The following is a 72,089-nucleotide window of genomic DNA, read 5'->3' as shown; positions in this document are numbered from 1 at the left end:
GATTTTTACTGTGAATGGGGTTATATTTAATTTGCCCACGGTCCCTGGATTATACCACACTTGGGGGTTTATTTTCTCTTCATCTTCTAAACGGAGGGAACAGAGTCTGATCTTTAACTCCTTCTCTACCACCTCAATTTGAACTCCTAATTCAACAATCAAGTCTCTCCCTAACAAATTGCAGTCTGCTTCAGGAACTAATAGGAAGTCACCCATCCCCATTTTAGTTCCCGATTCTACTACCACCCCTTTAATAATTTGTACTTCAAAAGGTTCCCCCTTAGCCCCTATTACCGTGGCTGTCTGTTTTGATAAATTACAGCCCTGAGGCAGAAATTGAATAGTAGATCTTTCTGCCCCCGTATCGACCAAGAAATCTATTTCCTGGCCCTGGGGACCCACCTTCAATTTTATCAAGGGCTCTTTTTGATGTTTCCTGGTCCCCATAAAGTAGAGCCCCTGACTCCCCTATTCGATTTTGAACTCCTCCTCGTCCCTTAGCCTCCTTCTGCACTCCCTCTTGAAATGTCCCTTCTTACCGCAATAATAACACACCCTTTCTCCTACCTTTCCCTTGTCACCCTCCCCATTCCGAGTGACTCTCTTCTGTCCTTCCTCCGCCCGCCTGCTTTCCCTCACTGCAGCAACCATCATTTTCACCTGTCTCTTCTGACTTTCATCCTCTCTTCGGACATAAACCTTCTGCGCCTCTCGCAATAATTCTGCTAAATCCCTGTCCTGCCAATCATCCATTTTCTGTATCTTCCTCCTAATATCATCCCAGGATTTAGAGACAAACTGGACTTTAAGAATTGCCTGTCCCATTGGGTTATTCGGGTCTAACCCCGAGTACAGCTGAAAACTTTTCCTTAACCTCTCTAACCATTCAGTGGGGGTTTCATCCTTCTTTTGTCTGTCATTAAATGCTTTATTTATATTCTGGCCCCTAGGAACGGACTCTCTTATGCCATCAATTAATATGGTCCGAAAGTCCCACATGTTAGCTCTATGGGCCGCATCCTGGTTATTCCAATTAGGATTCTGGAGAGGCCATTTAGTATCGGCCGGTTGCTGGGCATGTGCGGGTTGGGCATCCCAGGCCCGCATTCCAGCAGTTCTTATCATGTTCTTTTCCTCGGCCGTGAATAAAATGTTAATATAGATTGTAATTCCTCCCAAGTGTATATATTAGGACCTAAAAATTGATCCACCCGCTCTGCCACGCCCAGGGGGTCTTCTAGCAAATTTCCCATCTCCTTCTTAAAGTCTCTAACATCCCCCGAACTCAAGGGCACCAAAATAAACCCAATCCCCGGCTGTGGTCCCCCCATCGGCATTTCCCTTAAAGGAAATAGTTTGCCTTGCGTCTTACTTCGGGTAAGAGGACCACGCGAGCCTGAGGGTTGATCAGAGTCTGAGTCTGATTCTTCCTCATCCGATTGTGGAGGAGGAGGGGGTGCATTTGGCGCAGGGGGAATGTAGGGCGGGGGTGCAATAATTACTTCTTCCGCTCGCCCCTTCTTTTTCTTTCCTCCTGAAACCCCCAAGAGTTTAAACACGAGCACCTCCGGCTTTTCTGTCCAGACTCGGGCATAGGCACTCTCCTCAGGGTTAGAAGGTTGTTTAGCGTGTATCCAACCATTCAACAGTTGCTTTACCCAGTCCTCTGAGGACCCAAAGATGGGCCAAAACACACCTTTAGAAATCTCTTGTCCTCCCCATACTTCTATGCAATAGTGTATCATCTTTGCCTTATCCTTCCCAGGTGCCCCTGGAAAGTGCTCCCAATTTGTCAGCATAAACCCTAAGGGACTATCCTTAGGAATTGGGGGAAGTTTTACCCCCACGGGGGAGGGGGATTTACCCTTGCTCTTCCCCTGCCCCATGTCCTCCGGAGTACCTTCAATCACTCACGGCAGCACAATCGCTTCCCCTGGTTCGTGGCCCAGGCCCTCGCGGGCTCTGGAAAACGCACTACTGAGGGTCCACACTCGCTTGGAGAATCCGGCTGCCGGTTCTCCTCTCATACACACACACACTCGCCGTACTCCGGGATCCCGAACCCCGCCCAGACGGATCCCCTTTATACTTACCCGTCCTGCGTCTTCGTCCGGACTTTTGTGCACAAAAATTACGGGGTACCCTGGGCCCGCTTCCCTTTCTTTGCTTTCGCTCTCTAGGCTTTTAGGTTCGTCGGTCGGGATGAGGGTAAAAACCCCGATCTGAGTCCGCTCAAAGGAGCGGAATCGTGGCGCCCCTCTCAGAGAGAGGTTCCCCAGATCCCGATCCGAGTCACGGCACCAAATTGTTATAAACGAGCACAATAGGCTGTCAAATCCAATAAAAAGGATTTATTAATAGCAGAAAGCGAAAGCAAACCAGCGCGCGCTGGGCGGCAGTCGTTTCAACTACCGCGCTTAGTTCCCCGTTTCCCCCCCACTTATTGGGTCGTCTCTTCCGGATGTGTGACGTTCTGGTGACATTCTGGTGTCTTTTCTGCGCAGGCGCACCCTGTTGTTAGGTGGTCGTTTTCTGCCTCTTGGTGGCGCCAGTGGTCTTCCTCAAGGTTGTCTCTGCGACCTGGAAATTTTCTCAAAACAAGAAATGTTATCTCTAGGCACGTTTACATGTTTTGCTAAGTCTGTAACGGAACTGTCCTTGAAAGATATCTATTCGCTTAGGTGTTTGGGTGCCTAGCAGCAACTTTCTCAAAACAGTTTCAACTCCCTAAAAAGTTTGTGACGGAATTGTCCTTGAGAGATAGTTACTGGAATGCCTGGCAAAATGAGAACATGTTCAGACAAGTGAAAACTCTAAGTAAAAACTCTATTCTGTGAATGTGAGAGACTCTATATTATGAACAAAAAGGCCTTATTTTCCTAACATTACAATCCAAATAAAATTAGTATGTGTATAATGGGGGGAAAGACATACTGGGTGGGAAATAATCTGAAATATGAAAATAAGATACCTCTAGAAACTGAGCCAATCATTCTGGACCTCTTAGGGGACCAGGATGACAGAATCTGTCTGCAGTATGACAAAACGTTTTGTTTCACCAAGGATAAAGAAGGGGTAGACCCAGAAAATAAAATAAAACAGGTAATGCAAGAGGTAAAAAGACAAGAAGCTGAAATGAGGAAAAAGAGAGTAGAACAAGAAAGGCTAAAATCCCTAAGCGAACAATATGATCAATTAGAAAAACAATATGCAAAATGGGGATTGCCTACCTCGGATCAGAATCTCTTTGTAGATCTAATGCAGGAAATTTCCACAGAGCCGAGGTTGTCTAATTGCTGGATCTGTGGGGGGCTAAAATCCGCAGAGAAATGGCCTTGGAGGGGTGAGGGTTTGACTCCTGAGCAACTACTAAAATGGGAAAATGGCGAGACCCCCAAAATAATTCAGAGGCCGGAGGGGTGGATACTAGACCAACAAGTAATTGGAACATTCTGCCTTAGCAGAGAGGGAGGATTATATTCAGAAATCATAGGATACACTCCATGTGTTTCCACCCTATCTATAAATTCCACCAGCCACATCAAAGTCTGGCAGCCTGAAAGCCCTACTGCATACTGGAGCCAGGAGAAAAAAAGGTAACTGTGAATGGAGTGACAAAATTGGGCTCTGCTGGTACAAAAACCCCGGAGCTAATCCCTATCGGTCAATCAGCGAACTAAAAAAGTATTGGGAAGAGCCCGAGAGCATAACAATCAGATGGAAAGCACCTAATGGATTACACTGGATCTGTGGAAAGAAAGCCTACAGTGAATTACCTCCACGCTGGAAGGGATCCTGCACGGTAGGACTTATCAGACCTGTTTTCTTCACCCTACCCAGGTCAGAGAGTAGTTCACTAGGAGCCCCCCCAGTATGAATCCCTGAACCGAGAAAAAAGGGGCTTAAAGGAAAAATTCCCTCTCATCGGAGGGAAACAAATGTGGGGAGAGGATGAATGGCCTGCTGAAAGGATCATTGAATATTATGGTCCTGCCACATGTGCTCAGGATGGGTCGTGGGGATACCGAACCCCCATCTATTTACTTAATCGCTTAATAAGGTTGCAGGCTGTAGTGGAGATTATCTCCAATCACACCTCAGATGCTCTTGAATTATTATCCAAACAACACTCTCAAATGAGGGCTTTTGTATATCAAAATAGGATAGCCCTTGATTACTTACTAGCTGGAGAAGGAGGTGTGTGTGGAAAATTTAACGAATCTCGGTGCTGTGTAGAAATAGATGATTATGGAGAAACCATTAGAAATCTGGCCACAGAAATTAAATGGGTAGCCCATGTTCCAGTACAAAAGTGGAACTCACTTCTCCAAGCATCTTGGTGGGATCATTTGTTAGATGGGGCTTGGTGGAAGAAAATAATTTTCTTCATTTTATGTTCAATAGCAGGAGTCATATTCCTACCCTGTCTCATCCCCTGTTTTATAAGACTCATCCATTCAGTAGTACAGGGGATGCAAATAGCAGCTTTACCCACAGACCCAGAAGCTGCCCTTGGAAAAACAAATCAAATACCAAAAATAATGACACTAGGAGAAGAAATCCCTCACAGCAGGGCGGCTGAGGGTCTAGCAAAATTTCAAAGGCGAATAAAGGGAAAAGAACAAAACTACAAAAATTACCAAGATATCCCAAATGTAGACTAAAAGCCAGTCTCAAGAATAAATAGAGGTAGAAATTAGGGCGCAAATTAATTAATCAATATAAAAGGTGGGGGATTGTTATGTATAGTAAATATAATTCACGCCATTCTTTGTATGAAATATGTAATATTGGATGCTTGCTAAATCATGCCCGTTGTATTAGTTCCTCCCCTCCCCCAAACCCCCCCTTTTTGCAGGCGAGACTGAGTGTATACTGGAAACTGTTTTACAATTAAACGGATGTGGCTCGGCGGGGAGATGGGCCATTGTCTGTACTGATCGTCTGTGCTGATCGTCCAAGATGGATATCATGGAAATACTCAGACAGATCCATGTGAATGAAGCCTTCCCGTAAACGCTCAACTGTGGGAACTCAAAATGTTTCTCAAACATTTTTAGAGGTTCCAGGCCGTGGTCAGACGCAGTCTGGACCCCAGCAGGCAGCTGGCTTTAGCTGTGATTTCGAGTTTGAACCATGGAATGAATTACCAACTTTGAAGGTGGAACAAGCAGTCACAAAGTGCTAGATAGTATAGTAAATGTCATCACAAAGTAGAGGGAAATATTTTTTGGTAGTGTACAGGGGGGTTTTAGTGCATGTACAGGGGGGTTTTTACTTTGTACATGGGGGTCAGAAGTTCTAAGATGGAGGAAAGTGGGCTGAACCCATCCTTCTTCTTTCTTCTTCCTTACCTCCATGTTCTTGGTGATGTTGCCACTCACAGATTGGTTTAGAATAGAAAAACACTTGGTAACGTAGGTAATAGGTATTGGGGAATAATTGTAAACATGTTATACGTAATATATCTTATAAAAGATAGCAGCAGCCCTGGGTGGGGGGGGAGGAGAAGAAGACACCGGACAGTCAGGGTGTCAGGAGTGTGTGCCTCTCTGCCTGGGCCGCTGACCAAAGGGCCGCAGCCCGAGAACTTAATCTGTTAGATAACTAGCAATAAAACATCTTGAGACCGAACAAGAAGAGACTGTGGAGTTTTCCTTTGGGAACACGGGTTGGAGGAGAAGCTCTACCACCACATGAAAACCCCAGCCAAACCCGGGGTTCTCACAACTGGCGTCCCTGGGGGTGGGCACCAGCAAGAAGACCAAAAAGAAACATCAAACAACCTCCAACCTGCATCAGCGGAGAAGAGAAAAAAAAAAAAAGAGAGAAGAGCAGAGCACACACTCACCGCAAATTCCAAGACAAGAGGGAGCGGACAGCTCGAGATAAGAACCTGACCTTCACCGAAACAACTCATCTCGGGGACTTTCCAGGGAGGAGACGACCCAGAAGCACGCCTGGGATCTCTCACCTGTGACCTGCTGGACGGTGATCAGTGCCATCTCCGGACTGACCTCGAGCTGACACAGCTTTTGGTGAGAACGGTCAAAATTAAGAACATGGGGGGGGGGAATTCTCCCAAGAGGAAAAAGAAATAGTATCTGCTTTCCAGGGCATCATCTCTGCCCATCCGGTAGAGATTGCTCAAAAGGAGTTGAAAGATTTATTATTATGGGTGCGGTGTAACTTCCCACACTCAGATCCAGATTTATTGTATGAGCCAAATTTTTGGCAGGAAATTAACAAGCAATTATATTATCAGGCTATAAAAAATAATAAGCTTGCCGCAAAACTTTTATCTTCAGCAAGAACAGTTTTAGAGTCACTCTCACAACGCGGCAGCTCAAGCCAGGCAGCTACAGCTCCTTGTGACAAACGGGGGGGGGGGACAGTCCGGCCAGCAGCTTGGGACAGCCCCTCTCACCACAGACACAGGACAGGCAGGATTGCTTTCTGTGGAACATCAGGGAGATGATACCCCATCGCGTCCCGTGTCCCCGGGTTCTCACTGTTCCTCAGTTTCCCAAGAGTCCCTAAGCTCCTCCGACGCAGAAATCCCCCAGACGGAGGCAAGCGAGCCAGGCACAGCCGCGACCCTCAGTGGGGGGAAGGCATTGCCCAAGTCCAAACCCACGGTGGGGGGGGCAGCGGCGGCGGCAGCAGCTCCAGTGGGGGAGGGTGCGAACGTGAGTGCAGAGCAGGGGGAGGACGGAGAGGAAAGCGCCTCCACATCTGCGCAGGCTGGGAGTTCAAAACAGCCCGCACAGAAGGCGAGGCCGGGGAGAGCGGCGGGGGCGGGACGGATCGGGGCGAAAGCGGGGGGTGCGAGTACGGCGGTGGTACGCTCGGAGCGCCCGGTGACGAGTTCAATGTCGAGAATCCGTGAGGCCGCAGAAGCGGCCGCCCAAAGGGCGTGGGAACTTAGCTCCCTGACCGCGGCAGCCAGGGCTGCTGAGGAAGCGGCAGAGGGACAGCGGGAGGCGTTCCTCGCTGCAGCTCAGGCGGCGGGCATGCGCGCGAAGGTCGAGCAAAACCCAACAGCCACGGGTGGAGGGGATTTCTCACATTTCGAACGCGCGGGACGGGCACACAGGGGGCGGAGCCGGCGCGCGCGGGCTGTGGGTGCTGGCATGGAGCCAGGAGACGGGCAAAGTGAGACGGAAACATCAGGGTTGGAATGGGAACAGGAAGGTGATTGCGTCAGCCTTGGGGGGGACGGCAGTGGCTCTGATTCGGAGGCGGTGCGGGGCGGAGCAAGGCCAAAGCATAGCCAGGGTCGGAGCAGGAGCGTTCACTCCCCTGAGATGACGCAGGCAGGGATGAGGCGTGGCCAGGAGGTAAACATTCCTCAGGGCACCGTTCCGTCACAGTTCCCATGGCAACAGACGGCCCAAGCCCACGGCCAATCCCTGTCTGCTTCTGACATGACCAAATTAGAACAGTTGTTACAACAAGAGTCAGTTTCATCAACTGCAGGGATTGCAAACGTGAATCAGTTATTAGGAGAAATGCTCAAAGGTTTATCGGGAATTAGTGCGGGATTTGCAAATGTAAATCAGTTGACAGAAGAGGTGTTAAAATGTCTGTCAGAAGTGCAGATTGAAGAGCAGAGTGCGGTTCCGACCTCAGCTGGTCAGGCGGCAGCGCCATCTAGCGGCGGAACCACAACATTGCAACAGGCTTCGCAGAACTTGTCGAGTCGAGGCACTGCGCCACCCAGTGGTGGGACTGTAACATTGCAGGACTTTTTTCCAGTTTCTTATAAGAAAAAATCCAGGGTGAAAAAAGTCACATCTGCACGGCAGCAGGAACCTCCACTGACACCGGAACAGTGCGGGACTCAGGACACTTCTGCTGAGGCGCAGCAACGGGAGGAAACGATACGCATCACCGCTTTCGGAGGGTGTCCCAGCTTGGACAATTCCAAAATCAAGGTCTGCCAAACTTTCAGAGCAGGGAGAGTCAATTTTAATATCAAAGGGGGTTGTTGAATTTCTTTTACGATATTTAAGCACAGCCTTGGAGTCACAGCCAGAACTGTTGGTTCATCTTCCAAAAATTGTCCAAATAATGCAAGGCAGTCGTGTGTTCTCCTCCACAGCAGATGCTTCACTTTTCTCCAGAGGCTTCCAGCCTTCATCTTCACAGATGCTGCAGACGCCATTGGTATCGGTGAGTGCTGCTGCACCAGAACTGCAGCCACAGCAGATGACTCCACTCTACAGGCAAGTACCCACTGAATTTACAGCTTTGCAGAGTGCAAAAGTGGACTGGCAGGACATTTGAGCAGAGTTGGAGAAAGAGAAAGGTTTATTGCAGGGCTCGGGAAATATAATGATGCCAGTGAACTATGACGCTCAGGGCCAAAACCCAAGATGGGAACGCCTGGACCATGGAGCAATCAAAGATTTAGCTAAGGCCATTCGGGACAATGGGTTGTCATCACCATATTTCAAGCAAATGTTAGAAAGTATTTTTGGAATGTATGACTTAACACCGTATGATCTTAAATATCTTGTGACATCAGTTCTTACAGACACCCAAGCTCTCGTGTGGCAGAAGGCATGGAGGAGATCCCTGGAGGAGCTGAGAGCCAGATACCAGGGCGGACCGAATGCGAACCTCACCATGGCGCAACTTGCTGGTGATCCTCCTGAGGATGATCCAACTCAACAGGCGGTGAGGCTCCCGCGTCACGTGCTCAGCGACATCAAAGAGGCAGCACGGAGGGCAATTCTTCAAATTGCTCCAGCGGGGGTCCAGGACACAATCTACACCGAGATCAAACAGGGTCCTGCAGAGCCATTTTCTTCATTCGTGGATCGTCTTTCTCAGGCGGTGGAGCGGCAGGTGAGCGAGGAGGGAGCAAAACCACACCTGATCAAAAGCCTCGCATTCTCCAATGCCAATCTGGAGTGCAGACGGATCATCAGCATGATGCCGCACCAGGCCACCTTGGCAGACATGATCGAGGCGTGGAGCAAGGTGGGGACACCACAACATGTTGCTTCCATCATGGAGGAACACTTGGGGGATCAAATTGAAAAACGTGTTAGGGAAGCTCTTGCAAATTATACAAAGAGCAACCCTAATGCAGAGAGACGATGCTTTGGGTGTGGGGCACAAGGACATATTAAAAGGAACTGCCCACAACTTTCAAAGCCCAACAAGCCACCAGACCTTTGCCCTCGATGCAGGAGAGGGAAACATCTCGCAAGTGAGTGTCACTCACAGACAGATGTGGATGGGAAACTTCTTCCTATTCCGGGAAACGGGAAAAAGAGCGCGAATCAACGCCAGCGCGCTCAGACACAAATCCTGGCAGTGACACAGAACCAGCAGGGACAATCCTCGGGGAGCAACAAACAGAACCCCTCAGCAGAGCAATCTCCAAAATCCCCAGCGACCCAGACTTGGTACCACCCGGATTCCAATGCGTCTTGGCAACCTCCAAATTGACGTGTCTTTTGGACAATAGCCATGCAGTGATACCTACAGGTGTCACAGGGACTTCTTGGAAAAGGCAGGATTTTTTAATAATGGCCAGGGACAGGAGCAGTATCCTTGAACTTGTTGTTTATCCATCTTTGATTTCAGCAAACCATAATGAGGAGTTGATGGTCACGGCAAAAGCCTTGCGACCACCTCTGACAATTCCACAAAACACACCGATTGCTCGAGCTATGGCTTTGCCATCTCATCCAGAAAGGCAAGCCATGCCGGTGTTCAACAAACGGGACTCTTTTCCTGGTGATCAAGCAGAAGTGCATGCATCTTGGGTGAAACATTTGAGCCGGGATCGGCCCATTGTTACTTGTCAGTTGACTTGTAACGAGAAGACAATTGCTATTACAGGGATGCTTGACACAGGAGCGGATGTTACAGTTATTTCATACATTTTTTGGCCTCGGGAATGGGACTTGGTTGCACCTTTGGGTTCTCTCACAGGCATAGGGGGGAGTTCCCTGTGCATGCAAAGTGATAACACAATTGTTGTCACAGGTCCGGGAAAAAAGACAGCAGTTATCCGTCCTTTCATCGTGCAAAAGCCCATCACAGTATGGGGAAGGGACCTTTTGGCACAATGGGGACTGAAATTAGAATTGGATTTTTAACAGGGGTCACTGTGGCACTCGCCACTTTGAAACTGACCTGGAAAACAAATGATCCTGTTTGGGTGGATCAGTGGCCCCTGGAGCAGAAAAAATTGAGTGCATTGAAAAAGTTGGTCCAAGAACAGCTGCAGAAGGGACACATCAAACCAACAAACAGCCCATGGAATTCCCCAGTGTTTGTCATTCACAAGAAAACTTCAGGGTCTTGGAGACTGCTTCATGATCTCAGGAAAATCAACGAGGTCATCGAGGACATGGGGCCACTGCAGCTTGGGCTTCCATCTCTCTCGATGATCCCGAGGGACTGGTCGCTTGTGATCATTGATCTCAAGGACTGTTTTTTCAGCATTCCACTTCATCCAGATGATGCTCCACGCTTTGCATTTTCTGTTCCAAGCATCAACAGAGAAGAACCTTTGCAGAGATACCACTGGACGGTTCTTCCTCAGGGACTCAAAAACTCTCCAAGCATTTGCCAATGGTATGTGGCCCAAGCTTTGCATCCAGCACGAGAGAAACATCCAAAACCAAAAATTATCCATTATATGGATGATTTGCTCATTGCAGCACCAACAAAACAGGAGGTGCAAGAAGTTCGTGACTGTGTGATTGCGCAGGTGCAAAAAGCAGGACTGGAAATTAGTACACCAAAAATACAGGAAATTGCACCTTGGAAATACCTGGGGTGGAAGATCACGAAACAAACAATAAGGCCACAGAAACTGGAAATCAACACAAAGGTCACCAATCTCCAGGATTTGCAACAGCTTTTGGGGGAGATCAACTGGATGAGACCGATCCTGGGAATCACCAATGATGACATCTCGTCGTTGCTTGATCTTTTGAGAGGGGACAATAACATCAAATCTCCCAGAACTCTGACGCCTGAAGCAAAAAGGGATCTTGAAAAGATCACAGACATGATTCAGCAGAGACAAGCACATCGCTTTGTAGAATCATTGCCTTTTCATTTAGCAGTGTTGGGGGAAACAGCACAGTTATATGGGTTGATTTTTCAATGGGATTTGTCTCAAATGGACCCTCTTTTGTTGATAGAGTGGGTTTTCTTAGCTTACAGGCCCTCGAAAACAATTCTTACGGATCTAGAAATGGTAGCACAGATTATTATTAAGGCGAGAACCAGGTTGCTGACAATGTCAGGCAGAGATTTCTCAGTTATTCATGTTCCTTTGAAAAAAGTATATTTTGAATGGGCGATGCAGAAATCACAGGATTTTGCAATTGCTTTGTTAGGTTATCCAGGAATTTGTACTGTTCATTTTCCAGCTCACAGGATGCTGAATGCGAAAGTAAGTCTCAGAGAAAAGCCAAAAATAAGCCAGGAACCAGTGGATGGGGTGACAATGTTCACCGATGGTTCAGGAAAAACTCACAAATCAGTAGTTACATGGCAAAATTCAAAAACAGGGGAGTGGGAATCAGACATAAAAATGGTACAGGGTTCACCACAAATTGTGGAATTGGCAGCAGTTGTCAGGGTTTTTCAATTGTTTCAGGAACCTCTCAATCTGGTCACAGATTCAGCATATGTTGCAAATGTGGTCAAACGGTTGGAGGGGTCACTTTTGAAACACACTGACAATGAAATTTTATATTCATATCTGTCATGCATGAGGACAATTTTGGAAAATAGAGAACACAAATATTTTGTTACACATATCAGGGCACACTCATCACTCCCAGGGTTCTTAGCAGAGGGAAATGCTCAAGCAGACAGACTCACAATGACCATATCTCAGACATTGCCGGATATTTTTGAGCAGGCAAAATTGAGCCATGCATTTTTCCATCAGAATGCACAGGCATTGATGGAATCCTTTCGCCTCTCCAAAAGTCAGGCGAGGGAGATCATCAATGCTTGTCCAGACTGTCAGCTTGTGCAGCCTCCTGCGTCTACAGGAGCTGTCAATCCAAGGGGATTGCAGAGTCTTCAGCTCTGGCGGGCTGATGTCACAAAATACCCATCTTTTGGGAGGCTCAAAAATATCCATGTCTCAGTTGACACATTTTCAGGGGCGATATTTGCATCATTACATACAGGGGAAACCGCAGAACATGCCTGCAGACACTTTTTGCAAGCTTTTGCATCACTCGGGGTGCCACAAGAAATAAAAACAGATAATGGTCCAACTTATACAGGCAAAGTGCTTGACAAATTTTTGAAAAAATGGGGAGTGAAACACATTTTTGGTATTCCTTATTCTCCCTCAGGTCAAGCAATCATTGAAAGAACACATCACACCCTGAAATCCCTTTTGGATAAACAGAAAAGGGGAGAGGCAGGTTCAACACCTTATATGCGGCTGAACAAAGCTCTGTATGTATTGAATTTTTTAAATGGTTCTTTCTCAGAGCCCACACCACCAATTGTTAGGCATTTTACAAACAGTACACAAGCAACGTTAAGGGAAAATCCTTTGGTTTTGATCAGAAATCCGGAATCAGGACAAATTGAAGGTCCATTTACATTAATAACTTGGGGCAAGGGTTTCGCTTGTGTTTCCACAGAGCGAGGACCGAAGTGGGTGTCGGCGAGGCACGTGAAACCTTTCCGGGTGCAGACGCAAGTGGACGCAGACCCGAGGAGCAAAGAAGAGAGCATGCAGACGGAGGCAGACAAGGACGCTGCAGACGTCTCGTCAGACAACGATTGATTATCCAGAGACTTGGGGTTTTTCGGGGAAATTAAGTGTCATTTGAACATTGCTGCACTGCAGGGTTTTTCACAAAGGTTGGGGACATGGACATGGAGTTCAGACAGGTAGTGTTCATGTGTCTCATTCTCTTGTCCGTTGCTTTGGACAATGAGACAGACTTTCCCATGAAACAACCGAGGGAAAATGTGTGGGAAACTTTGGCAAAGGCAGCGGGTCTGGACAGTATTTGTCTGACTCATTCAAAGCCAGGGAAACCATTTTCAACATGTTTGGTAGGTGTGCCAGTGAAGGAGTGGCCAATTCCAAAAAATATCCCTCCAAAGGTTTTAAAAACCTTTTCAGATCCTATGGAAGGGTGGCATGTTTGGACACCATACCTTCCTGTGGCTCACCTGGAACCTCCAGAGCTAGATATTTTTGGGTCAACAAAAATGAAATATTGCATCAAATTTGATCCAGTGGGAGTGGCAAAGACAGATAATCATACAATAGATGTCACTCCAAATCAATCTTTTTATAAAAATGCATCATCTTGGTGCAATTACACCAAGGTGACAAGCAAAGCATCCCTTCAACACCCAGTCACTTTACCGAAGGGAGTGTTTTTGATTTGCGGGGACAGAGTTTGGCCTGCTATCCCTGCAAAAATCAAGGGCGGTCCATGCAGCATTGGGGAGCTCTCATTGATAGCACCTGATTTGAAAACTTTAAAGGAGCAGACACGCAGGGAAAAAAGATCCCTTGATCAATATAGTCCGAATTGTGATTATGATGTTTATACCTGGGACAAGGCTCGGAGAATTGCAGTTGCAATTTTCTCGCCCCAAACAGCATCGGGGGTGGCCTTGACACAATTGGACCACATAGCTTGCTGTTTGAGCAAACACAGTCATGCCATTTCGTCTGCACTGAGCGACATGTTAACAGATATCAGCAGTGCAAGACAGGCAGTGCTTCAAAACAGGGCGGCAATTGATTATTTGCTGCTGTCACATGGGCACGGATGTGAAGAATTTGAGGGGATGTGCTGCATGAATTTGTCCGATCATTCAAAATCCATTCATGAAAATATAAAACAAATAGAAAGTAGTATCACCAAGCTGAAAAAAGTAACAGGGTCCTGGTGGGATGATTTCTTTAACATTTTTGATCTCTCACCAGTGTGAAAAGAAATTTTGAAAGTAATATCTTATATTCTTATAGGGCTTGTAGTTCTTCTGCTTGTCATGCCATGCATTTTCATGTGTATTCGAAGGGCATTGAACAAAGTGGCAAAGCAGGTGTTTTTGCTTCAAACAGGGAGGGGAGATGTGGGAACTCAAAATGTCTCTCAGACATTTTTGGAGGTTCCAGGCCGTGGTCAGACGCAGTCTGGACCCCAGCAGGCAGCTGGATTTAGCTGTGATTTCGAGTTTGAACCATGGAATGAATTACCAACTTTGAAGGTGGAACAAGCAGTCACAAAGTGCTAGATAGTATAGTAAATGTAGTCACAAAGTAGAGGGAAATATTTTTTGGTAGTGTACAGGGGGGTTTTAGTGCATGTACAGGGGGGTTTTTACTTTGTACATGGGGGTCAGAAGTTCTAAGATGGAGGAAAGTGGGCTGAACCCATCCTTCTTCTTTCTTCTTCCTTACCTCCATGTTCTTGGTGATGTTGCCACTCACAGATTGGTTTAGAATAGAAAAACACTTGGTAACGTAGGTAATAGGTATTGGGGAATAATTGTAAACATGTTATACGTAATATATCTTATAAAAGATAGCAGCAGCCCTGGGCGGGGGGGGAGGAGAAGAAGACACCGGACAGTCAGGGTGTCAGGAGTGTGTGCCTCTCTGCCTGGGCCGCTGACCAAAGGGCCGCAGCCCGAGAACTTAATCTGTTAGATAACTAGCAATAAAACATCTTGAGACCGAACAAGAAGAGACTGTGGAGTTTTCCTTTGGGAACACGGGTTGGAGGAGAAGCTCTACCACCACATGAGAACCCCAGCCAAACCCGGGGATCTCACACTCAACATTGAATTTTTTCTCCTCATCACCAAAAAGAAATCCTTATTAACATATAGACTCTGAATAGAAGAAAGGACTGATTGCTAAAACCTTGGCCTCAGGCAGAATTTTCCCTATAAAAACCGCCTGTGCCAGGATGGAGGTGTGTGGGCATAGGGGAAAACCTCTGCTGAGGCTGATTCCTTGTTGCACACCCAGGGTCGACCCCGGGCTCGGCTCTGTCCTTTCTGTGTGGCTGGCTAGATAGAATTTGACCATTAATAAAATTATTTTTATTTTTTTTAATCTGGCTAAAATAAACTCTCGTTTGTAACAATCTCTAAGTGCGTTTCACTTCTCAACCACAATTTTTAGAAATCAGTAGTGAATTTGTTTTGTTGCTAGTCAGTATAAAGTTGTGCTGTGCATTTTACGCCTAAAATGAGAATGGGACGATAAGGAAAAACAAAAAACACAAGCCAGTGTGTTGGTAGCAGCAGTAAGGGAAGCACAAGCACAAACAGCTGGGATATCAGCTCCAGCCCGGGGGCACCAGGGAAAGCCGGCGCACACACAAAAGACAAAGAAACGGGTAAGTGCCCCTGAATGTTTTTACTGTAAAAAGAAAGGACACCTCAAGAGGGATTGTAAGAAACGAATAAAGGATGAAATGGTCTTTCAAGAGAAATAGAGGTGTCAGGGGCTTTACAATCTGGGGTCAAGGACATCTAGAGAGCCCTTGATAAAATTAAAGGTTGGACCCCAAAAACAGGAACTAGTATTTTTAGTTGACTCTGGAGCAGAAAAAACCACAGTCAAACAACCACCTCCTGAGTGCATCAAAGGTAAAGATTTTATGACTGTGATCGGGGCAAAAGGAGAACCTTTTCAGGTCCCTATCCTAAAAAATGTAGAAATAGAATCGGATAATAAAATCTGTGTTGGAGATATTAGTGGAAGAAACAGAATACAATTTACTGTGAAGGGATTTTATGGTAACATTAGGTATATCTATAATTGCAAAGGACTCACAACTCACGGTAAGTTTATACCACCTAACTACCAAAGATGAAAATAAAATTGATCCCAGGGTCTGGCACACTCACAGGGAAGTTGGAAAATTAGACATGGAATCAATCCACATTGAAATTGAGAGACCAGAAGACCCCATAAGGGTGAAGCAATATCCCATCCCTCTAGAGAAAAAAAAAAAAAAAAGGATTAAAACCAATAATCGAAAATTTAATAAAAAGGGGCACCTTAAAGCCTTGCATGTCAAGACATAATACACCTATCTTGGCAGTTCAAAAATCAGATAGTAATATGGTATAGTGTGATCGACCGAAAAGATGCCTTCTGGACTTGTCCTCTAGCTGAGGAAAGTCGTGATTATTTTGCCTTCCAATGGGAAGATCCAAACACCCACAGAAAACAACTAAGATGGACTTCCCTCCCTCAAGGGTTTGTAGACTCACCAAATCTTTTCAGTCAGGCCCTTGAAAAGGTGCTCAGCGAATTTGTGCCAGTCCCTGGGACCAAACTATTACAATATGTAGATGACTTATTGGTAGCTGGCTCTAAGGAGGAAGAAGTCAGGGCTGGAACCATAACTTTATTAAACTTCCTGGGAGGACAAGGGTTAAAGGTTTCAAAGTCTAAATTACAATTCACTGAACCTGAAGTAAAATATTTGGGGCACTGGCTAACAAAAGGGAAAAAGAAACTAGATCCAGACCGGGTGGCAGGAAAATTGCATTACCCTCTCCTAAGACAAAAAGAGAAATCAGGCAATTACTGGGACTTTGGGCTTTTGCAGACAATGGATCGAAGGATACAGTGAAAAGGTAAGGTTTTTATATGACAAACTTACCACAGACAGACTTAAGTAGACTAAAAAAAGAAGAAGAGAGTTACCAAGGATTAAAAGAAACCCTCATAGCATCTCCAATACTCCCTGACATAAAAAGGCCCTTTCAGCTCTTTGTGGATGTGAGTAACCACACTGCCCACGGGGTTCTGACCCAGGACTGGGCAGGGGCCAAGAAAACAGTCGGTTATCTATCCAAGCTTCTGGACCCTTTCAGCAGAAGTTAGCCCACCTGCTTACAAGCAATTGTGGCAGTGGCAATATTAGTAGAAGAAGCCAAAAAGGTAACATTCAGGGCTTCATTAACCATCTAATCCCCCATAATGTAAGAAGCATCTTGCAGCAAAAAGCTGACAAGTGGCTGACAGATGCCAGGCTTCTGAAATATGAAGCCATTCTAATCCACTCCCAGGACCTGGAGCTAAAGACTACCCCGGCACAAAATCCTGCCCAATTCCTGTTTGGGGCAGTCCCAGGGGACCCCCTCCATAACTGTGCTGAAATTGTAGAATTACAGACCAAAATACGACCAAATTTAGAAGAGGAAGAACTCGAAGAAGGGGAAAAATTGTTTGTGGACGGTTCTGCAAAAATTGTGGAAGGTAAAAGAAAGTCAGGATATGCAGTCATAGACGGGAAGACAGGAGGGGTGGTAGAATCCGGGCCCCTGAGTGCAGGGTGGTCGGCTCAGGCCTGTGAGCTGTATGCAGTATACAGAGCTCTGCTGGGACTTGAAGGGAAAAAGGGAACAATTTTCACTGACTCCAAATATGCATTTAGGGTAGTACACACATTTGGAAAAATAGGGGTCTGCTAAACACACGGGGAAAAGGGCTAATTCATGAAGAAATAATTAGACAAATCCTAAAAGCCATTAGGGGACCAGAAGCTATATCTGTGGTCCATGTAAAGGGACACCAAACTGGGATGCAATTCAGGACTCGAGAAAACAATTTAGCCGACAAAGAGGCAAAGAGTGCTGCTTTGTTAAAAGTAAGTACCCCAGAACTTGGGAAAGGAAAAGCTCAAGAATTCCCCCACCATCCCTCTGAAAAAGAGATAAAGGCTTATCAAGAGATCGGGGGACGGTTAGAAGAAGGTAAGTGGAAGTTATCAGACAGTAGGGAATTGTTATCCAAGGAATACACCAGGAAAATTTTAAAAATATTACATCAACAAACACACTGGTGAGCCCGAGCTCTGGCAGAAAAATTCCTAAGATTCTTTGGCTGTAGAGGTATATACGAATTGGCTAAACAAGAGGTACAGGGGTGTATAATTTGCAGAAAAATAAATTGAGCAAACTCCCAAAGGTTAACAACGGGGAGTCGCCCAGCGGCTTACCGGCCTTTTGAAAGAGTCCAGGTAGATTTTACTGATATACCTAAGGTCGGGAGATACAAATTCCTATTAGTTATAGTGGACAAACTAACCCACTGGGTAGAGGCTTTCCCAAGCTCTCGGGCTACAGCCCAAACAGTGTCAAGAATCTTATTGGAAGAAATTATACCACGATATGGGTTAGTAAGCTACATTGATCCAGACCAGGGAACACATTTCACATCAAAAATTATTAAGCAATTGGCAGATGCTTTAGGCATTCAGTAGGAATACCACACCCCGTGGCACCCCCAGAGCTCAGGACAAGTTGAGAAGTAAAATCAAACACTAAAAGCCCAATTAGCCAAATTGATGTTAGAAACAAGAATGTCATGGACAAAATGCCTCCCGTTGGCCTTATTAAATATAAGGACTATGCCTCACTCTGAAACAGGACTTTCACCTTTTGAAATGTTATATGTCGCTGTGGGACACGTGAAAGCACAACGCAGACCACCTGCTGCTTGCAAGGTAAAAAAAGGGACGTTTATTATCTGACTCTGTCTTTTATACCTTCCCAAGGGTGACATTGGATTGGAGAGTGAATGGGCCACCTCTCCAAAGACATTGGACAAACCACCAGTACATCAAGTGTTCTCCACCCCCATAAAAGAATGTAAACAATACGTTGTTTACAGAAATTGTGTGGGAAAGTTCTCCAAAGGAATGTAAACTCAGAAGGCTTTAGGAAGTCTTAAGAATCAGGGTGACATCTCAAACTTTTTAGTTTAAAAGAAAAGAAAGAAAAATAAATAAATAAATAAATAAATAAATAAGGTTCAATGTCCATTCACGGAGGAATCGTCAGAGTGATCACCCGCCATCATCCTCAACTGAGTCATCACTCGACGATCCATCCATTGGATGCCTTTCAGTTTGGTCACGGTTTCCATGTTGCCCGTTGATCGGGTTCTGTCTCTGCGGTTGCAGATCAGGACGAACACACTTCGAAGGTACCCAGCGCACCCCAGTATCTGTGGACACACAAGCATACCCGCGCCCCGAAGCGATAAGGTCATAGGGACCTTCCCATTGTTTGGTGACTAAATTCCGCACTCGAACTTTTGCTCGAGGCTGATGTGCCTCGTCTGAAGCCTGCAACGAGAGATGATGATTTAAAATGACAGGGTTATTTGAATTCTGCTGCACCGTAAGATGATTGATGGTGTACAATGCTTTCTCCAACCGACTGTGTGGGGTCTCACCCTGCATTCCCCGTTTTTGTTTTTGAAGAATCCGCTTCAGAGTACCATGAGCACGTTCTACAATAGCTTGGCCAGTTGGAGAGTGGGCGATACCAAACTTGTGTGACACCCCCCACAACTGCAGGAACTGCCGCACCTGCTGCAACACGTAAGCAGGACCATTGTCGGTTTTCACAGCAGAAGGTATGCCTAGAACGGCAAAGGCCTGCCTCCAGTGGGCAATGACATCGCGGGCCTTTTCTCCAGTGTGAGCGGAAGCCCACATTGCAGAGGAGAACGTGTCCACCGTGACATGCACATACTTGAGCCGGCCAAACTCAGCAATCTGGGTGACATCGGTCTGCCAAAGCTCCAGGGCCCTAAGGCCTCTAGGGTTTACCCCTGCTGGTAGAGGTGGAGCAAGTGCATGGCAGTCGTCACAGGACTCAACAATGCCACGAGCCTCTGTCGGTGTCAGCTGAAACTGCTTCTGCAGAGTATGTGCATTCTGATGGAAAAACCCATGCGATGCCTCGGCCTGCGCGAGTGTATCAGGCTGAGGTGCTACCCACGCTGGATTAGCCAACCTGTCAGCCCTCGCGTTACCTTCCGCCACAAACCCTGGCAAATTGGTGTGACTTCTCACATGCAGAACGTAAAACGGATGAACCCGGGCCTGAATAGCACACCACAAGATCTTCAGTAAATGAAACAAGGCAGGGTTACTGACCTCCTTCAAGACTGAATGACCAAACCGCTGTGCGATGTCAGCCACATAGGCAGAATCCGTGACCAAATTGAAAGATTCCTGGGAAAATCTCTCAAATGCCATAACAGCAGCCCTCAACTCAACCAATTGGGCCAACCCCTCCTGATGAGCTTTCAGAACCTGCCACTCAGATCCGTCCTTCCAAGTAACAATGGCCTTTCCTGTTTTCCCTGAACCATCAGTAAAGACGGTGGGTCCTTGCACGGGTTCCTGACTATTTTTGGGCCGCAAAGAGATCTGCGTAGATTTCGCCACCTGCAGTAGCTTGTGGCTGGGCAAATGATAAGTGATTTGCCCTGAAAAATTTTCCAGAGCACATTGCATGGACACACAGTGTGCAAAGCTCCAGTCAAAGTCCTCCTGGGATATTGGGAGTACGATCTTTGCAGGATCCGCACCCATCAATTGCAAACACCGTTGCCGGCATTTGATTATCAACCGAGCAATCAACTCAGCCAATGTCGTTGCCGTCTTCTGCGGCTGATGGGGCAGGAAAACCCATTCCAAAATGTGCAAGGGATCAGACCATTTGTCACTCCATTGACCAATGATACCTGTGGGATGCGAATCTGGAGTGGTAACAAACACAGTGACATCAACGGAAAGATCAATGCGATAAACCTGACGGGCAGAAACAGCCTGCTGAACCTCCTCCAGCACCTGACGTGCCTCAGGGGTCAATGTGCGAGGTGATTTTAAATCAGGGTCTCCTTTCAACAGATCATACACAGGAGACAGTTGTGCGTCGGTTAGTCCCAAGTATGGACGTAACCAGGTGATGACACCCATCAGTTTTTGAACATCATTCAGTGTCTTCACCGAATGCACAAATTGCACCTCCTGGTGTTGGATTGTCCGTTCCAGAATTTTGACCCCCAAATACTTCCAAGGAGGTTGTTGCTGAACCTTTTCTGGAGCCACCTGCAACCCATGAGCATGCAAAGCATCGAGCAACCGAGGCTGAATCCTCAGCAGCTCCTCCTGAGTGGACGCAGCCACCAGGATGTCATCCATATAATGATACAGACGTGCATCAGGGAACTGCTTGCGAACTCCAGACAAGGCACGAGCCACATACCATTGTTCCAGGGGCTTTTGGAAGGCTCCAGACGACCCTGGTCCAACTGTTCCTGCACTAAATTTTGAAGGGTGGTCAGTTTATCTTGAGGGAGGGGCCACTGGTTTTCCCAAACAGGTGTATCCACCAGCCACCGTATAGGAGGCGTAGGACACTCCTCGCCCTTCGCTGCAGTGGCCCCCATCAAAAACCCGTCCCGATGCGCACCCCCCATGCAGACAAAACATCCCTCCCCCAGAGGTTAGCAGGAGAAGAAGTAACATGAGGCCTGATCCAAGCCATCTGTCCCTCTGGGTTTGTGACCAGCACGGGCCGCTGGCTCACATAACATCACGCTGTTCCTCCCAGGCCCGCGACAGACATCTCCGCTGGATCCAGGGGCCAATCTGGAGGCCAGGCGGCAAGGGAGAGAACCGTGACACCAGCGCCGCTGTCAAGGAGCCCGCGCAGGCGGATCTCTGACGGCGTCGCACCAGGGATGGACAGGGTACACAGCATCTCGGGACGGTCTTTAGTCAGGACAGTGGTCCAGTGAACTTGAGGCGGTCCATTGGATCCAAAACCGCCATCCCCTCGTGACTGGTCAGCCGTCCTGCGAACAGAAGACTTAAAAGGCACAAGTTGAGCAAGCCGTGTCCCTTTTGGGATTGTAACAGGGGGGGTGGGCGTGGAGATCATTGCACAGATCTGCCCTGTGAAGTCTGCATCTATAAGACCCAGATGCACAATGATGCCCTGAAGGGTGGCACTAGACCTCCCCATAAGGAAGGCACTCATGCCCTCACCCAAAGGACCAAAGGCGTCCAGGGGAACCTTGTGCACCTTGCAAGAGTCTAAAACAACTGTTGCTGCTGTGCAGACATCCACACCTGCTGACCCGCAGGTGCTGGCTACGAGCTGGCTGAGCAGACCTCCATGGGCTCCGGGGTCTGGAGAGGAACTTGTGTCTGAGCGCGCCCCCCTTTCGCGCTCCGCTTCCCGTTTCCCGAGCTCGGGATTGCCTGGCCACTTGCATGAACAGTCGCCTTGCAAACATCTGATAGATGGCCTGGCCTTCCGCACCGGCCACACACATACAAGGGAAATTTTCCCTTCTGTGTTTTCTTCCCTCGTTTGGTGCTTGTCTGAGCAGCCCCTTGTGGCTGCTTCCAGACTGGCTGTGCGGCAGCAGCCCAAGAATCCACCTTCCTAACCGACGGGCCTATGTCTACACAGGCTGCTGCCATCTGTGAAATGGTAGCCCCTTCAGGAAGAGCCTGTATGACTCTTTTGCATTCTGCGTTACAATGGATCCTAGCAAATTGTCCTGGGTTGTAAGATAAGCTTGTATTCCATTTGCCATCTGTCGAAAGCGAACCGGTTGGACAGGTTTTTTGTTATCTCTCTCAGAGACAATGGTTTGTGTATACACCTTTGACTGATTCAATGAAGGGCTGAAAAAATGTAACACCGTGAGGGGTCCCACCCAGAGGGGGGAAGCAGCTCGCTCTCTTCTTCGCGGGACTCCGAGAGAAGCAGCTCTCTCTCTCTCTCTTCGCGGGATTCCGAGAGAAGCAGCTCTCCCTCTTCTTCGCGGGACTCCGAGAGAAGCAGCTCTCTCTCTCTGCGCGGGATTCCCGGGGAAAGCAGCTCTCTCTCGCTCTCTTCTTCGGCGGCACTCGCAGCGAAGCAGCCGGCGCGCGCAGAGGCGACGGCAGCGGAGCTCAGAGGCAACCCCGGCGCAGAGGAAGACCGGCCCCCACTGCCACCAGATCTTCAGAGGAAAATTATACCCTTCTAAAGATCACCACTTCAGCTGCAACTCATCAACTATTGCAAGGGAAAGCAATTGTCCCAGCAAACCTGATACTGGCAATCCTCAGGTTCTAGACTTTTTTTCTTTCACTGGTTTTGTTTGTACCGATTGCATTTGCCTTTTTTTTTTTAAATTGTTGTCCAGTTTTCTCCTAGTAAAGAATTGTTACTCCCACTCCCATATCTTTGCCTGAGAGCCTTTTAATTTAAAGATCCTGGTAATTCAGGGGGAGGGGGGTTTGCCGTTCTCCATTGTACAGGAGGCTTTGCCCTCTTTCACAGACTCCTGTCTTGTCTAACCAAGACAGAATTTGGCGCCCAACGTGGGGCCCGAGGGCATTGAGAGGGAAAAAGGATTAACAGTTCTTAAGTAATTTGGTTTTGTTGTGTGTAAAAACATCTTCAGCATCACCATGTGGTCTAGTTTACCTTGGTTTGGGTGGCATGTGATCGTAGCTATACTTTTCCCATTTGCAGACCCTTATCTAAAAATGGGTCCTATAACTAAGGCTACGGTGTCTGTTATCAAGTTTGGCTTCTGGGTTAATTGGGTGAGGAATTCATGGATCTTTAATTTCCTCTGGAAGGCAGGTACATGGATTCATAGCTATCACACGTTAACTGTATGTTTTTGGGGTTACTTTAATAACGGTACCTACTGCGAGGAAATAGCACCTGGGCAAACTTTCTCTCAACCTTTTAACCATCTTTTCGGGTCTGCTCCACCAGTTCTCAAAGGGTTAAGATCCTTTATAAGTGCTAATGATACCATACAATGGGTGGTGTTGCTGATAGTCCTGTTATATTTAGCATTCAGAGATAAGGGAAGATTAACCTGGATAACTACCCTCACACCTACACCACAGACTCGAGATGCTGCTGCTCCAGAGCCTGACCCTGCCCCACAGCCCACCTCAGAAATGAACCGCCCAGATTAGGTGAGGGTTCTGGTTAAGGAGATACGAGAGATGCTGAAGGAGTGCATTTCCCCAGCTGGTGAGAAACCGGCCCTTTGCCTTGAGGAGGGACAGTCTAATAGTACAGCTGTGGAACCCATTAATGTTACAACTGTCCAGGTTCCAGCTGAACCACAAGGGCAGTCACGGTCAGCAGCAGTGGCCCCGGTAGAAACAAGGAAGTCTAAGGTGAAAGCAGAGCACCCTGCAGATAGGGACAGGAATGGAGGAACCTCACAACCCACAGGGGAGCCAGAGATTGCTATCATCACCGAGTCCCTGACGTACGAAAGTCTTCGCAATCTGCATAAAGACATTGTGCGACGAGGGCGTGAGGCTTATGCTACCTGGCTACTCCGGGTTTGGGATCTTATGGGTACAGGCGTGCAGCTGGACGGTGGTGAGGCAAGGAACTTGGGACCCTTGACCCAGGACTCGGGTATAAATCAGGTTTTTGTAAGGGAACCAGGGTCCCTTTCTCTCTGGGAGCGGCTCTTAATGAGTGTCAGGGAGAGGTTTATCCACAGAGAGAGAATGCAAGAGCACCATCATAGAATGCGCTGGAAGACCCTCGAGGAAGGGATCCAACAGCTGAGAGAAGTGGCAGTATTGGAGGTACTCTTTGGGAGGGATGGACGACACAATAATGATCCTGACAAGGTCAGGTGTACGGGACAAATACTGTGGAGTCTGGCAAATCTTGGGCCATCTCAATACGCCACCTTCATTGCAACGATCAATGCTGACACCCACCGGGAGACAATAGGTTCTGTTGCCAACAAACTTAGGAATTATGAGAGTATGATTAATGGCCCAGTGCAGGCTCATATCTCAGCTGTGATTAAGGAGTTTAAAGAGGAGATGAGGGAGGAGATAAGGAAGGTTAATACAGCACCCGTGAGAGTCACAGGCCCCAGAATCAGCACCCAACAATCCCCAGCTAGAGAGAGAGGGTACACCCCAAGGGCTAATCTGTAGTTCTTCCTGCGTGACCATGGGGAAGACATGGGGAGGTGGGATGGGAAACCCACTTCTGTCCTGGCAGCACGGGTCCGTCAACTCAAGGAGGGAAACTCTAACCGGGGGAGTTCCACCAAAGTGAAGGTAGCCTCAACCTCCCGTGACCAAGCTTGTGGGTACGATCTGTCAGACCCCCTTGAAGGGACCTCTAGTATGTATGCCCAGGGAAGGAATGATAACCAGTGTTAGAGGGGCCCTGTCTCTAGCCAGGGAGAGGCACGGGAAAACCGGATCTTCTGGACAGTGTGGATCCGATGGCCTGGCACATCAGAGCCACAAAAATATGATGCTTTAGTTGATACTGGTGCACAGTGTACTCTGATACCATCGGGACATGTGGGGGCAGAGCCTGTTTCCATTGCTGGTGTGACAGGGGGATCACAACAATTGACTCTGGTGGAAGCTGAGGTGAGCCTGACTGGGAAGGAGTGGAAGAAACACCCTATAGTGACTGGCCCAGATGCTCCGTGTATCCTAGGCATAGACTTCCTCCGGAACGGATATTACAAAGACCCAAAGGGACTCAGGTGGGCTTTTGGAATAGCCGCTGTAGAGGCAGAAGACATTAAGCAATTGAACACCTTGCCTGGACTGTCAGAAAACCCCTCTGCAGTAGGACTCCTAAGGGTGGAAGAACAACGCGTGCCAATTGCGACCTCGACAGTGCACCGCCGGCAGTATCGGACGGATCGAGATGCCGTGATCCCCATCCACAAAATGATTCGGGAGCTGGAGAGCCAAGGGGTGGTCAGCAAAACCCACTCACCCTTCAACAGCCCCATCTGGCCTGTGCGCAAATCTGACAAAGAATGGAGATTGACTGTGAACTATCGTGGCTTAAATGAAGTGACTCCACCGCTGAGCGCTGCTGTGCCGGACATGCTGGAACTCCAGTACGAGCTGGAGTCCAAGGCAGCAAAGTGGTATGCCACCATTGATATTGCTAATGCGTTTTTCTCCATTCCTCTGGCAGCAGAATGCAGGCCTCAGTTTGCTTTCACCTGGAGGGGCGTACAGTACACCTGGAACCGACTGCCCCAGGGGTGGAAACACAGCCCCACCATCTGCCATGGACTGATCCAGGCTGCACTAGAAAAGGGTGAGGCTCCAGAACACCTGCAATACATTGATGACATCATTGTGTGGGGGAGCACAGCGGCAGAAGTGTTTGAGAAAGGTGAGAAGATCATCCAGATACTACTAGAAGCTGGCTTTGCCATCAAGAAGAGCAAAGTCAAGGGACCTGCCCGAGAGATCCAGTTCCTGAGAGTGAAATGGCAAGATGGACGGCGCCAGATTCCCACTGAGGTCATCAACAAGATCACAACTATGTCCCCACCAACCAGCAAAAAGGAAACACAAGCTTTCCTGGGTGCCATAGGTTTCTGGAGAATGCACATTCCTGAGTATAGCCAGATTGTGAGCCCTCTTTATCTGGTTACCCGAAAGAAGAATGATTTCCACTGGGGCCCTGAGCAGCAACAAGCCTTCACCCAGATCAAGCAGGAGATCGCTCATGCTGTAGCCCTTGGCCCAGTCAGAACGGGACCAGAGGTCAAAAATGTGCTCTACTCTGCAGCCGGGAACCATGGGTTGTCTTAGAGCCTTTGGCAGAAAGTGCCTGGGGAGACTCAAGGCCGACCACTGGGATTCTGGAGCCGAAGTTACAGAGGGTCTGAAGCCAACTACACTCCCACAGAGAAGGAAATCTTGGCTGCCTTTGAAGGAGTTCAAGCAGCCTCGGAAGTAATTGGCACAGAAACACAACTCCTCCTGGCACCCCGACTACCGGTGCTGGGGTGGATGTTTAAAGGAAAGGTTCCTACTACCCACCATGCCACTGACGCCACATGAAGCAAATGGATTGCCCTCATCACTCAACGCGCCCGTATTGGAAACCTGAATCGCCCTGGGATTTTGGAGATAATTACGAACTGGCCAGAAGGTGAAAACTTTGGTCTCACTGATGATGAGGAGCAGGTACAAGTGGCAAGGGCTGAAGAAGCTCCACCATACAACCAACTACCAACAGAGGAGACCTGCTACGCTCTTTTCACTGACGGTTCCTGTCGCATCATAGGGATGAACCGGAAGTGGAAAGCAGCCGTATGAAGCCCCACACGCCAAGTTGCACAAGCTACCGAAGGAGAAGGTGGATCGAGCCAACTCGCTGAACTCAAGGCCGTTCAGCTGGCTCTGGACATTGCTGAAAGGGAAAAGTGGCCAAAGCTCTACCTTTATACTAATTCATGGATGGTAGCCAATGCTCTGTGGGGCTGGCTGGGAAGGTGGAGGAAGGCCAACTGGCAACGTAGAGGAAAGCCAATCTGGGCTGCTGATATATGGAAAGACATTGCCTCTCGGGTGGAAAAGCTGACGGTGAAAGTCCGTCATGTAGATGCCCATGTCCCCAAAAGTCGGGCTAATGAGAAGCACCGGAACAACGAGCAGGTAGATCAGGCAGCAAAAATAGAGGTGTCAAAGATAGACTTAGATTGGCACCATAAGGGGGAGTTGTTCCTGGCTCGATGGGCTCATGATGCCTCAGGTCATCAGGGCAGAGATGCCACCTACAAGTGGGCACGAGACCGAGGGGTGGATCTAACCATGGACAGTGTTTCCCAGGTTATCCATGACTGTGAGACGTGTGCTGCCATCAAACAGGCCAAGAAAGTGAAGCCCCTATGGTATGGTGGGCGGTGGTCCAAGTACAAGTATGGGGAGGCCTGGCAGATTGACTACATCACACTGCCCCAGACACGCCAAGGCAAGCGCTACGTGCTGACCATGGTAGAAGCCACCACTGGATGGCTGGAGACTTTCCCTGTACCTCATGCCACTGCCCGGAACACCATCTTAGGCTTGGAAAAACAAGTCCTGTGGAGACACGGCACCCCTGAGAGAATTGAGTCTGACAACGGCACCCATTTCAAGAACAGCCTTATCAACACCTGGGCCAGAGAACATGGTATCGAATGGATATATCATATTCCCTATCATGCTCCAGCTGCCGGCAAAGTTGAACGGTGCAACGGACTCCTTAAGACTACCCTGAAGGCACTCGGTTGGGGAACATTTAGAAACTGGGAAATTAACCTGGCAAAAGCAACCTGGATGGTCAACACCCGGGGGTCTGTCAATCGAGCTGGCCCTGCTCAGTCAGAACCCTTACACGCAGTAGATGGAGATAAGGTCCCTGTAGTACATATGAAAGGTATTTTAGGGAAAACTGTTTGGATTAATCCCACCTCAGGCAAAGACCAACCCATTCGTGGGATTGTCTTTGCTCAAGGACCTGGTTACACTTGGTGGGTAATGCAGGAAGATGGGGAGACCCGCTGTGTACCACAGGGAAACTTAGTCTTAAGAGAGAACTGGGTGTAAGATTTCATGGTGTGCAGATGGAAATAGAATAAGGGGTGGATAATGTCCTGGGTTGTAAGATAAGCTTGTATTCCATTTGCCATCTGTCGAAAGCGAACCGGTTGGACAGGTTTTTTGTTATCTCTCTCAGAGACAATGGTTTGTGTATACACCTTTGACTGATTCAATGAAGGGCTGAAAAAATGTAACACCGTGAGGGGTCCCACCCAGAGGGGGGAAGCAGCTCGCTCTCTTCTTCGCGGGACTCCGAGAGAAGCAGCTCTCTCTCTCTCTCTTCGCGGGATTCCGAGAGAAGCAGCTCTCCCTCTTCTTCGCGGGACTCCGAGAGAAGCAGCTCTCTCTCTCTGCGCGGGATTCCCGGGGAAAGCAGCTCTCTCTCGCTCTCTTCTTCGGCGGCACTCGCAGCGAAGCAGCCGGCGCGCGCAGAGGCGACGGCAGCGGAGCTCAGAGGCAACCCCGGCGCAGAGGAAGACCGGCCCCCACTGCCACCAGATCTTCAGAGGAAAATTATACCCTTCTAAAGATCACCACTTCAGCTGCAACTCATCAACTATTGCAAGGGAAAGCAATTGTCCCAGCAAACCTGATACTGGCAATCCTCAGGTTCTAGACTTTTTTTCTTTCACTGGTTTTGTTTGTACCGATTGCATTTGCCTTTTTTTTTTTAAATTGTTGTCCAGTTTTCTCCTAGTAAAGAATTGTTACTCCCACTCCCATATCTTTGCCTGAGAGCCTTTTAATTTAAAGATCCTGGTAATTCAGGGGGAGGGGGGTTTGCCGTTCTCCATTGTACAGGAGGCTTTGCCCTCTTTCACAGACTCCTGTCTTGTCTAACCAAGACACAAATCTTGCAAGGACCATTCGCCTCAGCTCAGGTTCTACCACCTGCCGCTCTACAGAGGCAGTCAACCTCGATGCAAAGTCTATGAAAGGCTCGTCAGCCCTTTGAACAACAGTCAGAAAGGGGTCCATTGGAGCAGCCATTTCTAGGGCCTGGATTATAGCTGCCAAGCCTAACGTCTGGCATTGATCAAGCACAAGAGGATCGTATCCAGCCTGGCCCCGAGGATCAACATAATTTCCTGTGCCCATCAACATGTCAGCGTTAACAACACGCCTGGGATCCTGCTGCCCCCGTGTAGCATTCTTCCGCACTGTACCAGCCACTAGACTAACCCATTTGTCCTCAAACAGGTCAAACTGCACAGGGTTAAAAAAAGCCTGTGCCACAGCGCGAATATCAAAAGGCGTCAGCAGGTCAGTAACAAGTAGCTGAATCGTGTGCATAACCTCATCAGACCCAAGACCATATTGTGCCACAGTGTCTCGGATTTCCTTCAACACCTTAAACGAAAAGGGCTGATGAGTGTTGTGAGTAACACCCCTGAGCACAGGGAAAGCCTGAAGACCCCCTGGCAAGGCTGCATCGTCCACTGTTTCATGTCCCGTGGACTCTGGGACAGTGGCAACTCCTGGGCTGAGAGGCGGTGCAACATCACTGGACACCACACCCCCTACAGCATCAGCAGAGCCAAAGGAGCCTTCCCCGTGATCCGGCAGGCTCTGCGAGGGACCAAGGTCACACATCTCCTCAGCCTTATTGAGGACCTCCTGCCAGAACTGCCCGTAGTTTCTCGGGCGCACGGTCACCTGGCAAGGGGGGAGGGTCCACAAGGACGACGGGGAGGATCCACGGCCACGGAGAGTCACCGCTCTCCTGCCAGCCGCGTCAGCAGTCCCGGCCCCCGCGGCAGGCGGGGAAGATGGAGCCGACCCAGCCGGCGTCCCAGCAGTGCCCTCCGCACCATCAGCAGAGGACACTGCGGCGGACGCAGGCGGCGGCGCGGACCGCAACCCCAGCTCAGCACTCCTGTCCCCCGGGGCGGGGGAAAGGCGGGATGTAGAGGGAGACGCGGAGCGCGGAGACATGTCACTGTGGGACGACACAACGGAGGCCGGCACGCCCCCAAGGAGTTTCGGACCTGCGACACGCAACCGCCCGGCGGGCACCGCCCCCATCAGGCGGGACCGGACGGGCTGCCCCCCTGCTGGGGCGGAGCCCGACGGAACAGAGACCAACGCCCCGTCCTTGGCGGCGCCCACTGCCTGCGCACGCCCAGCAGGCTGCGCAGGCTCAGGAATTGGAGCTGACTCATCCTCGGAAGATGAACCCGAAACCGATCCGGGCTAATCCGCCTGGGTCGCTTTCAGGGGGAACGTGACCCCGCAATTCGGGCAATTCACCTTCACTGAGCCAGATGCAACCCGAGGCGAGGGCTGGTCCACAAGCCCCCGTTCGCCCCCGAGCGCCGGGAAGGCAGAAAGAGGAAGTGCTTTCCCCTTCATCCCACCACGCCAGCGGTGCGGGGCAGGGCGGGGCGGTCGGACCCGCTCCACCGACCGGACGCTCGGAGCCAGCGGGCTGGGAGCCCGGGACTCCCCAGAGGAGAAGCCGTCCTCCGACTCACTCTCCTGGGCACAAGGGGAATCCGGGCCACGCCCCAGGGACTTGGCCTCCCCAACATCAGAGGTAGAAAAATTTCTCAGAGAATCACGAGAGCCACCAGTGTCAGAGCCCTGCCAGATGGCATCCAATCTCTTCCACAACATCATCAGCGGCCCAATGCCTTCAAAACGATTATCAAGCAGGGCATCCATGAGGCGTTCTCCTACAGGAGCCCATTTCGCCCAGGAAAGAGCCTCGGCAAGACTGGGAAAGAATCCCTGTTCCCTTGCCCATAAAAACAGCCTCTCAAAATTATCCCAATAAAAAAGAACGCGTTTCCGCTTCAACACCTCCCTCCAAACGCTCAAAGCCACTGACTCCTCCCTGATGCTCTCAAAACTCTCCATTACCAACAATAGCGACAGGCAGAGCGCTGGACAGAGAGAGAAAAAAAAAAAACCTCACCCGCGTGCTTTCAGCCTAAGCTGCAATACACGTCAGCGGTCACCAGATGTCGCTGTGGGACACGTGAAAGCACAACACAGACCACGTGCTGCTTGCAAGGTAAAAAAAGGGACGTTTATTATCTGACTCTGTCTTTTATACCTTCCCAAGGGTGACATTGGATTGGAGAGTGAATGGGCCACCTCTCCAAAGACATTGGACAAACCACCAGTACATCAAGTGTTCTCCACCCCCATAAAAGAATGTAAACAATACGTTGTTTACAGAAATTGTGTGGGAAAGTTCTCCAAAGGAATGTAAACTCAGAAGGCTTTAGGAAGTCTTAAGAATCAGGGTGACAGTTATATAGGATGCCTTATACCCACAGTATGCCTGTAGGGCATCCGAGATTAGAGGATAGACAAATACAACCATACCTAATAGCATTAAATAAGAATCTTAAAAATATTGTGAAGGCAGGGGGTGATCATGCAGCACAGTCCTCTTAGCTTCTCAATACATAAAATACAACCTGGGGACAAAGTGCTTGTAAAAGCATGGAGGGAATCCCTATTAATGCCTCATTGGGAGGGACCCTTCATTGTTCTTTTGACCACAGATACTGCTATAGGAACTGCAGAAAAGGGGTAGACACACGCATCAAGGATAAAGAAAGTCGAACTCCAGGATCAGGCACCAGAGTGGAAAATCACCTCCCGCCCTGGAGATATGAATATAACCCTGCATCGGCAAAGTAAATGACTGAAAACATCTCAATGAAACTTTCAGTGCCAGAGTGTAACTAATATCCTCTTTGTATGCTTGCCCTATGAATACTGTTAGACTGCTCCAAGTGGGTTATGTGGGAGTGCTTTGAGCAGGAGTTAGAGCTGATTATCCGCTTTCTAGTAATAGCCACAAGGCTGAGATTGTTTCAATTAAATTCAATAATCTGATGTTTTCCCATATTAGAACGGATTAAGGGAAAAATTACTTGCAAAACTAAAATTATTATTGTTGAATGTCATAGGTTGACCAACGCACAGGCTCTGCTGAACTACAACAGGGAGGCATTTCTAAACAGGTCTGCAGCTCAGCCTGAGCATGAAACCACAGATGAAGATTCCTGCTGCCAAGAAGATGGTTTGCCCCGCCGCTGGAGGCACCCCAGTGGGCGCTGGGAACGGCAGAGGGATCCTAGCAGTGGGAGTAATCCTGGTGAGCCTGAGCCTAGCCATGTGCCTCAAGGGGGAACTTGGGGGCAGATACCCAGAGAAGTTACCCCTCACCTCATAGAACTGCAGCAGGGGCAAGCCTAATTAACCGTGTCTTGAGACAAACACTCAACAGGGGGTATACAAATTAAGAGGGAAATAAAAAAAAATTAAATAAAAAAAAAAATCAATATACCATAAAAACAGACAGTCAGCTCATCAACTGCATCAAAAGAGCACAGGGAAATCTCAATTCCAGTTTATAATGAATGTAACTGTACTGGATGGGTCATGGGGATACCAAACCCCCATCTATTTAAATCACTTAATAAAGTTGCAAGTTGTAGTGGAGATTGTCTCCAATCACACTTCAGGTACTGTTGCAGAGGATAGATAGATATGATTGTTATCTTAGCTAGCTGAATGTCACTTCTACCCTTGGATGAATCCTGGAGTGAAATGGACTGTTCCATCCCACCCCGCAAGAGATTGTGGTTCATCCCACACCTCTGTACCTCCCTTTAAAACATCAGAGTCTGTAACCCCATTGGCCCATGCCTTGTCCCAGCCCACCTGGGAGCCCCTGAAAAGGGGGCTCTGAGCGGCCATGCGGCCTCTTGGACTTCCTCCCGCTCTTGGACTTCCTCCCGCTCTTGGACTTCCTCCCTCCCTGGGGCTTCCCCTCTCCTAAACCCTCCGTTTCTCTCTCCCCTCCCCCGTCCTCCTAAGCCCAGCCACGTGCTACGCCTGAGAGCACGAGGCTTGGGCATTCCTGAATCTTTGAATAAACCTCTCTCCCCAAGAGCAAGCTTCAGAGATCTCTGCCTCACTACACCCCAACCGTGCAAAGGAGCATAATCATCCCTCAACTGGCGCCCAACATGAAAGAAAAAGGAATCCACGAATCTCGACACCTCCATGCACGGTAATTACCTGTGATAGCCTCCTCTTCGCTCTGAGCACAGGCTGTCGTTGCTAAGCAACGTAGAAGCCTTATCTCTTTAAAGTTTGCCGAGGCAATTTACCCTCGAGCACCATCGCCTGTGAATAGCCAGCTTTTGGAGGTCTTGGGACTGCCCGAGCAAGGAACCACTGTGGAGCTGCAGCAAACCTGAGCTGTGAGCTGGTGGCACGTGGCCACGTTAAGAGAGCGCACTGAGCACTGCCTAGCACTGCCTGCGCTGGAAGCCCCGAGGGGGGAGGTCTGAAGGTCCCGAGCACGGAAAAGCCGTCCGGAGAGACGCCCGGAGCTCTGAGGGGACCTGTGCAGAGTCCTGAGGAGAGGATCTCTGCTTTAGCGAACTCGAGGTGAGCTACACAGGTCTAAAATATGGGACAATCCCACTCTACCCAAGATAGAGATCTCTACAAACAATTGAACCATCTTTTACGTAGTCATAATAGTACTTTGCCTAAGAAAGAGTTAAAATCCCTTTTGGAATGGGTCCTGCCCCACTTCCCTCATGCGGATCGATCAGCCGCCTTTACCAAAGACTTCTGGGACTCAGTAGGTGATAGGCTTTTTATTGAGATTTCCAGGAGAGACCCGAAGGCTTGCGACCTACTCCCAGCCTTTAGAGCTGTGGCCGAACTGTTCGTTCCACAAAAGCCGGTCCCGGCCATGTGGCCGGCCCGCGCGGCTGCTGACGACCGCGCCGCGATCCCCTTCCGTCCCGCCCCTCCCCCTCCCGCCGCGGCCCCGGCCGCAACCGCCGCGGCCGCCCCCCTGAGTGACGCGGTTCCCACCGCCCCCACCCCGGCCCCTGCGACCCCCCACCCAACCCCCGCGCCGCGCCGCCTGGCGCGCCCCGCGCAAGCGCAGTTCGCGGTGCCCCCGGTCCGGCCGGTCCCCGTCGCCTTTGCTGCACCGCCGATGGAGCCTGCCACTCCCGCCGCGCCCCGTGCCGCGACCCCACCACCCCCAGCCCCCCGGCAACCCCCCCGCGGTGCGGGCCTAACATCAGACGGCTCCGGCGGGGCGGCGGACGCGGCCGCCATCTTGCCTCGGCCGGCGGAACACATGACGCGCCCCGCGCATGCGCGGTTCGCGGTGCCCCCGGTCCGGCCAGTTCCTGCCGCCTCTGCCGCGCCGCCGATGGAGCCTGCTGACCCCCACGCCGCCCGTGCCGCGATGGGCGATCAACCAGAACCCCCGAGCTCAGCGGCGGCGCCGGCAGGACCCCCGGAGCCGCCAGAAGGAGTTCCACCGCCACTGCCGCGGCCGGAGAATCCCCAGTCACTTCCGGGTTCGCCGCTAAATCCCTCCGCGCTGGATACCCGCCCGGAACTAGCCGCGCAACAAGTAGTTCCCTTCACACCGCCGCCGCCCCTGCAGCCCCTAGACGCCTCTGCTTCCTCTCCTACGCTATATCCACATTACACAGCTGCAGCCTCATCCTCAGTGTGTCCTTCCACACCTGCCAGTTCCTCCCTGGTGGCTTCGCTTACAGACACCTCTCCTCCTGCCCCTCTGCCCCAGCTGTTGGCAGCTGCAGCTGACTCACAGCTTAGCATGCAGCCAGGGAAAGAGGAACAGCACCTGGCAGCTGCTTTGACGAGTACAGGATCCACGGAGTACTGTGCTACCCCTACCAATACCACCCCTGCTGCCTCAGTTTTCCAGGATGCTCAGGGGATCATTGATGGCCTCCAACTGATGGACAGGCATATATCCAAGCCTCATAGTCCCAGAGAGTGGACAGATGTCCCATCTATGGACGAGAGTGAATCCCTAATAGCGGCAGGAGATAGTTGCTTCCCTTTCTCCTATGGTTACCAGCTGTTGGGGGGTACCATAGAAAAGACATCTAAAGTCCTAGAAAGCAGCTTATTAAAACAGAAAAGGGGAATATATAAGGCCACACCCCAAAATAGGTTCAGCAAAGCCCCATACGCATACAATCTTTCAAATTGCTGTATAGGACAGCCTGACATGCCCATTTACAGACACTTTCTGAACAACAAAAAAGTAAAAATAAAAGTCTTGATCAAAACCTCAGTCACAAGAGAAATAGAAATCCCATGTAACCTTGTAACATGGGAGAGAGAGCTTGCTTGTGTCTCTACAGGCGAAGGACTCAAATGGATCCCGGCAAAGAATGTAAGGCCTTACCATACACCGAAATCTAGCAGTGCCCTCACAAATGGCAGTGACTTTGCAGGTGCAAACCAAGAAGCAAGCGCTCAGATTTGAACTGTGCTAAGATGAGATGAAAACTACCTGCCAAAAACAACTCAAGACTATGGACATTTGTTTTCACATGCATGTTACTTTTGTACCCTTGTTGTTACATTTGTTCTCTTATTTCAAATTTTTGTATTGAGGTTTCACCTATAGGTTAACCAAAGACAAATGCCTGGGTAACTCTGGCCAAGACTGCAAGCTCTGATACCATATCTCTAACTGATACAAAGCTCTGATAGACTTTTTCAACCTAGTCAATTATAGAACCTTCCCCAAATGTTTTAATAACACTACCTCAGTTAAATTCTTCCATTAGACTAAAGTATTCAAAAGGTTAAAATGCTCAATCAGTAAAGAAATAAACACCACCTTGATTACAATTAAAAATCTAGCTAAACAGTTTATCTGAAGGTTTGAGCTCTGCATCTTGGCTGAAGGAACTCTGTAAAGTAAGCTTGATTGTTTTTAGAGTAATAAGTGTAGTTTCATTAGCAATATGTTATGTACCCCAAGTTGTGCAAAAATAGTAATTAAGTCTGTATTTGCCTTTTAAAAAGTTTAACGAAAAGGGGCAATTGTTGCAGAGGATAGATAAATATGATTGTTATCTTAGCTAGCCGAATGTCACTTCTACCCTTGGATGAATCCTGGAGTGAAATGGACTGTTCCATCCCACCCCGCAAGAGATTGTGGTTCATCCCACACCTCTGTACCTCCCCCTAAAACATCAGAGTCTGTAACCCCATTGGCCCATGCCTTGTCCCAGCCCACCTGGGAGGAGCCTGAAAAGGGGGCTCTGAGCAGCCATGCGGCCTCTTGGACTTCCTCCCGCTCTTGGACTTCCTCCCTCTCTTGTATTTCCTCCCTCTCTTGGGCTTCCTCCCTCCTCCCCTCTAGGACTCCCTCCCTCCCTGGGGCTTCCCCTCTCCTAAACCCTCCGTTTCTCTCTCCCGTCCCCCGTCCTCCTAAGCCCAGCCACGTGCTACGCCTGAGAGCACGAGGCTTGGGCATTCCTGAATCTTTGAATAAACCTCTCTGCCCAAGAGCAAGCTTCAGAGATCTCTGCCTCACTACGCTCCAACCGTGCAAAGGAGCATACTCATCCCACAAGGTACTCTTGAATTATTATCCCAGCAACACTCTCAAATGAGGGCTTTTGTATATCAAACTAGGATAGCCCTTGATTACTTACTAGCTGGAAAAGTAGGTGTGTGTGAAAAATTTGATGAATCTCAGTGCTGTGTTGAAATAGATGATTATAGAAAAACCATTAGAAATCTAACCACAAAAATTAAATAAGTAGCCCATGTTCCAGTACAAAAGTGGAACTCACTTCTCCAGGCATCGTGGTGGGATCATTTTTTAGATGGGGCTTGGTGGAAGAAAATAATTTTCTTCATTTTATGTTCAATAGCAGGAGTCATATTCCTACCCTGTCTCATCCCCTGTTTTATATGACTCATCCATTTGGTGGTACAGGGGATGCAAATAGCAGCTTTACCCACAGACCCAGAAGCTGCCCTTGGAAAAACAAATCAAATACCAAAAATAATAACACTGGGAGAAGAAATTCCTCACAGTAGGGCGGCTGAGGCTCTAGCAAAATTTGAAAGGCGAATAAAGGGAAAAGAACAAAACTACAAAAATTACCAAGATATTCCAGATGTAAACTAAAAGCCAGTCTCAAGGTAGTCAAGACACTACCTTGAGAGTGAATAGAGGTAGAAATTAAGGTGCGAATTAATGAGTTAATATAGAAGGTGGGGGATTGTTATGTGTAATAAATATAATTCGCGCCATTCCTTGTATGAAATATGTAATATTGGATACTGGTTAAATCATGCCTGTCGTATTAGTTTCCCCCCCCCCCCCCCCCCCCCTTACAGGTGAGACTGGATGTATATTAGAAACTGATTTACAAGTAAAAGGATGTGGCCTGGCCAGGAGATGGGCCATGTCTGGGCTCCAGGTGTTGATCATCAGTGCTGATCGTCCAAGATGGATATCATGGAAATCCTCAGACAAATCCATGTGAATGCAGCCTTCCCATAAACTCTCATCAAGAATTCAACTACTCCAGACATTGAATTATTTCTCCTCATCACCAAAAAAAGGAAAATCTTATTAACCTATAGACTCTGAATAGAAGAAAAGACTAACTGCTCAAATCTTGGCCTCAGGTGGAATTTTCCCTATAAAAACTGCTTGTGTCAGGATGGAGGTGTGTGGGCATAGGAGAAAACCTCTGCTGAGGCTGACTCATTGTTGCACACCCAGGGTCGACCCCGGGCTCGGCTCTGTTCTTTCCTTGTGGCTGACTAGATAGAATTTGACCGCAAATAAAATGATTTTTATTTTTAATCTGGCTGAATAAATTCTCGTTTATAACAATGGTCTTCACCATGGCTTGCAGAGGAATCTTGGCTCCGACGTCTGGAGCACCTCCTCCTTCTCCTTCTCTACTAATCTTGGTGTCTCCATGTTGTTTTCCTTCACATGTTTTCAGCTCCTCATCTTCTCTGGCTAGGAGTAAGACCCGTGATTTTTGTTTGATTGTCTTCTAAAATATGTCATCCCAGAAGCATTACCAACCTCTTTCATTGGCCCAGTTTTGGCCACCAGCATGTCCATCTTCAAAGCTGTCAGAGATTGGCTCTGCTGGACATGGTAGAAGCTTCCAGGAGCTTTTCATAGGAATCATTTTTGTGGCCCCCCCCTGCTACCAGAAGCCAGGGTGTGGAAAACCAATACAGAAGGCACTAAAACTTTCCCATTTTCACCAAATCTTGAGGACTAAAATCTTGACCTATATGTTATATATTTTTACAGCAAATCCACCAACTCTCTAGTATTAATTGTTCTACTTTGAAAAACTTTTTTAGTGAATTAAATTCATCTAGCCTAAAAAAATGGAGGCTGAACTCATCCAACCTCTTAAATCAGTTAGTTTTCAGATTTTGCTCAAATTGAAGTACTGACTCTTTCTTTTAAATATGTTTGTCACTCTTTTTCCCAGTTCTAAGTAAGGCTGATTTGTTACAAGCCTGTTCCTAGAAGTTAAATATGTTTTCCAGAAGTCACTGGTAGCAGAAGGAAGTAGTACCTGATACAGCTGAGTTTTAATTTAGTAGCAATTAGAGCATTTATCTTAAAAGACTGGCTTTATTCACTGCTTCCTGTAGTATGCAAAATTTCACTTAAACAAGGCAAATTTTCCTGAAATAGTTACACAGTTGACTAGTAGATCATTGTAGGTCTGTTCTGTCAGGAAAGTTAATCCACAAACACCAGAGACTTATGTCCAAAAGGAGACCGAGGAGCCCTGTAACTTTATTTGAATAAAGGGAGAGGTCGTGGGCATTTCACATGGGGTCCCTCAAACTGTTAGAGGATGCAGCCTCCTTTTTATCCTAATTTCCCAGCTGCATTTCCCTCTCTCTTTCCCCATTGGCTGAGGTACTTGAGAGGTACAGACTTTCCAAATCAACTAATACACCCCCTTTCTAATGTGTACTCCTGCCCTTTTTCCTTGTGTCTCTGTTCTTTTTCTCTAAATCTAGAGATTTAGCACAGTCTTGGGTGAGTAACAGTCTGTGTCAATTAGTGGAATTCCTATGGAATTTATGGTTCCGTCCATTGCTTCATTCACCTCTGTATTTGGCCTTTTCTGCCATCAGGCCCGCAGTTTGTTTGCAAAGACACCTCCTTCTCATTCCTTTCAATACCTCCTCTTCTTATTTTTTCAGTAATTGTCTTTGAAAACCTCAGTTATCAATGCCTTAACTTTCTGTTCTTGGGTCCTTTTTGGTTTTGAAATTATTTGCAGTAACATCATTTTCTGTCCTTTTGTAGCCATTTCTGGATCAGTAGGTATAGCTACTACTTGCATCCCCTTGATCACATGTTGAATAAGTTGCACTAAGCAAATGATCAGTCTATCTTTGACACTTCTATCTTTGCAGCCTGATCTACCTGCTTGTTATTTCAGTGCTCCTCATTAGCTCTATTCTTGGGGACATGGACATCTATGTGGTGGACTGTCACATACAGCTTCTCTACCTGGGCAGCAATGTCTTTATGTTCTTCAGCAGCCCAGACTGCTTTTCCCCTACGCTGCTAATTAGGCTTTTTCCACTTTTCCAGCTATCCCCACAAAGCTTTGGCTATCATCCATGAATCAATGCAGAGGTAGAGCTTCGACTACTTCTATCTTTCAGCAGTGTCCAGGACCAGTTGAATCGCTTTCAGTTCAGAGAGTTGGCTTGATCCACCTTTCCCTTCAGTAGCTTCTGCAACCTGTCGTGTTGGGCTCCATACAGGTGCTTTCCACTTTTGTTTCATCCCTACAATTCAACAAGAACCATCAGTAAAAAGAGCATAACATGTTTCTTCTGCTGGCAACTGGTTGTACGGTGGAGCTTCTTCATCATGTGTCACTTGTTCTTGTTCCTCTTCATCTGTGAGACCAAAGTTTTCACCTTTGGGCCAATTTACAATTATCTCCAAAATCCCAGGGTGATTCAGTTTTCCAGTGCGGGTGTGCTGTGTGATGAGAGCAATCCACTTGCTCCATGTGGCATTGGTGGTGTGGTGGGTAAAGGGAACCTTTCCTTTGAATATCCACTTCAGCACCAGTAGTCAGGGTGCCAGGAGGAGTTGTGCTTTAGTGCCTATTACCTTTGATGTGTCTTGGGCTCCTTTATAAGCTACTAAGATTTCTTTTTCTGTTGGAGTGTAGTTGGCTTCAGACTGTCTGTAGATTTGACTCCAGAATCCTAGCGGTCAGCCTGGAGTTTCACCAGGCACCTTCTGCCAAAGGTTCCAGCACAGACCATGGCTCCTGGCTGCAGAGTAGAGCACATTCGTCACATTTGGTCTTGTTCTGAGTGGGCCAAGGGCAACTGCATGAGCGATCTCCTGATTGATCTGGGTAAAGGCTTGCTGCTGTTCAGGGTCCTACTGGAAAGTTTTCTTCTTGTGGGTGACCAAGTAGAGAGGGCTCACAATCTGGCTGTACTCAGGAATATGCATGTTCCAAAAGCCTATGGCACATAGGAAAGCTTGTGTTTCCTTCTTGTTGGTTAGTGGAGACAGTGCTGTGATCTTATTAATGACATCGGTGGGAATCTGATGCCGTCTATCTTGCCACTTCAGTCCCATGAATTGGATCTCTCGAGCAGGTCCCTTAACTTTGCTCTTGATGGTGAAATTTGCTTTCAGGAGGATCTGGATGATTTTCTCTCCTTTCTCAAACATTTTGGCTGCCATGTTCCCTCACACAATAATGTCATTGATGTACTGCAGATGTTCTGGAGCCTCACCCTTTTCCAGTGCAGTCTGTATCAGTCCATGGTAGATGGTAGGACTGTGCTTTCACCCCTGGGGCAGTCGGTTATAGGTGTACTACACGCCCCTCCAAGTGAAGCGAAACCGAGGACTGCATTCTGCTGTCAAAGGAATGGAGAAAAATGCATTGGCAATATCAATAGTGGCATGCCACTTCGCTGCCTTGGACTCCAGCTCATACTGGAGCTCCAACATGTCCAGCACAGCAGCACTCAGTGGTGGAGTCACTTCATTTAAGACATGATAGTCCACAGTCAATTTCCATTCTCCTTCAGATTTACGCACAGTCCAAATGGGACTGTTGAAGGGTGTGTGGGTTTTACTGACCACCCCTTGGTTTTCCAACTCACAGATCATCTTGTGATTGGGAATCACAGAATCTCGAGTTGTTCTATACTGTTGGCTATGCACTGTCAAAGAGGCAATTGGTACTTGTTGCTCCTTCCCTTTCAGAAGGCCTACTGCAGCTGGATTTTCTGATAGTCTAGGCAAGGTGTACAATTGCTAAATGCCCTCTATCTCTATAGCAGCTATCCCAAACGCCCACCTGAGTCCCTTTGGGTCTTTGAAATACCCACTTCAAAGGAAGTCTATGCCCAAAATACATGCGGCTTCTGGTCCAGTCACAATAGGGTGTTTGTTCCACTAATTTCTAGTCAGGCTTACATCAACTACCACTAAGGTGAAATCCTGTGATCCCCCTGTCATGCCAGAAATAGAAACAGATTCTGCCCCTACAAGTCTCGATGGGATTAGTGTGCATTGCGCACTAGTGTTGACCAAACATATTTTTGTGGTTCTGATGTGCCAGGCCAACAAATCCACAGTCCAAAAAACATGTTTTTCCCTAGCCTCTACCTGGCTAGACGCAGGGCCCTTCTAAGCCTGGTCATTCTTCCTTCCTTTTCTGGGTATACGCCTTAGAGGTTCCTTCAATGGGATCAGAAATGTCATCATCACCATACCAGGCAGTTTGGCTATGGGCAACTGGTGCTGCTTCCTTTTTGGTGGATGTAGTAGATAGGGACAGGTGGACGGAAGATTTCGGGATGTGACAGAAAGAAAGACCCCTTCCCCCTCTCCTCCTGCAGCACGTTATCTATTACCCCCAGAGCATGTAACCACACCTAACCCAGTAGTTTTCCACTCTTGACTAACCCTAGAGACCCTACCAGCCCCCCTGACGTAGCAAAGTCCCCCGAGACTATTTAAACCCATGAGATAAGATAATAAAGGCTTTTCGACCGTCCACCACATTGGTGTCAGCGTCTGTTGTTAGCCTGAGTAGCCCAGGCGAAGCCGGGCTGCTGTGCTGTTCCTTGCAACCAGGTCGCCTTGCCTTCCCCTGAAGGCAACAGTGGAACTTCCTCTCTGAGTCGTGCTCTCCTTTAATTTATGCACCTGTTGTGCCAGAGCAGCAGTGGGTCTTTCATCCTATCTCCTTATGTTTTTCCTACAGTCACACAGGAAGAACCACAGCTCACCTCGTGGGGTGTACATTCTCTCCCTATCTGGGGAATGCCTGCGTTTGGCTCCAGAACCTCTGATCTGTACTGTCGAGATTGGAGAAGGTCCTCCTAAATGACTTCTTTGACTTTCTAGTGATTCTCCTCTATCTTATCTTATCTTCTAATTTTTTCAGATATGTTTCCACAGCTGCAATTCTTGCATGTGTTGGGCCATGCATGGTATCTGCATATGCTCAGAGCTTCTTCGCCATATCAAGCGTGGTCTTATTTCTTTCATCCCACTTCATCATTGCTAAAACAGAAGCGTATTCTTGTGGCCCAAATCGTACAAGTTTTCACCACATTATGGGTGTACATGTTACCAAGTCTGGATTCTTAGGCATTGTTGGGTCTTCTGAGAAAACATTCTCTGCCACCACCATTTCTATCAAGCATTGGATCCCTTGTTCTATGGTCTTCCACTGGGTTTGTTGCTTGTAGGGAACCTCTGCACACAGATATCTTTGTCCCACACTTCCCAAGATCTGTGCACAGAGACTGTGAGGGTCAGCCCCCCTTACCATTCCCTGCTTGATGACCAGATCATATGACAGGGATTCCAAATGCCTTGCTTCAGTACCGTCCAGAATTGTAGCTTCACCTGCAGCGTCCCAAAGACAAACTAACCAACTTATTATAGATTCACCAGGTCATTGAGTCTAATCCTTTCTTAGGCCACGAAGGTCCTTCAGGGAAACGGACTCAGTAGTGACTTCTGATTTTGAGTCAGTTGCTGGAGCTGGCTTTGAGGGTCCTTCCCCCAGATCATCATCATCCACTGGCCGATTTGTTTTGGTTTTGTGCTTCTTTCCCATGGTAATGACTTCCAGTGGCTTAGGCTCACTGTCTGGTTTAGCTGCTAGCTTAGGTTTACTGTCTGATTTAGCTGCAACTTGAATGACTGGGGTATCTGCTGCAACAGGGATACATGTCCCAGGGTGTTGTATTGCTCTGGGGAATGGTATTTCCCTCCCCAGAGACCCCTGTAGATATGACCATGTTATTTCAGCCCTTCCTTCCTTTCTTGGCCCAATTGGCTGGGAGCCAAGTATCCTTTCCTGTACAGAACCTAGATAAGGCTCTGTCCCTTCCTTGTTCACTCTCTTTCCCTCTTCCTCCCTTGGAATAAACATCTTGGACCACATCAGGGGTTGGAGCCTCTTTTGGAATCTTTTGCCTTGCTCCTGAAATACTTCCCCAAGGCTTCCCAGATCTGTGCTAGTCTGGTAACTTTGGGGGGCTGCAGAGGATAGATATTTCAGTTGGCTCCCAACGTGGTTTTTAATGAAATATTAAAAGCCCACGCAAAAGATGGAGCCCTTATTTGAGGGTCTCAAAAGCTCTTTGGGAAGTTCAACTACCTTGTTGCTTATTAGCTGCTTTTTGGGTGGCTTTGAGTGACGGGAGAGGGTCGGGAGCTTGCCTCAGCACCTCAGACGAGTCGTCCCGGACCACAAACTCCTGACACTGCTATACACGACATCCACGGTCCAAAAGAAGCAGTAAGACCCCTCGTGTGCGGTTTATCCCGGGAAAAACCCCTAGCTGCAGGGGAGGTGTTACCATCGCGACTGTGGAAACTGCAACTGCAGTAAGGTAGGACCCAGCAGTCACAGTTTGTAACAACGAGCGTGCTTGTGTGAGTTTTTCTGCCGATTGGAGCTCTGTGGCAGCAGAGCCACCCCGACTGACTAAGCCCACGTTTCGGGGGTGGGGACAGCGAAGGACAGGTACCTAAAGCCAGGAAGGTGGCGGGATAACCCCCTGTGCCCCTGGGGAGCTGAGAAAAAGTGGCGGCTGCCACCCTTTCTCAGTGCCGTGGCTACTCCCTCCCCCCCCCGCCCCGGCTCTCTGTGCAAGCGGGGATTTCATGCTGCATTGTGTCTGGAGGTAGATTTTGGACAGATAGCCTTTAAAAATGGGCGCAGAGTTATCTGTACAGCAAAAGAGTAGATTAAAACACCTTATCAATATTTTAATTAATGTTACATTCCCAAATAAGCTCCTAGTTTGCTTTGTCTGCTGGCTGACAGTTGAATTACCAAATTATACCCTTCCAGATATGAATTCCGTTTCATTTTGGGATAAAATTGGACAGTTACTAACCTTAAAAGTCAAAAATGGAGATCATAAAGCCTCTCTATTTATTCCAATATTTTTACAAACTGGAAAACAGCTTTGCGAGAAGCTACAGACTAAGGTATTGTTTATTAAGATATATATAAAGGTTAGGAAACGGAGTGTGAGAAACTACAGACTGAGGTATTGTTTAGGAAACGGAAGATATGCAAATAGCCTGCGGGCACAACATTTGCAAGATAAGAGAACCACAATCACTTACACCTGGACACTGACGATACAAGATAAAGATAACCACAATCACTTACAGACTGCTTACGTAAACAGAAGGAAACTGCAAGATGATCCAAGAATTAGCTTAGACAAAAGGAGGCCCCCAGAACTTCATGGAAAGGATGGAATAAAAAGAAGGCTGTTTGAACGAATCGGCGCGGCAGTGGTGGAGCAGATACTCCCCGGCCATCCAGCGCTGTCTTTGCTCATATCCTACTTGCTGTAATTAATAAAATCCTAATTGGATTATGATCCGTTGTGGCGTAAATTTATAACAATTTCTGGTGCCGTGACTCGGATAAGGAACAGTGGGCTTTGGTCCTCCGGGGAGGCGCCCTGCGACATTTCGCGGTCCCGCGACCAACAGCTTACCCCAACCTTACCGACGAACCTAAAGTCTAGGATAATGAGCAAAGGAGAGACCGGTAAAATCCCATAAAAATTCTGTGCACGGGAGTCCAGAAGAAGAAGCAGGACGCGTAAGTAGTGAAGTTATTCGCAGAGCGAAACTGTTCGCGGCGAAATAGTTCACGGGTTTTCCATTCGGGCGGGATTGGGTTTCCTGGAATATAACGAATGAGAGGTTCGATATACTGAACCAAGCAAGTGTGGACTCCTAAGTACTGCATTTTCCATCTCCCGCGAGGGACTGGGCCAGGAACAAGAGGAGCGAGTGCGTGTGTGTGTGGGGATATTCCAGAAGATGGGGGCGAAGAGCAGCAAGCCTTCGACTCCCATGGGAAGGGTACCCACTGTACCTAAGAATACCCCTCTGGCATATATCTTAGATAATTGGAGATATTTCCCTGGAACCCTAGGGAAAGATAAGCAAAAAATGATAAAATATTGTACTAAGATATGGGGAGGGAAGAAGATTTCTAAAAATGTCTTTTGGCCAGTCTATGGGTCAGAAAAAGATTGGGTAAGACAGCAGTTAAACCTCTGGGTAAATAATAAAAACTCGTTAACCCGGAAGAGAGACAATATGCGGAGGTGTGGCTAGAAAGACCGGGAGCTGGACTTTATCCGCTGAATGAAATAAAAACTAAACATAAGAAAAAGAAGGAATTGCAGAGAAATGATCAGAGATGAGGGAACATTGAAAACAGAATAGGGGAGTCAGGGGCTCTATATCTTAGGGGACCGGAGTCATCATGAGCCCTTGATAAAATTAAAAATAGGTCCCCATAAACAAGAGTTCACCTTTTTAGTAGACACTGGGGCTGAGAAATCAAATACCTGAGGGATGTAAAGTTTCCCCTGAAAAAGTACAAGTAATTGGGGCAAAAGGGGAACCCTTTAAAGTAAGTAAAATCAAAAATGTGGTATTCAAAACTGAAAATAAATTTGGAATGGGTGAACTCTTGCTCGTCCCTGAAGCAGAATTTAATCTGTTAGGATGAGATTTAATTGTTGAATTGCAATTAGAAATTAAAGTGAAAAATCCAGAGTTGGCAGTGTCTGCTTATCCTTTGATCGTGGATGATCAAAAACAAATTAACCCCAATGTCTGGTACTCTCCGGACACAATTAGTAGACTGGAAATGCCACCGATTAAAATCCAAATTTCCGAACCCCACATACCTGTGAAGGTAAGGCAATATCCCATATCCTTAGAAGGACGGAGAGGATTGAAGCCAGAAATTGATCGATTGTTGGCACAAGGAATCTTAGAGCCTTGTATGTCACCCTTTAACACCCCCATTTTGCCTGTAAAGAAACCAAATGAGAAATATCGGCTCATAATATCTGAGACATTATCTGTTAAACGGCCAGAAGATATTAGATCCAGAACGTATTAAAGGAATTCTGGAATTACCTATGCCTGTCACTAAGAGGCAAATTCGGCAGGCATTAGGGCTATTTGGGTATTGTAGGCAATGGATAGAGAACTACAGCTTTAAAGTTAAATTCCTATATGAACAACTGCTTAAAGACAAAATGCCCAAGTGGACTCTTCAGGATCAAGAGCAGTTTGCCAGTCTCAAAAGGAAGCTAAGTCAAGCACCAGTTTTAAGTCTCCCAGATTTAAAACGGCCATTCCATTTATTTGTTAACATACATGAAGGAACAGCATTCAGAGTATTAACTCAGGAATCGGCCGGACAAAAGAAACCGGTAGCATACTTATCAAAGCTGTTAGACCCTGTGAGCAGGGGTTGGCCGAGTTGTTTACAGATCATTGTTGCTGCTGCCCTATTGCTTGAAGAAACAAATCGCATTACTTTTAATGGAGAAGTTGTCTTATATGCGCCTCATAACATCAGGGGAGTGTTACAACAAAAAGCAGAAAAATGGCTTACAGATAGCTGATTATTAAAGTATGAGGGAATACTTATAGAATCCCCTAAACTATCTTTAAAAACTACTAGAGCAGTTAACCCCGCTGAATTTTTGTACTCAGGAGAAGGTAATGAACCATTGCACAATCGTTTTCAAACAATTGAACAACAAACACGCATTAGGTTAGACTTAGAAGAAGAAGAACTACAATGTGGAGAAGTATTATTCATAGATGGGTCATCACGAATAGTAGAAGGTAAACGATTGTCCGGATATGCCATCGATAAATGGGAAAAAGGGGAATTTAAGACAAAAGAATCGGGCCCCCTGAGTGCCAGTTGGTCGGCTCAAGCCTGTGAGCTATATGCATTGTGGAAAGCATTAGTGTTACTGAAGGGAAAGGATGGGACTATATATACAGACTCACGTTATGCGTTCGGAGTAGTACACACCTTTGGGAAAATATGGGAGGAAAGGGGATTTGTTAACTCCCAGGGAAAAGAACTGATACACCCGGAATTAATTTGGCGAGTTCTAGGGGCATTGAAAATGCCAAATAAAATAGCAGTTGTACATATAAAAGAACACCAGCAAGGTACAAGTTATCAAGTTAGGGGAAATAATGCAGCTGATATAGAGGCAAAACGAGTGGCAGGCAATTATAATATAATTTTTACTATGCAACAAGTACCTATTAGTAAAAATTTGAGTTTTGAGTCTGCGGAAAAAGAAAAACTAGAACAAATGGGAGCTAAGGAACGGGATGGGAAATACATATTGCCAGATGGGAGAGAAGTCTTGCCAAAGGGCATAGCACTTGAAATATTTTCAAAAATACACAGTAAAACACACTGGGGAACTCAGGCGTTAGTTGATCATTTCAATCAACAGTTTGCCTGTATAGGCATATATAATATAGCAAAGACAGTCACGGCAGCCTGCGAGACCTGTCAAAAGGTTAATCGAAACAACATAAAACAAAGACCTCTTGGAGGACGTTCCCCCGCATACAGACCTTTCTCACATATACAAGTAGATTTTACTGAACTACCTAGGGTGGGGCGTTACAAATATTTATTAGTAATGGTGGATCACTTAACACATTATGTTGAGGCTTTTCCTACCTCCAGGGCAACCGCTAACCAAGTCACTAAAGTGTTACTTGAACACATTATACCTCGATCACTTACAGACTGCTTACGTAAACAGAAGGAAACTGCAAGATGATCCAAGAATTAGCTTAGACAAAAGGAGGCCCCCAGAACTTCATGGAAAGGATGGAATAAAAAGAAGGCTGTTTGAACGAATCGGCGCGGCAGAGGTGGAGCGGAGACTCCCCGGCCGTTTCAGCGGTGCCTTTGCTAATATCCTACTTGCTGTAATTAATAAAATTCTAATTGGATTATGATCTGTTGTGGCATAAATTTATAACAGCTTTTAGAAGCAGAAAAAAGCACACAGCCACAAAGTGTCCAAATAATACTTTTCCCGATTCCCCTGTACTTTCCACAGTATCCTGGTCCTGAAATCGGACCATCCTCCCTGTACCCTTCTATCACACCTGTTTCTTCTCAAGAATACAGTCTTGACTGCTCCAAAGGTGAAATGCTCTCCTCCCAGAGCCCTGGCGGTTTGGCAGGGTCCCTGGGAACTGCAGAACACATGCTGCAGAGCAATGGCGTATGCCACGTGCTTCCTTCTCCTTCCAATAATCCCTCCTTCCCCCCAATCCCCTCCCCAACTCCATATCCCTTTCCTAATGCCTTTGTGCCTTCTGCAGTCCCGCCCGCCCTATCCTTCCTGCCTGTGCCTCCCTCCGAGTTGCCACAGGAACAGGGGAGAGGCTGGCCCCTTTGCAGCTTCAAACCCATTTGGCAATGGGGGGGTGGAGGCGAATTCCTCTCTGCAAGGGGACATGAGCAGCCTCCCAGCCTCCCTCAGGTCCCCAGGAAAGGGGTACAGAGCTGCGTCTTGCATGACCTCAATGGGTGGGGGAGGGTATGCCTCCTGCCTCTTTGGGCACTGGAAGAGCAGCAGAATTTTAGCAACTCAGAAAAATGCATATGAAGCCATACCCTCTGTAGCACCTGTTATATATTTTGGTAGGAGAAACAGTACTAGGGATTACCAACCATTACTCTATAGAGATAAAACAGAGATCTGTAAAACACAGAGAGAATTTGGGAGATCGAGTGAGGTTTTCAAAAGGATGATAAGGGCAACCTTTAATTCAAATGAGATGGTACCCAGGGATATCAAAGATTTGTTTAGATGCCTGTTAACTCCCTCAGAATATGATCTCTGGGAAGGCAGATGGAAAATGGCTTTAACAGTAGTATTACAAGACATTCAACAAACTCCTGGCAAAGCACAGGACAGTGATGGTAATTCTATTACAAAAGACCACCTGTGCTGTGAAGGTGACTGGCAGTGTCCAGAAAAACAAACTCGAGTGTTATCTAAGTTTTAGATAAGGTCTGTAATGTTGCAGAAAAAACATTTTATCAGTGTCCTGGTTCAGGGAAAATTTGGGGAAAGAACCCCAAAAGGGTTCCTTTAGGAAAGCAGATTTAATTGGCCCCTCCCCCCAACCAGTTTGGGAAATATACCTCTTTGGAGAAAAGTGGAAAAAACCTGTTTATTAAACAAGCAAACTTAAACAATATCAAACAATAAAACTTCTTGCCACTCCAAGAGAAAGACAAACTCAGGAAAAAAAAAATCCCCGGGTTGCAGCTCGGCTCACTCAGTCTCTGATCAGTCCTTCCGGTGCTGGAAATGCCACGGCTCAGGCCCGGCCCGCTGGGCCATAGGTGCGAGCTGCTGCTGCTCTTCTGGTGCTCAGTCCAGAGAAGGTCCAGAGAAAAGGAAAAAACCACAGTCCAGGGAACTTCTTTGCCTCAGCCAGCTAAAGCTAACTAGACTAGCAAAAAAAAAAACAAAAAACAAAGGAGAGCTCCGTCTCGTTGTTCGTCTGTGCGCAGACAACGCAGCCCAGGAGCAGGAATGTGAAGGAAGGAGTGCAGTTCTTGAAAACAAACTCTGCGCTTCTTCCCCCTTCACCCCCTTCATTCCTGAACAAGTTTTAAAGATGTAGAACTTATTATTCAACATAAACAGGGCAGATGACTGGGGATAAAGGCATCATACAGTCAACCTAGGACAATCAGCTACCAACAATTGAAGCTAAGGGCAGTTATCTTAGCGTAAACAGTTTCCTTCAGAGAATTTCTTACAGTTTGCGGACTGTCTAAGAACACAAGTGGAGAGACAAGTACAAGATCCAGTGGTGCAGGCAGAATTGATTAAAGAAATGTCTCAGAAGAATGCTAATGAGACCTGTAGTAGAATTATCCTCAGCATTCCCCTTGACCCAACACCTAGTCTTTCACATATGATAGAAGCCTGTACCAGAAAAGCAGAACTATTTGGTACTCCTGACAGAAATACAGGATCAGCACACTGTCCTGGTTTGTAAGATAAGCTTGTATTCTATTTTCCATCTGTTGGAGGTTGGGCAGGTTTGTTATCTCTTCCAAGAACAATGGTTTGCTCCGAAGAGGTAATGGTTTGTTAATGGGCCATTGACTGACTCACTGCAGGGCTGGTAAGTAACATAACATCATCCCACTGTGAGATGCTCCACCCAGAGGGGGAAGCCAAGCACTCTTTCATTGTATAAAGGGGTACCTTTTGGGAGACAGAGCAGCTCGCTCTCTCTTTGCAGGATTTCCCAGAGAAGCAGCTCCTTCAGCAGGACTTCCGAGAGAAGCGGCCGGAGCGCGGTAGGCGGCGGCGGCGGAGCTTGGAGGCGGCTCCAGCGCAGAGGAAGACCAGCCCAACTGCCACCAGATCTTCAGAGAAAACTATACCCTTCTAAAGATCACCACTTCAGCTGCAATTCATCAGCCACTGCAAGAGGAGCAGCTGTCATTTCAACCGGACTGCTACCAACACCCCGAATCCTCAGGTTGTGGACTTTATCACTAGTTTTGTTTGTACCGATTGCATTTGCCTTTTTAAATTGTTATCTAGTTTTCTCCTAGTAAAGAATTGTTACTCCCATTCCCATATCTTTGCCTGAGAGCCCTTTTAATTTTAAAATCCTGGTAATTCGGAGGGAGGGGGTTTACCTTCTCCATTGCACAGGAGGCTTTTGCCCTCCTTCACAGACTCCTGTCTTGTCAAACCAAGACACACACCCACAGCCTGCAGCAACTGCGGCACCAGATCCAAGGAGGAAACCAATGTCACCAGACCCGCTGCAGCATGTCATCTGCCTCCGTTGCAAGAAATCAGGACATTTCGCCAGAACCTGCCCCCTAAACCAGAAACATAAAAAGTTCAACAAACAAAAAAACTGAATTTACAGTTCATACCTCCTTTTAACAGAACTAGGCGCAAAGATATAAATACAGCGGGACCCACATGGGCAAATGTCTCTCTCTCAACAAATAAGGGGGAGGACGGGACCCATTGTGGTGGGGCGCAGAAAAATAAAAATGTCAAATGTTCAACTCACAAGGTTTGGCAGTTGCTAGGCCAACTCTGGCTCGTGACTACAAAAGGTTTTCATTTCAGATCTACTGATTGAGAAGTCATTTTAGTGGACATATCAAACATCTCACAGGACCTGATGGTTTACCACATGGGACTGGACAGTGAGTATTTTGTTATTGGGGACACAGCACACACACCTTCAGAGATTGAGGTAGCTCCCATGACCACTAAGGGAAAGATAACAGGCCTTATGTTCTTGGCATGCTGCATGCACCCACCATTTTACCTAGAAATGGAAAGATTCTGGCCCAGGCCATTTCCGTTCCAGCAAAAATCACAGCAGAAGGAAAATCACCGGAAGTCTACTGGGCAGAGGTGGTGGGAGAGGATAAACCCCTGATGGCATGCAACCTAGCCCATGGGTCAGAGAGCCTCCATGTGGAGGGGGTGCTAGACATGGGTGCAGACATCACGGTTGTTGCAGAGGATAGATAGATATGATTGTTCCCTCAGCTAGCCGGATGTCACTTCTGCCCTTGGATGAATCCTGGAGTGAAATGGACTGTTCCATCCCACCCCCCAAAAGATTGTGGCTCATCCCACACCTCTGTACCTGCCCCTGAAGCATCGGAGTCTGTAACCCCATTGGCCCATGCCTTGTCCCGGCCCACCTGGGAGCTCCTGATAAAAGGGCTCCGAGGGGCCATGCGGCCTCTTGGACTTCCTCCCTCTCTTGGACTTCCTCCCTCCCCCTCTCTTGTACCTCTCCCCCTCTCTTGGACTTCCTCCCCCCTGGGGCTTCCCCTCTCCTACCTTTTGTCTCTCCCCTCCCCCACCCTCTTAGGCCCAGCCACGTGCTATGCCTGGGAGCATGAAGCTCGGGCCTTCCTAAACCCACAATAAACCTCTTTCCCCAAGAGCAAGCTTCAGAGATCTCTGCCTCCCTCTACCCCCACCGTGCAGGAGCATAATCTTCTCACACACGGTAATACCTAAGACCATGTGGTCATCACATTGGGAATTGCAACCTGTGGCTGGCAAACTTCAGGGCATAGGAGGAACTGCATTGGCAAAGATTTCAAAAAACATTGGGGAAATTGAGGGACCTGATGGAAAATTGGCAAGTGTTTGTCCATTTGTTGCAGACTATAAGGCCCCCCTGTGGGGGAGAGAAACCATGTCCCAGTCGGGAATTTGTCATTCCTAAGACACCCCAGGATTTTTGGAAATAGCCGCTGTGGAGCGCCCTACTCATAAGTTAACGTAGTTGGATAATACCCCAAGGTGGGTAACACAGTGGCCTTTGAGTAAAGAGAAGCTCAAGGCACTTGAGGAGCTCGTGGAGGAGCAATTGGCTCAAGGACACATAAAAGAGACAGATAGCCCTTGGAATTTCCCAGTCTTTGTAATAAAGAACCCAGGGAAGGACAAGTGGATGTTGCCCCATGACCTCTGAGAAATAAACAAAATTATAGAGGACATCGGTTCACTCCAACCAGGGATACCTAGTCCAACAATGGTCCCTTGAGATTGGCAATTGGCTGTCCTAGATATCAAGGACTGCTTCTTCCAAATTCCATAGCACCCTGAAGATGCCTCGAGGTTCGCATTCTCAGTTCCCACCATCAATCGAGAAGCCCCAATGAAACGCTATCACTGGAAGGTCTTGCCTCAAGGTCTTAAATCTAGTCCTTTCATATGCCAACAAAACATAACCTCATTACTGTCTCCAGTACGCGCCGAGAGAAAGGATGCCATCATCCTTCACTACATGGATGATGTGGTGGTGTGCGCCCCCAATGACTCTATACTCCAACAGACACCTGACCTAGTGGTTAAGGCTTTAACCTCTGCTGGATTTCAACTGCAGGAAGACAAAGTTCAAAGGATGCCACCTTGGAAATACCTGGGTTTGAAAATCACCGCAAAGACCATTGTTCCGCAGAAATTGGAAATTGATTGCAATCCCAAAATGCTAGCAGATCTCCGCTCCTTTTGTGGGTCTTTGAATGGGGTAAGACAATGGCTAGGCCTCACAAATGAGGACCTAGACCCTCTCTTCAATTTATTGCAGGGGGAGAGGGAGCTGGCCTCTCCCAGGGAACTGACCCCAGAGGCAAAGACAGCAATCGAAAAGGTACAGAAGGCCTTGTCAGAGACGCAGGCACATCACTGTGAGACAAACGTGCCTTTTCATTTCATTGTTCTAGGAAAGCTGCCATATTTGCATGGTTTGATTTTCCAATGGATCGAGGGGCAGAAGGATTCACTCTTGATCATAGAGTGGATTTTTCTCTCCCACCCAAGAATCAAGATGTCCTGGGTTTTAAGATAAGCTTGTATTCTATTTGCCATCTGTTGAAGGCAAACCTGTTGGGCAGGTTTTGTTATCTCTCTCAAAGACAATGTTTTGCCCCGTAGAGGCAATGGTTTGTTTATACACTATTGACTGACTCACTGCCAGGCTGGTAAATGTAACACCATCCTATTGTGAGGGGTCCCACCCAGAGGGGGAAGCCAAGCACTCTATTATTGTTTAAAGGGGTAGCTTTTTGGGGAGAGAGGCAGCTGGCTCTCTCTCTTCGCGGGATTCCCAGGGAAGCAGCTCTCTTCAGCGGCACTCGCAGCGAAGCAGCCGGAGCGCGCTGAGGCGGCGGCGGCGGAGCTCGGAGGCAACCTCGGCGCAGAGGAAGACCGGCCCCACTGCCACCAGATCTTCAGAGGAAAACTATACCCTTCTAAAGATCACCACTGCAGCTGCAATTCATCAACTACTGCAAGGGGAGCAATCGTCCCAGCAGGACTGCTACTGGCACCCCGAATTCTCAGGTTCTGGACTTTTTCACTGGTTTTGTTTGTACCGATTGCATTTGCCTTTTTAAATTGTTGTCTAGTTTTCTCCTAGTAAAGAATTGTTACTCCCATTCCCATATCTTTGCCTGAGAGCCTTTTGATTTAAAACTCCTAGTAATTCAGAGGGAGGGGGTTTACCTTCTCCATTGCACAGGAGGCTTTAGCCCTCCTTCGCAGATTCCTGTCTTGAACCTAGACAGATTTTGGCGCATCAAGGTGGGGCTCGAGGGCATTGAGAGGGAAAAAGGATTAACAGTTCTTAAGTAATTTGGTTTTTTGTTGCGTGTAAAAACATCTTCAGCATCACCATGTGGTCTAGTTTACCTTGGTTTGGGTGGCATGTGATCGTAGCTATACTTTTCCCATTTGCAGACCCTTATCTAAAAATGGGTCCTATAACTAAGGCTACGGTGTCTGTTATCAAGTTTGGCTTCTGGGTTAATTGGGTGAGGAATTCATGGATCTTTAATTTCCTCTGGAAGGCAGGTACATGGATTCATAGCTATCACACGTTAACTGTATGTTTTTGGGGTTACTTTAATAACGGTACCTACTGCGAGGAAATAGCACCTGGGCAAACTTTCTCCCAACCTTTTAACCATCTTTTTGGGTCTGCTCCACCAGTTCTCAAAGGGTTAAGATCCTTTCTAAGTGCTAATGATACCATACAATGGGTGGTGTTGCTGATAGTCCTGTTATATTTAGCATTCAGAGATAAGGGAAGATTAACCTGGATAACTACCCTCACACCTACACCACAGACTCGAGATGCTGCTGCTCCAGAGCCTGACCCTGCCCCACAGCCCACCTCAGAAATGAACCGCCCAGATTGGGTGAGGGTTCTGGTTAAGGAGATACGAGAGATGCTGAAGGAGTGCATTTCCCCAGTTGGTGAGAAACCGGCCCTTTGCCTTGAGGAGGGACAGTCTAATAGTACAGCTGTGGAACCCACAGATGTTACAACTGTCCACGTTCCAGCTGAACCACAAAGGCAGTCACGGTCACCAGCAGTGGCCCCGGTAGAAACAAGGAAGTCTAAGGTGAAAGCAGAGCACCCTGCAGATAGGGACAGGAATGGAGGAACCTCACAACCCACAGGGGAGCCAGAGATTGCTATCATCACCGAGTTCCTGACGTACGAAAGTCTTCGTAATCTGCATAAAGACATTGTGCGACGAGGGCGTGAGGCTTATGCTACCTGGCTACTCCGGGTTTGGGATCTTATGGGTACAGGCATGCAGCTGGACAGTGGTGAGGCAAGGAACTTGGGACCCTTGACCCAGGACTCGGGTATAAATCAGGTTTTTGTAAGGGAACCAGGGTCCCTTTCTCTCTGGGAGCGGCTCTTAATGAGTGTCAGGGAGAGGTTTGTCCACAGAGAGAGAATGCAAGAGCACCATCATAGAATGCGCTGGAAGACCCTCGAGGAAGGGATCCAACATCTGAGGGAAGTGGCAGTATTAGAGGTACTCTTTGGAAGAGATGGACGACACAATAATGACCCTGACAAGGTCAGGTGTACGGGACAAATGCTGTGGAGTCTGGCAAATCTTGGGCCATCTCAATACACCACCTTCATTGCAACAATCAATGCTGACGCTCACCGAGAGACAATAGGTTCTGTTGCCAACAAACTTAGGAATTATGAGAGTATGATTAATGGCCCAATGCAGGCTCATATCTCAGCTGTGATTAAAGAGTTTAAAGAGGAGATGAGGGAGGAGATAAGGAAGGTTAATACAGCACCCGTGAGAGTCACAGGCCCCAGAATCAGCGCCCAACAATCCCCAGCTAGAGAGAGAGGGTACACCCCAAGGGCTAATCTGTGGTTCTTCCTGTGTGACCATGGGGAAGACATGGGGAGGTGGGATGGGAAACCCACTTCTGTCCTGGCAGCACGGGTCCGTCAACTTAAGGAGGGAAACTCTAACCGGGGGAGTTCCACCAAAGTGAAGGTAGCCTCAACCTCTCGTGACCAAGCTTGTGGGTACGATCTGTCAGACCCCCTTGAAGGGACCTCTAGTATGTATGCCCAGGAAAGGAATAATAACCAGTGTTAGAGGGGCCCTGTCTCTAGCCAGGGAGAGGCACGGGAAAACCGGATCTTCTGGACAGTGTGGATCCGATGGCCTGGCACATCAGAGCCACAAAAATATGATGCTTTAGTTGATACTGGTGCACAGTGTACTCTGATACCATCGGGACATGTGGGGGCAGAGCCTGTTTCCATTGCTGGTGTGACAGGGGGATCACAACAATTGACTCTGGTGGAAGCTGAGGTGAGCCTGACTGGGAAGGAGTGGAAGAAACATCCTATAGTGACTGGCCCAGATGCTCCGTGTATCCTAGGCATAGACTTCCTTCGGAACGGCTATTACAAAGACCCAAAGGGACTCAGGTGGGCTTTTGGAATAGCCGCTGTAGAGGCAGAAGACATTAGGCAATTGAACGCCTTGCCTGGACTGTCAGAAAACCCCTCTTCAGTAGGACTCCTAAGGGTGGAAGAACAACGCGTGCCAATTGCGACCTCGACAGTGCACCGCCGGCAGTATCGGACGGATCGAGATGCCGTGATCCCCATCCACAAAATGATTCGGAAGCTGGAGAGCCAAGGGGTGGTCAGCAAAACCCACTCACCCTTCAACAGCCCCATCTAGCCTGTGCGCAAATCTGAAAAAGAATGGAGATTGACTGTGGACTATCGTGGCTTAAATGAAGTGACTCCGCCACTGAGCGCTGCTGTACCGGATATGCTGGAACTCCAGTACGAGCTGGAGTCCAAGGCAGCAAAGTGGTATGCCACCATTGATATTGCTAATGCGTTTTTCTCCATTCCTCTGGCAGCAGAATGCAGGCCTCAGTTTGCTTTCACCTGGAGGGGCGTGCAGTACACCTGGAACCGACTGCCCCAGGGGTGGAAACACAGCCCCACCATCTGCCATGGACTGATCCAGGCTGCACTAGAAAAGGGTGAGGCTCCAGAACACCTGCAATACATTGATGACATCATTGTGTGGGGGAGCACAGCGGCAGAAGTGTTTGAGAAAGGTGAGAGGATCATCCAGATACTACTAGAAGCTGGCTTCGCCATCAAGAAGAGCAAAGTCAAGGGACCTGCTCGAGAGATCCAGTTCCTGGGAGTGAAATGGCAAGATGGACGTCGCCAGATTCCCACTGAGGTCATCAACAAGATCACAGCTATGTCCCCACCAACCAGCAAAAAGGAAACACAAGCTTTCCTGGGTGCCATAGGTTTCTGGAGAATGCACATTCCTGAGTATAGCCAGATTGTGAGCCCTCTTTATCTGGTTACCCGAAAGAAGAATGATTTCCACTGGGGCCCTGAGCAGCAACAAGCCTTCACCCAGATCAAGCAGGAGATCACTCATGCTGTAGCCCTTGGCCCAGTCAGAACGGGACCAGAGGTCAAGAATGTGCTCTACTCTGCAGCCGGGAACCATGGGTTGTCCTGGAGCCTTTGGCAGAAAGTTCCTGGGGAGACTCGAGGCCGACCACTGGGATTCTGGAGCCGAAGTTACAGAGGGTCTGAAGCCAACTACACTCCCACAGAGAAGGAAATCTTGGCTGCCTTTGAAGGAGTTCAAGCCGCTTCAGAGGTAATTGGCACAGAAACACAACTCCTCCTGGCACCCCGACTACCAGTGCTGGGGTGGATGTTTAAAGGAAAGGTTCCTACTACCCACCATGCCACTGACGCCACATGGAGTAAATGGACTGCCCTCATCACTCAACGCGCCCGTATTGGAAACCTGAATCGCCCTGGGATTTTGGAGATAATTACGAACTGGCCAGAAGGTGAAAACTTTGGTCTCACTGATGATGAGGAGCAGGTACAAGTGGCAAGGGCTGAAGAAGCTCCACCATACAACCAACTACCAGCAGAGGAGACCTGCTACGCTCTTTTCACTGACGGTTCCTGTCGCATCGTAGGGATGAACCGGAAGTGGAAAGCAGCCGTATGGAGCCCCACGCGCCAAGTTGCACAAGCTACCGAAGGAGAAGGTGGATCAAGCCAGCTCGCCGAACTCAAGGCCGTTCAGCTGGCTCTGGACATTGCTGAAAGGGAGAAGTGGCCAAAGCTCTACCTTTATACTGATTCATGGATGGTAGCCAATGCTCTGTGGGGCTGGCTGGGAAGGTGGAGGAAGGCCAACTGGCAATGTAGAGGAAAGCCAATCTGGGCTGCTGATATATGGAAAGACATTGCCTCTCGGGTGGAAAAGCTGATGGTGAAAGTCCGTCATGTAGATGCCCATGTCCCCAAAAGTCGGGCTAATGAGGAGCACCGAAACAACGAGCAGGTAGATCAGGCAGCAAAAATAGAGGTGTCAAAGATAGACTTAGATTGGCACCATAAGGGGGAGTTGTTCCTGGCTCGATGGGCTCATGATGCCTCAGGTCATCAGGGCAGAGATGCCACCTACAAGTGGGCACGAGACCGAGGGGTGGATCTAACCATGGACCGTGTTTCCCAGGTTATCCATGACTGTGAGACGTGTGCTGCCATCAAAGAGGCCAAGAGAGTGAAGCCCCTATGGTATGGTGGGCGGTGGTCCAAGTACAAGTATGGGGAGGCCTGGGAGATTGACTACATCACACTGCCCCAGACACGCCAAGGCAAGCGCTACGTGCTGACCATGGTGGAAGCCACCACTAAATAGCTGGAGACTTTCCCTGTACCTCATGCCACTGCCCGGAACACCATCTTAGGCTTGGAAAAGCAAGTCCTGTGGAGACACGGCACCCCTGAGAGAATTGAGTCTGACAACGGCACCCATTTCAAGAACAGCCTTATCAACACCTGGGCCAGAGAACATGGTATCGAATGGATATATCATATTCCCTATCATGCTCCAGCTGCCGACAAAGTTGAACAGTGCAACGGACTCCTTAAGACTACCCTAAAGGCACTTGGTGGGGGAACATTTAGAAACTGGGAAATTAACCTGGCAAAAGCAACCTGGATGGTCAACACCCGAGGGTCTGTCAATCGAGCTGGCCCTGCTCAGTCAGAACCCTTACACGCAGTAGATGGAGATAAGGTCCCTGTAGTACATATGAAAGGTATTTTAGGAAAAACTGTTTGGATTAATCCCACCTCAGGCAAAGACCAACCCATTCGTGGGATTGTCTTTGCTCAAGGACCTGGTTACACTTGGTGGGTAATGCAGAAAGATGGGGAGACCCGCTGTGTACCACAGGGAAACTTAGTCTTAAGTGAGAACTGGGTGTAAGATATCATGGTGTGCAGATGGAAATAGAATAAGGGGTGAATAATGTCCTGGGTTGTAAGATAAGCTTGTATTCCATTTGCCATCTGTTGAAGGCAAACCTGTTGGGCAGGTTTTGTTATCTCTCTCAAAGACAATGTTTTGCCCCGTAGAGGCAATGGTTTGTTTATACACTATTGACTGACTCACTGCCAGGCTGGTAAATGTAACACCATCCTATTGTGAGGGGTCCCACCCAGAGGGGGAAGCCAAGCACTCTATTATTGTATAAAGGGGTAGCTTTTTGGGGAGAGAGGCAGCTGGCTCTCTCTCTTCGCGGGATTCCCAGGGAAGCAGCTCTCTTCGGCGGCACTCGCAGCGAAGCAGCCGGAGCGCGCTGAGGCGGCGGCGGCGGAGCTCGGAGGCAACCCCGGCGCAGAGGAAGACCGGCCCCACTGCCACGAGATCTTCAGAGGAAAACTATACCCTTCTAAAGATCACCACTGCAGCTGCAATTCATCAACTACTGCAAGGGGAGCAATCGTCCCAGCAGGACTGCTACTGGCACCCCGAATTCTCAGGTTCTGGACTTTTTCACTGGTTTTGTTTGTACCGATTGCATTTGCCTTTTTAAATTGTTGTCTAGTTTTCTCCTAGTAAAGAATTGTTACTCCCATTCCCATATCTTTGCCTGAGAGCCTTTTGATTTAAAACTCCTAGTAATTCAGAGGGAGGGGGTTTACCTTCTCCATTGCACAGGAGGCTTTAGCCCTCCTTCGCAGATTCCTGTCTCTAACCTAGACACAAGACCATCACTAAGCCACAAGAATTAATAGCTCAGATGATTCGGAAGACCAGGATGAGATTGTGTGAATTGGCTGGTTGTGGCTTTGCATGTATTCACCTTCCAGTCAGACTTTCTGAGGAGGGAATGAACTCTCCTGAGAGATTGACCAAAGAGATGTTTGAGCATTTGCTCCAGAGCAGCTCCAGTCTCCAATTATCTCTGGACAACTACAGGGGAAAAATATCAGTCCATGCCCCGTCTCACATATTGTTCAATGAGGAACTCCACCTCATTCCTCGAGACAAGAGGAGTCGGAGACCACTCAAGGCTCTCACAGTGTTCAGGGATGCATTAGGGGCTTCCCACAAGTCAGTGATGACTTGGAGAAATCCACAGAGTCAGCATTGGGAAGCTGATGTTGAGTTTGTGGAGGGATCCCCCCAGGTGGCTGAACTGGCTGCAGTGGTAAGAGCTTTTGAGAGGTTCTCGGAACCAATTAATTTGGTAACAGACTGCCTACGTGGTGGGGGTAGTGTCCAGAGTGGAACAGGCCGTGCTCAAAGAAATAGAGAATGAACATCTCTTCATATTGCTCTCAAAGCTGATTTATTTAATTTCTCACCGAGAGCATCCGTTCTTTGTGATGCATGGGAGGTCACACGCTGATTTGCCAGGTGAGATTGCAGAGGGGAATCGCAAAGCAGACTCCCTTGCTTCACCAGTCGAAAAAGCATGTCTCCCTGATGTCTTCCAACAGGCAAAGCTGAGTCACCAGCAGTACCATCAGAATGTGCCAGGCCTGGTCTAACAGTTCCAGTTAACACGGAGTCAGGCTCGAGCCATTGTGGCCACCTGTCTCAACTGCCAGCTCCAGGTCATGCCATCGGGGTTAACCCCCAGGGCCTTGGCAGCTGTGAGGTGTGGCAGACAGACATCACACACATTCCTAGTCTTGGTTGCCTCAAATATGTTCATGTAAGCATTGACACATATTAAGGCGCAGTGTATGCCTCTGGCCATGCAGGAGAAAAGTCTGAGCATGCCAAGAAGCATCTAATGCAAGGTTTTTCAGTGTTGGGGATCCCAAAAACAATCAAAACTGATAACATCCCAGTGTATGCGTCCAAGGAGTTCCTGGAATTTGTCCAGCAGTGGGGAGTGGAACATAAGACTGGCATCCTTTACTCCCCCACAGGTCAAGCTGTGGTCAAGCATGCACACCAGATGCTCAAGCAGGTCTTGGCTAGACAGAGCAGTTCAACTGTGTGGATGTCTCCACAGCAGAAGCTCTGTAAAGTCATGTTTGCCATCAATTTTCTGAACTGTTAATTTGAAAACTAGTCCACCAGTGGTACGTCATTTTAACAGGGGCAATCAGTTCAAATTGTCTCAGCGTCCACCGGTCTTGATTAGGGATCCAGAAATTTGGGAAACCAAAGGTCCCTATGAGCTTGTGACCTAGGTGTGAGAACCCTGGCCTTATTCTGGGGTCCCATGTGGTGGTGAAATTCCTCCTCCAACCTGTGCTTCCAAAGAAAAACTGCACAGGCTTTTGCTGTTTGGTCTCAAGGCAGTTTATTGCTAGTTATCTAAAAGATTCTCTACTTGGGCTGCGGCTGTTTGGTCAGAGGCCTGGGCAGAGGTACACACACACCCTGACATCCTCTCTATCTGCTGTCTTCTTCTTCTCTTTCCCCGCCCAGGGCTGCTGCTATCTTATATGTTATATTACGTATTACATGTTTTTAGTTTTCCCCCAATACCTACTACCTATATTACCAAGTGCTTTTCTACTCTAAACCAATCTGTGAGTGCCAACGTCACCAAGAACATTGAGGCAAGGAAAAAGAAGGAGGAAGAACAGGATCAGACCACTTTCCTCCATCTTAGAACTTCTGACCCCCATGTACAAAGTAAAAACCCCCCTGTACAAATGTTAAAACGCCCCTGTACAATACTAAAAAAATTTCCCCTCTGTTTTGTAACTACTTTTACTATATTATCTAACCTTTTGTGACTGCTTGTTCCACCTCCAAAGTTGGTAACTCATTCCATGGCTCAAACTCAAAATCACAGCTGTTTCCAGCTTCCTGTCAGGGTCTAAAATGCTTCTGACCAAGGCCTGGAACCCCTAAAAATGTCTGAGAGACATTTTGATTTCAAACACCTAGGGTCGTGGCTATGTGTTTGTGGCTACCCCCTCAGGTGCTCGGTGGATTCCCCAGAAGTGGGTTAAACCTTTTGTCCCCAAAAATCCAGCTCAAGAAGAAGGGGATGAAAAGAAAGTAGCCGATGCTTCAAAGAGAACATGCCGCCGGATGGAAGAAAGAGAATTTTCCTAGGTGTGAAGTCCTGGCAGAAACAGAAACTTTTAAAATGTTTTAAAAATGTTTGTTTTTCCTTTTTAGAGAAAACCTAATCAACCCTGTGATGAACTGTAGAAAATATCACACTCCAGCACGGTGTGCATGAATGGAGGCAGAGATCTCTGAAGTTTGCTCTTGGGGAAAGAGGTTCATTGGGGGTGCAGAAAGGTCCTGCCTCGTGCTCCCAGATGCAGCACGTGGCCGGGCCTGAGAGGATGGGGGAGGGGAGAGACAAAAGGATGCTCTAGGAGAGGGGAAGCTCCAAGAGAGGGGAGGAGGTTCCAAGAGGGGAGGAAGTTCCAAGAGACCGCGTGGCCCCTCAAAGCCTCCTTATCAAGGGGCTTCAGTGTGGGTTGGAATAAGGCATGGCCAATGGGGTTACAGACACTTGATGTCCCAAGGGAGGGATAGAGGTGTGGGGTGAACCATCTTTTGGGGGGTGGGATGGAACAGTCCATTTCACCCCAGGACCCATCCAAAGGCAGGGGTATTGTCCGGCCAGCTGGGAGAACTGTTCTCATCCCGATGTATTATTTATGAACAATTATATTTATCTGTCATCTGCAACAATGAACCCCATCCAAGTTGTCATCTTGCTAATGCTGAACAGTCAGGCAGCTGCATGGATCGTCCCTCAGCCACATCAAAACATCTGGGTGACCCTGGCACAGACACTTCAGCAGGAAAACATATGCTTGTCCACTGCAGCAGCAAAGAATCCTATGTCCACCTGTCTGGTAGGAATTCCATTGCAGGCTGGAGAATTTCCAGCAGGTTTGGACAAATATAGATCCAACAAAATTCTGGAATCGCACACCCTCCCGACCACACAAAGATCATCAGAAGCAAGCTGTGGTGATCATGAAATCCTTAGGAGTGGTTGCGAAGTTTGCCCAAGATAGCTGAGGAACTCCAAGAGTTAGAGCTATTTGGTTCTTCCCCTGCAGCTTACTGCATACATTTTTCCATTCTCCCAAAACCTTCTAGCACTAACGAGTACCACATCATAAAACAATATCGTGGGGAGTTTATTGCAAGAAGGTGGTGTCAGAATACAAGCCATATTGGGGCAGACAATCCATCTTACTCAAGTCCCAAAAGCCTCCCTAAGGGATTGTTCTTGATTTGTGGGGATCAGGCATGGGCAGGAATTTCTTCTTGGCTTTTAGGAGGGCCATGTACCATAGGGCAGTTGTCTGTATTGACACCCAACCAAACTCTAATTGGTGAAAGGACTCACAAAAACAAAAAAATTCAAAAAAGGAGTGCTGACAAATTTGACCCAAATTGTAACTCAGAAATTTTTCATTGGGCCAAGTCAAAAAGAATTGGTGTGTCCCTGTTCCTTCTCTGGGTCGCAGCAGCCAAAGCTCTAGGTGAATTGGGCCACCTAGAGTGCTGGGTGGTCAAACAGGCAAACTTGACGTCTGCCGCCATCAGCTCTCTTCTAGAAGATGAGGAAATGACCAGACAGGCCATGCTTTAAAACCACGCTGCTATAGATTTCCTTTTGTTACTGCATGGACATGAATGCCAGGAATTTGAAGGACTCTGTTGCATGAACCTGACTGCAAAAGCTCCAAACATCCATGCTGCCCTTTGAAGCATGAACAACCTGATTGGACAAGTGAAGCAAGAATCTGAGGATTGGTTCAAAGAACTGTTCAAGGGCTGGGGATTCACAGGATGGTGGACTTCTATAGTTAAATCAATTTTGTTATTTCTTGTTATTCTGTTCCTTGTAACCATAACATTCGGGATCCTACGTTGCTTGATTTTCAAAGCTATCAAAGGTCTCATACCTTCTACCTCAGAAGTCAACCACATAGAGTTGGCAAACCTAAAGAGGTCTGACTATGCCACCAATTGTAGGTGGTAGGAAAACCCACGCTCACTGTCAAAATGAACCTAAGGATTTCTTGTAACCTTGTTAAACAAATAAGGGGGAGATGTTGTATTGCTCTGGGGAATGGTATTTCCCTCCCCAGAGACCCCTGTAGATATGACCATGTTATTTTAGCCCTTCCTTCCTTTCTTGGCCCAACTGGCTGGGAGCCAAGTATCCTTTCCTGTACAGAACCTAGATAAGGCTCTGTCCCTTCCTTGTTCACTCTCTTTCCCTCCTCCTTCCCTGGAATAAACATCTTGGACCACATCGGGGGTTGGAGCCGCTTTTGGAATTTTTTGCCTTGCTCCTGAAATACTTCCCCTCAAGGCCTCCCAGATCTGTGCTAGTCTGGTAACTTTGGGGGGCTGCGGGGGGTAGATATTTCACCAAAGTAACTTTATGATGCTGGTATCCCCATTGTCTTTTTGCTCAGAAATGGGTCCTGTAGTTTTACGCTAGGCCCAGACAAACAGCATGAAGAGGGGGGAGAAGCAGTGCGCAGCTTCCCTGCAGAAGCTTCACTTTACTCCCCTGGAATTCCTGTCTCATGGACTGTGTTGCCTAGCCCGGACAGCAAGAGAGAGATAAAGCTATCAGTGCTCTTGGAATTCTTGGGTTTTGCAGAGAGAGAGAGATGGGGAGTTTTTCTTTGCTTTTATTCACTGGTTTTCCTTATTAGCTATGACAAGAAAGGTTTTCCCTGGACTGTGCTGCCTTCTTCTGAGACTGTTCAGCTTCTCTCCAGTCCAGAACATCAGGAGAATCTCCCAGGGGCCCCCCATGCTGCACCCTGGGCCTGGCACGCTGGTCCTGAGCCCCAGAACAACTGAAAGACTGAGTCATGCCCACAGAAAGACTCTCTCTGAATTTGCCATCTCTTCAGAATAGTGACAGATTTTATTGTTTAATATTATTCATTTCCCATGCTTGTGAATACTTTGCTTGTTAAATAAACAGTTTTTTTCCACTTGTCTCCAAGGAGATTTTTTCCCTGAATCGGTGGGGGGACAGGCTGCTGAATTCTGCCCTATATGGAAACATCCCTTTGAAGGTTTCCTTCTAAAATTTATACCAAACCAGGACAACAGTAAAAAAATGAGAGTTGCTACAGCACATAAGAGGAAAAAAAAAGCACTTTTTTAACCCATAGTGCACCAGGTAACCACAAAAACATGTTCCATTCCCATCCTTTCCACGTTTGGACTGGTACATGAGCTAACTTTCTTATTTCCATTGTTATTTGTTTCACTACTTTTCCATTGTCATTTATTTGTCAACAGCAGTTTGAGTAATTTAATTTTCTATGCACTCCCCCTTCTTCTGCTAATAGATAATCTAATACCATCCAATGCTGACATATTGCATTCCTCATCTGAGTGAGCAAGAGTCAGCAAGAAGGTCAAGAGCTGCAGCTGTCTGGTTGGTTATTATTTCAAAGACAGCTTGTAACCTAATTAGCCAATATAAATGTGTTCTCTGACACCTGATATTAATTCATTTCGATTCCAGGTGGCTGATCCATAATGTTGTATGATTCGCTCAGGTGGCCATTTATCTGTTCCCCACTTTTGGGTGCTCCCTCCATCCAGGGATGCATCAACTGACATATTTTCTCTAATTAGATCATCATATACCTTGATTCCTAACAGATTTTCCTGAACTTGTGGTAGCAAAAAAGAACAACCATTTAATATACCCTACATAACATATTCCTGACCAGTTTGGAGGCAACCTGCGATAGGCATGTTGGGCTCCCATGGCCTGTCGTCAGATCCTCCTAAGGTTAAAGGTTTTTGCTATTTCTCCTAGGACTAAAAAAACAATTCTCCCGCCTCTGGCCCAAGCCTAACTGACAATATAAAGGTAAGATTATTATGAAAAACATTCTAATGGTGTAACCTGATTTCCTAATCTAATTCTCATGTTGTCTTCCACACCACCTGTGGCGAGTGAAGGTGCAGAAACAACATAAAGAAAACAATGACAGTGAGGATTAGCCCCCAATGACTGGAAATCCAAAAGGACGGATGCCCATACAGACTATTTCAGCAGACAGTCTGTGGGTAGGCACACGGGGCTTCCCCCAATGTCGACGCACTGGTTACTGCTCCGGTCCACTACTGCAGAGTGTCAGTCGCGGCCTCCCGTCCTTCTCCTCTAGCTGAGATGTCCAAGTTTCTGGGGCCTTAGAGACCTTGACCAGAGTGTGATGGGTCCACCAGTGTTCAGCTGTCTTGATGTCTATTTCTGTGGTCAGTAACACTTGGAAAGGTCCACGCCACTTTGCCACTAGTGGTGCTTTTTTTCACCCCTTAACTAGGACCCAATCTCCTGGTTGGATGTTATGAACAGCAGAGTCTAAAGGCAGGGTCTGTGCCAGCTGAGCTTCCTGTCAAAGAGGTTTCACAAGAGACAGTATCCTGTCCACATATTGTTTTAAATACACATCACTTATTTCCACTCCTCTACTACGCTGAGAATTATAAGGGTAAGGAATTCCAAACATCAATTCAAAGGGAGATAACTGAATATCTCCTCTGGGTCTGGCCCTTATTCTTGCCAAAGCCAATGGCAAAAGCCATACCCATGGCATCTTAATTTCTATCACCAGCTTCAGGAGGTGTTTCTTTATTTCTCCATTCATTCTTTTAACCCGACCTGAATTCTGGGTGTGCCAGGGGGTATGGATACAATACAGGTATTGCATTCCTAAAGCAGTCATAACTCCTTGAAGAATTTTTCCTGTAAAATGAGATCCCCTGAGTCTATTGCTTTCACAATCCCATATCTTTGAATGATTTGTTCCAAAAATACTTTAATAATTGATCCTCTAGTTACTGAAACAGTTGGAAATGCTTCTGGCCACCCTGTTAGCTGACATACTATTACCTGTGGGAAAGACATTTCTGTGCTGTTCTTGTGTGTTCTTGTGAGCCAGCGAAAGCTTCTTGAAGATAAGGAAAGCCTCATATCTCTCTCAAGAAATTTACCAAGGCAATCACCATGACAATGCCAAGAGAGAGAAAAAACGTATAAGCAAAAAGATCTGGACTTTGGTACACAGTGGCGTGGCTCCTTTCACCTATTGAAAGCTTTGTTTCTTCTTTATGACCAATGGGCAGTGTATGTGTTCATTAAATAAATGTAAACATCTTATAAAACTATAAAAAGCAATATGTTGCTTCAATAAAGGGATCTAAACAGCCTTCTGAGCGAGTCCTGGTGCTTTGCGCCATGTGGGGCTCAATAGCGAGAATTACCAGAAGATATCTAAACCTTGCCACTTGGGGCATTTTGGTAAAACCCACCTGGCATCTTTGGAAGGCCCCTGACTCCATACTTAACCCAGGACCCTGCACTGTTCATCTTTGTCTCTGGACTCTTTCAGTGTGGCTCTATAATAAACCTCACTGGAACTCTATAGAGACCCTTTCCATCTTTCTTTGGTGACCTATCTGTGGTGTGTGGATTGAGTGACTGTATGTACTTGCCCAAGCAGCTTTCTCAGAAGACGTTTTTGGTAAATGGCAACAAAACACCATCCATTTTACCACATTGCTAAAGAGAAAAGTGGAAAAAAAATTGTTTATTTAATAGGCAAAGCATTTAGCAGCACAAAAAAAAAAAAAAAAAAAGAACAATATTAAACAATAAAAGTTTTTGCTGCTCCAAAAGAGATGACAAACTCAGAAAGTCCCTTTTGTGGGCTGTAGTTCGGCTCACTAAAGTTGTTATCAGTCTCTCTGGCACTGGAAATGCCGCAACCCAGGCCAGGCCCCAGTGGACTATAGGTATGAGCTGCCAGTGCTCTTTTGGGTGTTCAGTCTAGAGGAGGTTTAAACAGTTCTAAGAAAAAAGAAAACCCACAGTCTAGAGAACTTCTCTGCCTCAGCTAGCTAAAAACTAACTAAAAGCAAAGGAGAGCTCTCTACCGCCATCTGTCCGTGCTGCAGACAGCACAGTCCAGGAGCCGGAAGCTGGAGGAGTGAGTGCAGTTTCTGAAAATAAACTCTGCACTTCTCTCTTCTCTCCCCCCCTTTCGCTCTCAGAACTAGCTTTAAAGGTGCAAAACTTATTTCTGTGCTAAACAGGGGAATGGGGATGCAAGCATCATAAAGTCACCCTAAGGCATTCCACCCCTTATCTCCATATCGCTAGCTTACTACCAAAACGAATATATATTCTAACTCTACAAATACATATATTATACATATATATTAATATATATATAGTGTGTGTATATATATATATATATATATATAGACAATGGCAGTAACATTCAAATAGTGATATTTACACATGGTTCTCACTCAACAATCAGATCTTTCTGTGGTATATATTGTGTTGTTTCATCTTTTTGCATTATTCACCATGTGTAACTTGGTCTTTGAGCAAAGACAACCCCACGGATGGGTTTGTCTGTATTTGAGGTAGAATTGATCAAAATTGTCTTCCTTAACAAACTTCTGACGTATTATTGGGACTTTGTTTACTGTATGTAGGGACTTAGATTGGGCAGAGCCTGCTTGGTTGGTGGAACTTTGGGTGTTAACTAACCAGGTGGCCTTTGCTAGATGTTGCTCTTTATTTTTGAAAGATCTCCTACCCAATGCTTTCAAGGTGGTTTTCAATAGTCTATTGTACTTTTCTGCTTTGCTTGTAGTTGGCGCATGGTAAGGGATATGGTACATGCACTCAATGCTATGTTCTTTAGCTTAGGTGTTGATAAGGTTGTTCTTGAAATGAGTTTTATTGTCTGACTCAATCCTCTCAGGGGTACCATGCCTCCAAAGGAGTTGTTTTTCAAGACTTGAGATGGTGTTACGGGCTGTAGTGTGAGGCATAGGGTAGGTCTCCAGCCATCCCGTGGTGGCTTCTACTATTGTGAGCACATAGTGCTTACTTTGGCATGTCTGGGACAGTGTGGTGTAGTCAAGCTGCTAGACTTCCCTATTTTTATATTTGGAGTACCTCCCACCATACCATAGGGGCTTTACATGCTTGGTTTGCTTGATAATAGCAAACATCTCACAATCATGGATAACTTGAGAAATACTGTTTATGATTAAATCTACCCCTTGGTTTTGTGCTTACTTATAGGTGGCATTTCTACTCTGATGACTTGAGGCATTATGGGCCTATTGAGCTAGGAACAACTTTCCTTTGTGTTGCTAATCTAAGCCTATTTTTGACACTTCTATCTTTGTAGCTTGATCTACTTGCTTATTGTTTTGGGGGTCCTCATTAGCTCTACTTTTGGGAACATGGGCATCCACAAGGCAGACTTTTATAGGCAGGTTTTTTACCTTGGTAGTGATATTTTTTTAATCTTCAGCAGCTCAAATTGGTTTTCTTCTATACTGCTAATTAGCTTTTTTCTACTACTCCAGCCATCCCCACAGAGCATTGGCTACTATCTATGAATCATTGTAGAGATAGAGCTCTTTTAGCAATGTCTAGGGCTAGTTGAACGGCTTTGAGTTCAGTGAGTTGGCTTGATCTATCTTCTCTTTCAGTAGCTTTTGTGATTTGTCATGTTGGGCTCTATATGGTTGTTTTCTACTTTTGTTTTATTATTACAATGCAGCAAGAACTATTAGCAAAAAGAGCATAACATTTCTTCTGTTGGTAGTTGGTTGTATGATGGAGCTTCTTTAGTACATGTTACTTCTTTTTCTTTTTCGTTAGAGACACTAAAGTTTTTACTTTTAGGCTAATTTGTAATTATCTCTAAAATCTTATGGTGATTAATTTTTCTAATATGGGCATGCTGTGTGATGAGGGCAATTAATTTGCTCTATGTGGCTGTCATGGTTTTGACATGGGAGGAATGTAGGGAAGTGATGTAAAAACTTTTTGTGTAACTAACAGTCTGTTGAACCACTGAGAAGCTAGACATGCCTCTGTGAAAGACACATGTTAAAGACGAAACCCGTGAACTTCCTCTTTCTTTCCCAGCCAGCAAGAAGGTAATGAGATAAGTAGAAGATAATTTGTTCACTGTAATATGCTTGCTTGTCTTAGTTTACATAAGAATGTACTGTGGTATGTTAACCTAATTTGTTTTGCATAAGATAGTGGCTAAGAATGTACTGGTGTGTCTTTGAAATGCTTATTTGCTTACAAGGTGATAAGGAGGTTGGGATTAAAGTCCTGGGCGTGTGTGTATCTGGTCAGCTTGCTGAAGAGACTTAGAAGCTATCACAACGACCAGACTCAGACTACATTTGGAGAGTCACGTCTGCAAGGAGAAGAGGGGGGATAAAAGGAAGGTTGGGACAGAACATTTTTGCGCGCCGTTGGTGGAACAGGAGATTCCCCGGCCGCCCAGCGCTGAATTTTTGCCTGCCTCACTTGCTTGCCAATTTTAAATAAAATTGCTTTATTGAATTAAGACACTTCAAATTGCCGTGTCACAATTTATAACAGGTAACACACCCCGGGCCCGCCAGGTCCCATCCTGGCCAGGCCCGGGAAGCTTGCTGGTTCCTGTCCCGGGCCGGGCTGGGCAGACTCTGCTGTGGGGGCTCCGGGGGACGCTGAACCCCATTCTGGCTGGGCCAAGCCCCAGCAGTTTCCGGGCAGGAAGGTGGGGGAGGCTGCAGAGCCCTGGCCAGAGCAGGGCAGGCGGTAGTTAAGATCTTACCATCAAGTCCCCTCCCCCAGCATGGCTGAGACCAGAGGAAGCCCTGCTGCTGCACAGAGTGGACCTGCATCTGGAACTGAACGCAAAGAAAACAAAAAAACAACCATGAAGTCGATCCTGACACAGCCCCAGCTGAAGCTCCTGCCACAAGTTACCGGTGGGTCAGGTGACCATTTGAAGGACCCAGGTTGTTATGAACAAAAGTGCCTTCCTGGTTCCCATGGTAATACTGGGACACTGCTGGCTTGAGCTAAGTAGTGATATTGAAATGTTAATTAGCGAATAGCTCCTGGGAATCACCTATACCCCCCACCCACACTGCCATTCTAGGACTGGGACGCAAAATAGAGGGACCAGTGGAATCATGGGAGGGGGTTTTGGGGATGAAAACACACCTAAATGGAAGGCTGGGCACAGTGGAGGGGGCTGGATGGGTGCACTGGTTGGGGAAAAGGGAACCACATCCCTAGTCTATGTCTGACCTGTCACCATAGACTCCAGAGGACTGGACTGGATTGAGCTGTGTGAAGCAGGAACAAAGAAGCAGCTCTTCCTGGTGTTACCAGGAGGAAAGAAGAGGGGATAGCTGCTGCTGGAGTTCAGCAACAGACCCTGGCTCGTCCACTCACCCTTCAGCTACCAGTGTGCCAGGAGGAAAGGAGACAGGATGGGACTTCAGATACAGACTGCACACCTCTTCACCTCCGGCTACCAGTGTGTTGGAACTCAAAATGTCCCTCAGACATTTTTGGAGGTTCCAGATGCAGGTCAGAAGCATTTTAGACCCTGGCAGGCAGCTGGAAACAGCTGTGATTTTTAGT

Source organism: Lonchura striata, chromosome W (assembly GCF_050655825.1).
Source record: "Lonchura striata isolate lonStrDom1 chromosome W, ASM5065582v1, whole genome shotgun sequence".
Lineage (NCBI taxonomy): Eukaryota > Metazoa > Chordata > Aves > Passeriformes > Estrildidae > Lonchura > Lonchura striata.
Note: the sequence above shows the minus strand (reverse complement) of the source record.